Source organism: Camellia sinensis, chromosome 4, assembly GCF_055761805.1.
Source record: "Camellia sinensis isolate YWXY chromosome 4, ASM5576180v1, whole genome shotgun sequence".
Taxonomy (NCBI): Eukaryota; Viridiplantae; Streptophyta; class Magnoliopsida; order Ericales; family Theaceae; genus Camellia; species Camellia sinensis.
The window spans coordinates 26038333-26110421 of NC_138964.1; the positions used below are offsets into that span (position 1 = coordinate 26038333).

Consider the following 72089-nt stretch of genomic DNA (forward strand, 5'->3'; position numbering starts at 1 on the left):
TCCGGGATTAATTACAAACAGAGGCAAACCGGGGCATCGTAATGGATTTTTGCGCATAGCAACTCAAGCATACATCATTCATCATTCGGAATAAGAGCTGAGGCAGTCCGTGGATTTACGTGTCATTTACTGCTTTCCTAGATTAACTTGTTAATTAATTAGGATTTTGTACTTATTCGGACTTTTGTATTTATTCGGACTGTATATTATTTATTCGAACCCTCCGAGCGAGGGCAAAATGTTGTAATAAGTGTGCGTGAGTGTGATGTATGTTTTCCAACCCCACGTCTTTCTCCCTTTTATTTACCAGCTTATGATGGTTAGATTAGGGCATGTTTCAATTAGCATACAGTATGATAGCATGTTTGCATCATTCATCTGTATTACATGCACCGGGCTCGGCGCATCATACTAACTGCATTTGTATTTCAATTCCAAATTGAATATGTGCTAGCTGTAGCATCATCACATGCCATCTTTAGAATAGCCGAGCCTACTATAGTTTCATTTTGCATGTGTTGCATTAGGTATTTCTGTATAGTTAGGATCATGCATGGATTTCTAACATAGCTTTTGTTTTGGCTTGGAGTACTCGGTAAGTTTTATGCTTTAGCATCGTTGCATGTGTGTGAGTGACTGCCATGATAGCATGCTTACCATGAGGCTAAGTGCTTATGTGATATAACTGCCTGAATGCCTGTGGGTGGAGGTTGGGCTGTCTGAATTGGAATAATTCATTAAATGCGAGTTTTAAGCCCACTTAAGAGTGGCAAAATCATTTTTTTCTAAGCCCACCCGAGGGTGGCAAATCCACGTCTTAGCCTACTTGCGAGTAGCACCATCAAACCATTTTCAAATAAACAAACATGAAACGTTTTGTTCCAATTCAGACGATCCAGTCTATACTTGTATGCTGTGCGCATCACATAGTAAATCTAGGCTAATAACCGGAATAAGAACACATAATGTTTTCAAAATCCGATATCATGGTTAGTAGAGGCCGATCTTTGATCGGGCAAGCGGGGGTGCTCACGAAGTGACCTTTCCCAATTATATCCAAGTTCCCGAGCCGAGGCAACTTTGGTGATTGCCTCAAGCTTTGAGCACCATTACATGCTTCATTTGTGTTGTGTACATGATTTGGCATCACTTAACATGACATTTCAAAGCATTTAGCATTGCCATGTTCCTACCTCAATCATGCTTTAAGTGCCTTTGAGTGTTATGCATTGTTGCCTAGTTTATGCCTTAGCTTGTATGCTTGCATGCCTAGGCCTTTGAGCCCTCGTCTCAGCATGTTTAGGTCCTTGTTTTGACCTATTTGAGCTCTGTCCATGCTTAGTTCATGCATTTGTGCCATGTATTGCATGCCTCCTTTGTTGTCCTCTTCACTAGCCTTTATGCCTTAGGACTCTTGCATGCCTTACTGGCTTTATTTGAATGATTTGGCATCATTTCTTGTCTAATTTCAGTGCACTTAGTGTTGCTACACTTGCACATTTTTCACTCTTTAAGAGCTCTTGAGAGTTGCATCTTAGTGCCTCAATTGGTGAGCCAATTGGCATGCATGCTTGTATGTGTTTTCGGTGCCTTCATTTTAGCATTATGGCCTCCATTTTGGGCATGGCTGAGGTCTGTCCATCTTGGTTTAAGTCCATCAAGCATTGTGTATGCCATGTTATATCGCATCGTGCATGTTCTGTTATTGTTTACATTGTGCATGCCATACTGTTTTATCGCATTGAGTATGCCATCTTACATCGCATTGTGCATGCCATGCGGTTATTTGCATTCTGTATGCCAAGTTATTCCTTGCATTGAGTATGTATGTTCCTAACATTGCTAAGTTTCCCTTATTGTATTGCATTGTGCATGCATGCATTAGCATCTTTCGCATTTCATTAACTTTGTTAAGTTGATCATATCACATTGCATTGTGTATGCCATGTAGTTGCATGCTTGCATGTTTGCCATGTTACTTGTTGCATTGTGTTTGGAATAGGTGATAGTCCAAACACGAGAAACAAGGGACGTTTCATACTTCAAGTGATGTAACGTTCCTCAATTCTCGGTCGCTGACGCTCTTGATCACACATGATAGAGTTTTAGGCTTTATGTGTTTATCTGTGCATTCATTTTCATATTGAATTGTGCAACTTTGCCTCTCGGCCATCATGCATTGAAATGCGTGATTGGTGGCCCGAGGGTCGAGAACCTACACTCCCTTGAGTTAATGACATGATAGGGAGGGTGGTTGTGCACACATATCTTGCAAATACATTGCCATGCCCTTTCTTGCTCTCTGTTGCAGAAAATTGGGATTCAACAGCAACAACTGGCCAGCCAGCCAGAAAAAGTAGCTGGCCAACCACTTTTCTGGTTTTTCAACAACCAAAAGTGGTCGGCAGGTGTTCCTAGAGACCAAAAGTGGTCAGCCACCCTCCCACAGGATTCCCAAGGTGGAGTTTCAGCTTTCTGGAGCTTGGTGCAAGTTTCTGAGAACAAATGAAAATAGAGGCAAATCGGGGCATCACATTGGATTTCCAAACGAGGCGACCGGGCTTGCATGCATTCCTCTCCCTCTGAGGCTCCTGATTTACTTCTTTCCTTAGTTGCCATGCTTAGATAGCTTGCTTTTGCTTTGGTTTGTACTTTAATTAGTTAATGTGTTAGCTATTCAATTCATTTTGTAATAATTAGTTAACTAGGATTAGTTAATTAATTTGTTGTGTAATAATTAGCTTAGATTAGCTAGTTAGCTCTTTATTCGGTCCCTCCCTCAAGAGGGTGCAATATTGTAATAAGCGTGCGTGTGTGTGATGCATGTCTTCCAACCCCCATTTCTTTCTCCCTTTTAATTCACCGCTTACGATGGTTAGTTTTAGGGCATGTTTAATTTAGCATACCTTATGCTCGTATGCGTGCATCCATTCATCTGTATTGCATGCACCGGGGTCGGCGCATCATACTAACTACATTGTATTTCAATTCCAATTTGAATGCATGTACCAAGTTGCATCTCACATGGCATTCTAGAATAGCCGAGCCTATTCTAGTTGCATTTTTGCATGTGCTGCATTAGCCTCATGGTAAGCATGCTTTCATGGCAACATTAACACACATGCAGTATGTTAAAGCATAAACACTCACAGTGTACTTCGAGCCAAAACAAAGAACTAGTTAGAAATCATGCATGATCCTAGTTCATGTTAAGATAGGTAATGTAATGCTTTTGTAACTTTCCATTTATTTATTTTTATTTTTTTGTGGTTGTAGTTCCTGTAACGCCCTCGAAAAATTAACATTAAACCCACCAACATTGACATGCATTAATATAAAAGATAACATCCTTCTGTTCATCAGAGTAAATCATTAAAAAAAAATATTACATGCTAGTAACCAAAGCAAATGCCTTACGGGCTTACAGCTTTCCAAGTTAACACTTGGTTACAAAAGAGAGTACTAACTCAAATACACATTAAGCCCTTGGCTTGATTTTACAGGTAATACAGCAAAGGATTTTTTTCAAAAAAGACAAAAATCACATTTCGGTGGTTTGAATATGTGTTGATGATATCATTTTTGGATCTACTTGTGATGATCTTGTTGTTTTTTTCTCCAAATATATGCAAAGTGAGATTCAAATGAGTAATATGGTTGGTGATTTGTCTTGCTTTATTGGTTTGCAAGCGAAACAAACTAATCATGATCTTTGCATATGTCAGTCCAGGTATATGCTAAGAACCTTGTTAAGAAATTTGGGTTGGATTATTATAAGCAACAAACTTAGTAAAAGACTTTTTTGTAAAAGATGTGAATCCAACTCTATATTAGAGTATGACTAGGGGTTAGTGTTGGCATCTGTGTTAGGTATCAGTCAAGTCCCAGAGAGTCTCACCTTTATGTGGTTAAATAGATTATCATCAATATATCCAGCCCGATTACTATACAATTGGATGTTTTTACATTAGGAACAACCTTGTAGCTTGGCATAGCACAAAGCAAAATGACATTTTGCCTAGGCAGTAGCCAACGTTGGTTGTTTGGACAGCAAATAGCAATTTGACAACTATATTTGTTAGTATCCTTGTAAATTTATAGTAATTGTTTTCCCATTAGTGAAAAAGCTAAATCAACAACAATTGATACCAATTTTTGTTTGATATTCTCCCTTTTCTATTTTGTTTGGTATTTTTTTTCCTAAATGTAAGCAAAATTTTACTAAATTATGAAGCAAAAATTTTATTTTATCAACATTTAGGCCTTGTTTAAGATGTGGTTTTTTAAGTAACTTTTTGGCTTTTTTGCTAAGATGTGGAGAGAGGAAAAACTAGAGTGTTTGGGAATATTTTTGATGTTTTACGGAAAATCATGAAAAAAATTAGAGAGAAAATGAAATATTTGACTTGGGGTTATTTGAGATAATCTAAATAAGTGTACTTTTTGACTTTTTATAAAAAGATGTACATAAAGTAGTAGAGAGATGATGTGACCCAAATAAATGCACCTATCTAAATAAGTGCACTTATAGTCATCATGCCAAACAATCCCATAGGGGTTGTTTGGGATGATTGATATAAGTGCACTTTTTGACTTTTTACAAAAAGATGTATAGAAAAGTAAAGAGATGATGTGACCAAAAAAAAAAAAAAAGATGTGTATAATACACTTTTTTTTTTTTAAAAAAAAAAAACTATTTTAGTAACTTTTTTGCTTTTAGACTAAAATATTGACGTGGTAAACATCGCCTTAATTGGGGTCCTATCTATGGGGTTCTTTTAGGCTCCTTTTTAAAGCCTAATGCTTAACGTGAGGTGTTTTTATCTTTCATGAAGCGAGTCATAAGCATTTTGAAATTTGGAACTTTTACATTTAGTAAATATATTAAATATTTTAAAATAGTAAAAATAAACAAATAAATATAAATGGTAAGTATTTTTCAATTCAAGGCGTCATACATTTTACTAAACTTCATCTCATTAAAATTGAAATTGACATTCTTAATTTTAATTTCACTTCAATGTTAACTTTGTGTATTTTTTTTGTTTGTCAATTACTTGATTTTTCCTATAGAACATAGTTGCAAGAGGAGTTCCTTTTATTTTATTTTGTTTTATTACTATTTTAAAGTTTAAACCATCTACTAGACAAAATTTAAAAATAGCCTAAGACAAGCTCTTCACACACACACACATACGTATATTCCAAGTATGCTTTTGCACAAAATGCATATAAGGCACATTTAAGTTGTATATTTCATATTGTGATGCAGAATTTTTTAGGAAGTATTACCTAAAAATTTAAATTTTGATGCATTTTGCTTCAACCCTGCCTTGAAAAGTATAACTTTTAAAATTTTACCTCTAAAAAGTCAAGGTTGCCCTTGGCTGGGGTTAGGATTGCCTGAGGTGGTGGGTGGCTAGTAGTGGAGAGACGTCGTAGATGGTGCTCGATAGTGACTAAGTCATTGGATGGTCAATAAAGGTGGTAGTTGATAGTAAGAGGTTCATGTGGGCAGTTGTCGAAAGAGGGGTGCCAAAGGTGTTAAAGAGAAGATGAAATGAAAAAAAAAAAAACTTATTTTTTTCAATGTTTTCATAAATTTTAAAATTTTTGAAAATTGTTACCATTTTTTGAAGACAAAAATTCACAAGAAATATTTTTGTGTTTTGTTATTAAAACAATAATATGGAAAGAAAAAAAAATTATGAAACATGACCTTTATTTTTTGGATTCAACTTTTCTCTAGTTTGAGATTGGACTGGAGGGTGCTGTTGGGGCTTGGTGGGCACAATTTTGGACCCATCTCAATGATCCAAACTGTTCAATATGGAGAGCTCGTCGACTACTTCATCCTTATAAAAATCACGTTGATTGAATATCAATAGCCACTTGGTCAAATTGAATTCAAGTCCGATGAAGTACCTATCGATGTTCGATCAACGTGATTTTTTTTGCAAGGATGATGTAGTATATGATCTTTACACATTGAACGATTTGAATTATCAAAATAGGCTCAAAGTTGACCCATCGAGCCCAAACAGCACCTTCCAGTCCAAGATCGGATTGGAGAGAAGTTGGATCCTATTTTTTTTATTACTTCGTTTATCTGGTTGTTTTAGGTTGTGTTGGGAACTCGTGGGAAGAAAGAGAATAATAGAAAGTAAGGTGGTGTTTGGTTACCTCAAAAATAAGCTGCTTACTTGGTTATTTCAATCACCTCACCTCACTTCACCTCTTTACTTTTTTGCACGTCTTTTTGTAATAAACAAAAAAGTCAAAAGGATAAATTTTACCCAAACACTCACTAAATTAGAGAGCAAGTGTAGTAAAAATAAATGTTGAGTTTTACAAAAATAAATTAAAAAATGGTCATGTTTGGTTTGATTTTTAATTTTTTTTTGAAATTGTTTTGATAAAATGAAAATTAATTGGACAAAAACATATATATATAAATAATTTTTATTTTTTAATTTTTTTACACTCTAAAAATAAAAAAATAATTTTTTTACCTAATTATAACTATAATTTTTGAATTTTTTTCTTCAGAAAAGAGATTTGAAATTGTTTTCCATTTTTATTAACTTCCAAACACAGCATTAAGTATCAGTGGCTTTAGATAGGGTTGGGACTCATATTCTAGGCCTCCACATTTGAAGGCTTGATTTTCTCACACACAGTAGTTTCTTGAATCCTCAAATCAATAGATCCCATATCTGAGCAGTCCAGTACTTAGCATTACAGGGTATCGGTGGTTAGAGTTAGGGTTGGGGCTCATATTCCAGAGAGCATCCATTCTCATTGCTCCAAGCTTGGTTCCAACACAGATCTATCTTTGGTGTGGACGTGAAAGGTATCTCTCCACACTCTAACAGAGTTTTTTTTTTTTTTGCCAAAAAAGAAATTATGACTATTTGTTGAGTTGGGGATTCTCTATATTTATTACTTTAGAAACATGATTAGGGCTTTATTATTATTATTTTTTAAAAGAATATGACCAGCGCGAGTTACATTTCATAATTCCTTGCTACTCTTCATGACCAAAATCTCATTTTTTTGTTAAAATGCTATTTTTTCTTCAAAACCCTTAAAGCAAAGAGCTAAAACACCTTGCAACTTTGGTGCTGACTGTTTCTTAATAGGGTCTGTCTTTTCTACTTAATGTCGCCTCACAATTGGGTAGACTGTTTCTTATCAATAGCTTGCATTTTGAATCAATTGTTTGGTTTTTAATTAGAACGAAACTAATAGTAATTTCTTGCTTGTCTGGAATATGCTCAGAAATCCAAAGAGCCCTCCAGTTCGGATGGAGAATGATGTATAATGGATTTTTATTGTAGGACTTGCCATATCTATTTGAGTGTCAATCCTTAGAATTTGAGGCTGCCAACAACTATAATGCTCTGTCATTTAAAGCCTCAAGTTTCATAATTTGTTAAATTCATTGATTTTTTTCTACTTTTATTATGCACGCATACATAATGTCAGTTTCATTTTTTCATTTATTGAAATTCCATTTTATAACACATTACTAATGTTAGCAAACAGTTCACCGACATATAATTCCTCTCTCTCGGCAAACCTATATGTGGATATACCTAGCTGTTCGATCCATAATCTAAACCTTTTCTTATAAAAATCTAAAACATAAAAAAATTCTCTAGATTGGAGTGCTATATGACTTATATTACAGAAGCATGATAGGCATGGCAGTTGACCCATGTGATGGGCTTGGTTCGAAGTAAGGTCCAACGAAAAAGTTTAAGATTATTGCAGGCTAATAATGATATTTTACACTGGTGCAAGTTGCTCTCTCTCTCTCTCTCCCTCTCCCAGCTATTAGTTATACAACTTTTTCACGATGTTGGTGCCTTTTCTATTGGAACTTAGAGGAGATCAGGACACATCGAATTTCATGTTCAGATTTAAGTTGGCAATATGTCTGAGGAGAATTTTTTTGACTTTGGTGGATGAATGTAGGCAGCAGCCCCTTCCCTTGCCTGTATATGCATAGACATTTCATGGGTTTCTAATCCATACTTGTTTTGCTATTTCTCTTACATTTATGTGAATTTTGAGTCCATTTCTTGATGGGTTTTGCATTTTCTGCCATTTTAATGAGAATTTGAGTTTAAATTCCCTTCATTTTCTGTGGGATGTGTTTTTTTTTTTTCATATATTAATTGAAGTGTGGTAACTGATGGGTTTGCTTGTAACTGATGTGGATGTGGATGTGGATGTGGATGTGGCTAGGGTTGTGGTGGAGGAGATTGAGTATATCTATATTTCATTTTTAGCTTCTGTATTTGGATGTTGTTTCTGATTCAATTTTAGCTAAATGGGTGAAATCTTGTGTTGATTATGATGTGGCTCAATCTTATAGTCCATTGGCCTCTGTTGATCATAAAACATTATCGAAAACTCTAGTATAATGTGAGTATATTTATTAAATTAGCTAAGGAAATGATATTTCATTTTTGGTAGGAAACATTTTCTTGTACAAACCAGCTTGGCAGTTCCAGTTCCAGCTCCAGCAGCAACAATTCCATCAGCAACTGCAGAGCACTCTTCATAACTGCAGGTAACTTTTTCCTCTCTCTCTCTCTCTCTCTCTCTCTCTCTCTGTGTCTGGAAATTGTTTGCAATCTCTCATTTACCCAGCTTTTATTCTTTGAGTAGCAATGAAAGGACATCAATGAACTTCTTGCGACATAACTATGACTAGACTATATTCAGCATAAGTCAGATAGGAACCTTTATTGATTTGATCATCTTCATCATAGAACAAGTAGCAATAAGTTGACAGCATATTAAGTTTTCAGTAGATGGTAATTATTTTTGAGAGTGTTACTTCTTAGTTTGATTCTGAATGTTGAATTAAATATAAACTATAAGGACCATAAGGTATTGAAAAGAAGAATAATAACATTCAATTTTATACGTATTTGGACAAAACATTTGCTGCTTTAAGTTTTGGATTACTTTCTTTTTTTTGTTTCACTTGGTTGAGAAAAGACCATACTTTGAACATTTTGCTTGTTAGAAATTTGAAACCATGTTTGTGTTGTTACCTTGTGTTTAACAAATTGAATTGAGCTTCCATTTGACAATTTCTTTCCTACTTATTGACAAGAAATACGTTTGTTTATCTAGCCAGCTTTAAATAAGCATGACACGAACATAACGAGCATGTGATGGTGTTATATATGTTGATACACACGTTTATCTTTTATTATTTATTAAAGGATGTATATGTATATATGTAAAACATGGACTGAATTATATTTGTTTCTTTATTCATTCAATAGTTTTGCTGGAATACTTATCTATGTAATGATTGTGAATGCTCAAATTGAGTTAGATGTTTATATGCTTAATGTATTCTAATTATATGACAAGATCATCAAAGCCTCGACATTGGCTATATAGACAATTTTGGAGTTAGAGGCTTATATGCCTACTGTATTCTAATGATATGACAAAATTATCAGACTCCCGACATTGGCAATAGACAATTTTTTTTTTCTTTTTTCTTTTTCCTGAGTGTTGGCCATGGATATATACATACATATATATATATATATATATATATATATTGGTACTTATAAGAACTTCATACATATGTTAACTTAGGTGTTAGGGAAAGACAGGCCCCTCATAGGACTCTAACTACAAGTGTGGGGTGACCTTGCTGGTGGCCTTCATATTTGGATAGATGGCTTTTTCAGCTGTAGACAATTTATTGATTGTTATCATGTAATTTATTTCTGCTTGAAAAAGTATAAATGGAAGTCAAAATTAATTAGCATCTATAAGAATCTCCGTTATTAGCATGCCTACATGTTTATCATTTTTTCCCCTCACATTATCTTGTGATATGTAAAGTATGCCTAGTTTAGTGAGAGTAACAATATGTAAGATTTTGGTTTATTTCCTACTTCTTTTTGTCACAATTAGAATATAAATAAAACATGTACCATTAGCTTTGGATATAGAGTTACTTCGAATTTGTCTTTGTGGATATCATTTCTTTGGATTCAGTTGTATGGTTGGACTGCATTATACTATGTTTGGTTAAAATTTTGTTTTATTTGGAATTTAGTTAAATATTTGAGATGATTGAGAATAGAATGAAAACATGTATTACATGAAACAAGTTGTTGATAAATATATTTTGAATGGTTGAGAATTATAGATATATTATTATATTTATATGAGTAGATTACAACTTGTGGGAAAGTATTTTTCTGAATAGTTTTGAATTGAATAGATATATATATATAGATATAAATATAAATGGGACTATTGGGTGACTAAACTTTAGTCGCCAAAGGTTCAATTTGACATTTGCCTATTAAACTTTTAGTCGCCAAAGGTTTAAATTTTGATTTTTGCCTACTAAAGTTTTAGTCGCTAAAGGTTTAAGTTTTGACTTTTGCTTATAAATATTTAGTCGTTAAAAGTTTAAATAAAAAATTATTCTACTTTAAAAAAAAATATATGAATACTAAATTTAAAATATATGGCGACTAATGTAGTCGCCAAATGTTTTACTTTTGGCTATTAAAAATATTTTAGTTAGCAAACATTAAAAGTACTTTTGATGTCGAAGTGTTGGTCGCAAACATGGTGACTAAATGTTTTTAGTCGACAAAAGGTTTTGGTGACTAAAATAATGCTTTTAGCGACCAATTTTTTAGTTGCTAAATGTGACATTTCTTGTAGTGATCAACGAGAATTTCTCTTCTATACATTTTAACAAATACTTAGGTGCCGTTTGGTAACACTTACGTTTTCAGTTTTCTGTTTATATTTACAAAAATTTTAAAAACTCAAATAAAAACTTGTTTGATAAAATTTTTGATTTATAAATCAATGGTCTCAGTTTATAAATTTGGCCAAAAAATTAAAATACAAAAAATGTGTTTCCGTTTTGAGTTTTCAGTTTTTTTTTTTTTACCACCCAATACTAGTCACCACCCGCCACCATTTTCACCATCGTCTTCCGCCACCACCACCCACCCCCCACCCCCCCACCACCACCACCACCACCACCACCACCTGCTACCACCACTCACCACCCACCTGCCACCACCACCCACCCATTGCCACCACCACCACAACCACCACCCACCACCCATCTGCCATCCACCCGCCGCCACCCGCCACTACCATCCACCGCCCGACACCACCACCTGTCACCTACTTGCCACCACCACTCACCACCCACCTGCCATCACCATTCACCACCTGCCACCCACCACTACTAGCCACTAGCCACTTACCACCCACCCACCCGCCACCACCACCTACTACCCACCACCACCACCCATTTGCTACCACCTACCACCGTCACCCACCCACCCACCCACCACCACCACCACCCGCCACTACCCGTCATCCGCTACCCACCACCCATCACCCCGCTACCACTACCCCCACCACCACCACCACCACCACCACCACCCACTCGCTACCACCCACCGCCCGCCACCGTCACCACTCCACCACCCACCTGCCACCACCTACCGCCACCCACCTGCCACCACCACCCACCACCCGCCACCACCACCCACTCGCTACCACCCACCACCCGCCATTGTCACCCACCGACCACCACCACCTACCCGCCACTACCACCGACCTGCCACCACTCACCACCACCTGCCATCCGCCACCCACCTGCCACCGCCACCGCCACCGCCACCGCCACCGCCACCACCCACTCGCTACCACCCACCACCGTCACCCACCCACCCACCACCACCAGCTACCCACCACCCACCGTCACCACTTTCTACTACCGTCTTCCGCCGCCACTTGCCACCACTTGTCATTTCTCACTCTTTTTTATATTTTTAAATTTTTTAAAATATTTTGTCAATTACCAAACGTGTTTGCAGTTTATGTTTTTTTAAAAATAAACAAAAATCAATTTATAAAATTTTTATAAATATAAACTGAAAACGTAACGTTACCAAACACACCATTAGCTTGCAAGAATTCAAACTTAAATCAATTCATGCCATTTCTTCTAATTTCAAGCACCTAAATTAATTAGATTATTAATCTACACATGGGTTCTTCAAACAAATCATTTTGTGATGAGATGCGATGCCTAGAAATGACTAAGTGTCTAGAAGTGATCATTGGGTGTAAGTTAGAAGGTGAAGTTTTGGATGTGTGGAATGTGTTAACTTTGTAGCCAAGAGGTAAATCCTAGTGAGATGTCTAGGTGATGGGTTTGACCCTTTGATTTTGTGTGTGTAATATCTCTTGTTAGCTAAGTGCCTAGGGAAGGGAAGGTAAAATTCTAGTGGAAAGTTTACTTAATAGTTAGATCCTTGTAGTTCAATGGTGTAAGGTGTTGAATTGCGTAGACCTGCACTGCATACCTAACGATTCGAACTTTAGGTGCTTGTGTTGAATTGGGTGTGTCTTGGAGTGGCCATTTGAGGCTAAAGATTCTAGAGTACTCGGTTATGAGCCAGATAGATGATTATTCTTGTTTGGTAAAGTTGGTGATTTTGGGTGGGAATGGCGAATGCTTGGGGGATTAGAATGGCTTTATGCCTTGATAGTAGCTTTGTGTTTTAAGGTTGGCTTTATGCTTAGAATGCCATTAATGAGATGCATGTGTTCTCTTTTTGTAGCCTTAGTGCCTAGGTGAGTTTATGTAACTTACTAGAGATAAATGAACAACTACTTCTTGGACCAATTGTCTAAATGTAGAGAATGGATGAGAATGTAATTGTAAGTGAAATATATGTTATGCGTGGATGTTTGTATATATATATATATATATGTATGTATGCTTGAGTTGTGTCAGATAGTGTGCGGTGTTGCGTCATGGGCTATATATCTCTATGTGAGAGACATGATTAGGAATGTGACAATTGGTTTTATGTTAATTAGGGTGGGAACGATATTAATCTTAAATTGGGTGGTTACCCTTATGGTTGAGTTTGTGGTTATGTTTAGTGGTGTAAACTTACAAACACTGGCCGTCCCTCACGACTCCAATATATATATCACCCTGTCCACCTACCTAAACCGGCGTTGTTCATCTCGAAAAGCACAGATTTGTGCATGATGAACACGTCCACATCCCAACCCAAACCTGTGGTGGTGACCGTGGTAGATGAAGGCAGGGTAGCCTTGGTGGAGAAGGGGAGTGTTAGTTCAGTGCCCGAGGGTTCCGTGGACTTATTTGAGGAGGAGTACAACCCATATTGTTACATTGTGCCGACCAATCAGGCCAAACCAGAGATGGAGTTGCCAACGGGAATAGAGGTCAGTGGTCTGAGAGGATGGACCAAACCAGGTATTGGATGACTTAGCCGACCTCGAGAAAGATATCAACAATCTGCAGTTCTTCGATGAGCAAGATTTGGGAGATGTACACATTGACTGGTTTAATCTGGATGGGTCTGTGAACAATTCTGGGTGGCTAAGTGATGAACCTGATGTGGATGAAGGATTTCAACCAAAGCTGGAAGAGCAAAAAATAAGAATTGTTACGAAGGTCAGAATGGCTGAGGACAAGGGGAAGTTGCCGGAGAGCACCGGTATCAAGAATTTAGCTCAGGAATCGAGCATTGTTAGCGTTGTTGATATAGAACAAAAAGCCGCACTGAAGCGATTCGAATAGGAAAGTGATGAGAATAGTCAGAAAGATGAAAAAGCCAAACACCCTGTGGGGGATGACTACGATGCAAGAGTGATTACAACGAAAGCGGACAATTGCTTGTCAGTTGTTGGAGGAGTATGGTGGAAAGATGATGATCTGTATCTTGTCCACAAATTGGGGCCAAGGTCTGCCAGACAATACTTGGTATTCTGAGGAGGTGGATCATATGACTAGAAGTGGGCGGTATTTCAAACCTCCACACCTGGACCAACCTGAAGCATCCAGAAAGGATAAGGAAGCTGAAAAACAGAAGGACAGGCAATTGGAGGAAAAAGCTGTACTGAAGCAGCTAAAGAAGATCCAAGCTGACATATCCATCTGGGGTTTGCTCATGGCCTTGCGAGTACACAGGCAAGCTATCCTGTCAGCAATGGATAAGGCCAAGTTGTCTATCGACACAACCCTAGAACAGCTAGTTGGACTCGTCTTCCCAGGAGGTGCTTCACCGACTTTGACCTTCTCAGATAAAGAATTGCCGCCCGATGGCTCTGCGCATAACAAACCCTTACATATCTCAGTTGAGTGTAAAGAGATGTGGGTGCCAGTTGGATTGGTTGACACTGGGTCCGCAATCAATGTTTGTTCCTCTCCCACAGCCTATGCTATTGGCTTGAAGCCAGCGAATTTTGTACCTACGGCCTAAGTGATTCGGGGCTTACGACAATACGAGTAGAGAAGTGATGGGAACAGTACAAGTTAGAGTACAGGTTGGCCTGACTCAACAGGATATTGAGTTTTACGTCCTAGATGTTCCGGCTACTTTTAACTTATTACTTGGGCGACCCTAGCCGCACGAAGTAAAAGTTGTTTCTTCCACTTTGCATCAAATGCTAAAGTATCCCATGGGAAGAGGTGGCCATTGTTTTCGAAAATTCATCCATATATCCTCCGCCGAAGGTCACTACACCTGTGTTGGAGATTGTGCACAGCGAGGAGGATGTTCTCCTGTCTGGACTAACCTTGGCTGAGGCCCGGGTGGTGCAAAATATCTTGGCTATCGATGAGGGAATATATATCAGTGCTCAATCAGTGTATCTCATGAACAAGCTACAACATATACCCAGGATGGGATTAGGAAAGAGCAGTCGGCATATACCCGGGATGGGATTAGGAAAGAGCGGTCAGAAGGGCGTTACTGCACTGGCTGATGTGCCACATAACCCACATACCTTTGGCTTTGGCCACTTGCCTACCAAAGAGGACTGGGTTCGGAAAGGGAAGGAAATGGTAGGAAGAGCCAAAGCTAAACAAACTGGGAAGCATTATGAACTTGTGCATAGGCCAATTTAGGGAACTTTGAACGATCGCTTTATCCGGGAGGGAGAAGACTTCCCATTTTGCAGCTTTCCTGAGCCATGGTTGAACTCCGAGAGGCAGCGCCTACGTGGCTTCGACATTTTCTTCGACTTACAGCCACAAGAGGGCGAAGCCACAGAGGAACAGACTGGATTAACTCCTGAGACTTAACAGAGTACAGAGGGTGAGTCCAACAACAGTGAACTTGAGATAGGAGCAGCACTGGTATGTCTCCTTTCGGATCCTCCGATCAATCTAGAGAGCTTGGGGGATGACCTAACCGTTTCCATGATCGGAGACCAATCAGGTGTGGACCCTTCCTATGGTATTCTGGATGCATCTAACGCACCCTCTCTCGTTTGGCAACTAGAGAAGGGCTTTTTGTCTAGCAGTTCTGAATCAGGTAGTGAGCCAGAATCTGATTCCACAGAGTCTGTGGAGTCGAAATCAAATTCTAGTTCTTCTGAGTCTAAGTTCTGATATTCCTGGGGTTGATAACCCGAATGCCGTTGTTTTGTACAGGTCGTCTTTTTTCTTTTCTTTCGAGTCCGTTGTAATCGAGGAATTGGATAGGATGGATCTTTTGAATTAGAATGCTACGACAGATTCTAAGTACTTTTCTGTGCCTCTTGTTTATTATATTGATCATGATTTTCAAAATTTTGGTGAAAACGATGAGGAAGGAATTCCTCTGGTTTTGAAACATTTGATTGATCGAGAGAAGGAGAGGTTTGTAAAACCCCTTGTTGATGAAATCATTGTAATTAATGTGGGTACTGAGAAGGATCCGCGTCTGGTCCAGATCGGGTCCACGTTGTCTTCGGAGGAATGCGAGCACTTAGTCGCTTTATTAAAAGATTTCAAAGTTGTTTTCACGTGGTCCTACGAAGACATGCCTGGAATCGATCCTGAGATTATGCATCATCGAATCCCTCTTAACCCTGAGGCCCGACCTATCAAGTAGAAGCTTCGCAGAATACGCCCCGATTGGGCTTTGAAGATTAAGAAAGAGGTCACCAAGCAGATAGACGCTAGGCTTTTGCTAGTATCTGAGTACCCAATTTGGTTGGCCAACATTGTTCCAATGCCAAAGAAAGACAGCAGAATTCGGGTGTGTGTGGATTTCAGAGATCTAAACAAAGCCAATCCGAAGGACGACTTTCCTCTACCGCACATCGATGAATTGGTGGACTTCATCGCAGGCCATGCACTGCTTTCCTTGGTGGATGGATTCTTCGGGTATAACCAGATTTTGATGGCACCCGAAAATAGAGAGAAAACTGCCTTCACCACGCCGTGGGGAACCTACTGCTACAAGGTGATGTCGTTTGGATTGAAGAATGTGGGGGCTACCTATTAACGGGCTACAACCATAATTCTGCATGACATGATCCATAAAGAGGTTGAGGTGTACGTGGACGACATGATTGTCAAGTCCAAGGAAAGAGAGGGCCACTACACCGCCTTAGAGAAATTCTTTCAACGGATCAGAGAGTACAGATTGAGGTTGAATCCACAAAAGTGTACCTTTGGCGTAACAGCAGGGAAAATGTTGGGATTCTTGATTACACAAAGGGGCATCGAGGTTGATCCTTCCAAAATCAAGGCCATCTTAGAAATGCCACCACCAAGGACTAAAAAAGAGGTGCGAGGCTTTCTGGGTAAAGTGCAATTCATAAGATGGTTTATTGCAAAGTTAACCTTGACTTGTGAACCACTATTTGGTCTCCTGAAGAAAGGAAAAAAATTCTAATGAGATGACCGATGCCAATTTGCCTTCGAGCAGATTAAGCAGTATCTACAGAATCTGCCTGTGTTGTCGCCGCCAGAGCAAGAAAAGCCATTGATTCTGTATCTATCAGTAACGGACACAACGATTGGATGCATGCTTGCTCAGGAATCTGAGGACAGAGTGGAGAAAGTCATTTACTACTTGAGCAAGAAAATACTGGATTATGAAACCAGTTACACCCCTTTGGAGAAGGCTTGCTTAACCTTGGTATGGGCCACCAGGAAGTTGAGGCACTACTTGTTAGCTCACTCTGTAATTCTGGTTTTGAGATTAGATCTCATTAAATATCTCTTCGAGAAACCAGCACTTATGGGTAGGCTAGCCCGTTGGTTGCTTCTTTTCTCCGAATTTGATTTAAAATATGTGATTCGCAAGTCTGTCAAGGGGAGAGCAGTAGCAGAGTTCCTAGCAAATCACCCAGTGGAAGGGGATGAAGAGGTAGAATACCTATTCCCAAATGAAGCTATTCTGCAAGTTGAAGAAGAGATTTGGACAATGTACTTCGACAGAGCGTCTAATCAATACGGGTATGGGATAGGGGTGTTACTGATAGCACCCGACGATTCCCACATACCTTTAGCCTTGAAACTCCGATTTAAAGTATCCAACAATGGAGCAGAATACGAGGTGTGTATCGCTGGTTTTGAAGTCACCCTGGAACTAAGGGCAAAAAGGTTGGACGTCATCGGGGACTCGAACCTGGTTGTGTCTCAAGCAAAAGGAGACTAGAAGGTCAAAGAAGAAAGAATGAAGATCTATCACCAAATCCTGGACGTTCTAATTCCTCGGTTTGAGAAGCTAACCTTCACCCATCTTCTAAGAGAGAACAACAGGTTCGCTGATTCTTTAGCAACTCTATCATCAATGATAGACATCCCATTAGGAGTCCGGATGCGTCCGATCATCATTGAACAGAGATATACGCCAGCCTACGAGACTATCATCGTAATAAATGAAGTACAAGATCAGAACCCCTAGTATTACGATATCTAGAACTTCTTAGAAAATGAGGTTTATTCACCATAAGCAAATGCTAAAGATAAGAGAGCAATACGGCAGATCACCGTTCAATTTATCATCTACAGAGAGAAGTTGTACAAAGAAGGTCACCTGGGGATGCACAAGCTGTGCGTCGATGTAGAGGAGTCAAAGTGCCTAATGAAGGCCATCCATGGAGGAGAGTGTGGAACACACATGAGCAGAGTAATGCTAGCCCGGAAGATTCTCAGGTAAAGTTATTACTAGTCAACCATAGAGGAAGATTGTATCGGTTTTGTTCGGCGATGCCACAAATGCCAAATCCATGTAAACCGCATGAATATCCCGCCGTCGAAGCTATACAACATGACTTCTCCATGGCCTTTTTCAATCTGGGGAATTGATGTTATTGGGGCAATTACGTCGAAAGGGTCGAATGGCCATGAGTATATCCTGGTGGCAATGGACTATTTTACAAAGTGGGTGGAAGCCCAATCCTATGCGGTACTGAAAGCGTCGCATGTAGCCAAGTTCATTAGGAATAACATCATTTGTCGTTATAGGGTCCCAAATGAGATTATTTCAGAAAATGGCTCCCATTTCAAGAGAGAAGTGATCAACTTGTTAGAGAAATACAACGTGGCTTTTCATAAGTCATCCACATGCTGGTCGCAAACCAACAGAGCTATTGAGGCCGCCAACAAGAACATCAAGCACATTTTACAGAAAATGGTTGAAACTTATAGGGACTGGCCAGACAAATTACCATTTGCACTCTAGGGCTACCGGATTTCAATTCGGACATCTACTAGGGCAACTCCGTATTCTCTGGTTTATGGGATGGAGGCTGTTCTGCCGATCGAAATAGAAGTTTCGTCATTACGGGTTATGGCCGAGTGCCAGATAGCAGAAGCAGATTGGCAGCCCAGTAGGTTCAAAGAACTAATGTTGTTTGATGAGAGGAGGCTGAAAGCACGGTACAATGTTCAGGGTTATCAACGCAGGATTGCCAGAGCTTTCAACAAGAAGGTTAAGTCCAGGAATCTAAAAGAAGGGGATTTGGTGCTCAAAGACAATCGAGCTCCCATCCACGACCCTAAGGGCAAGTTCAGACCCAATTGGACTGGTCCTTACATCATCAAATCAATCTGGTCAAGTGGAGCTGTCATCCTTATGGAGCTGTCATCCTTATGGACCTGGATGGCCTAGAATTTTCCTAGCTGATCAACATGGACAAGTTGAAAAAATACTATCCTTGAAAGGCTCACTAGGCAGAAAACCTAGAAGGGCGACCTAGGCAAAAGCTAGAGCACAAAAAATTGGAAAAAGGAAAAATTGAGCTTGCAAGGTTAAAAACCCAGAAAGAGCGGCCTTGGCAAAAGTTAGAACGTAAAAGGAGAGCGTTAAAACCCGAGTGAACCTGAACCAAACTACATAAGGCTTGATTCCCATCTTCGGGATAAATAGGCAACTTCATTCCGAAGTTCAGCCATAAACACCTCCAAATCAACTGTGTCCATATGTTGATCAGGTCATCTTTATCTATCATTTGAGAGTTAGGATGTGATCTTCACTATGAGAACTGGTTATAGTGCTGAGCAACGCCGTTCAAACATGGGGCAATTTTCCATTGTTTCTGGATTCAGGGTTGTACTTCTCGAGAATAGATTCCATGTGTGTCACGTTGTGATCCTTATCGAAAATGATTTTGAAAAGTTTTAATAAAAGCTGATCTCGTTCAAAATAATCTTTTTACAACTTAGACAATTTTTGGACCAAAAGGAAACTTTCAGTGTCCACAACTTCAATTCATTGATTTCAATACAGAGTTCTCCAACTCTCGATACAAATCAAAGTTTCTTTTATTACATTCAAAAGGAAAACTTGAAAAGTAAAGATCAAAGCAAATAAACTTGGGGCATAGATGAGTCAAGTGTTCCTACATCCCCTTTTTGAGCTCGTAGAAGCTTCAGATGCTAAAGTAGGCCCGGTTTGCGCCTTATCTTCAAGCCAGGTTAAGCACTCGCCGGAAAGTGCGCAGTTGAAACTAGGGGCAGGAGCCAGAAGCTCTCTTGTCCTCCAAGCAGTAGGGTATCTAGCCAGTTGAGAGCCTCAGATAAAGTACGAAGCCGGGTATTTTGCCCCCTCCTCCGGGCAAATCTGGTCGTGTCCAAACTAACGCCTAAACCTGAATGGAAAGTAGAATACATAGTGTGTAAGGCCAATCAGCTAAATGTCAGGTTGCCGAGTCATGTTGTAGCTTATCTCGGGTAGATCAAACTAGGGGCAACACCAAGCAATGTCAACAGCAAACCTATTGCACATACACTGGCCCAACCATCCCTCATTCGGGAAATCAACTAGCTGTTGATGAAAGAAGTATTCTCTGGCTGAGTATGCAGGACAATAGTCCATTACTTTCAACCTGTCCATGAGCCACACCTGGGGAGGGATGAAAGAAAAGAGAGATTAAAAAATAGAGAGATGTGCGTTGAGAGAAAAAGTGAGAAAAGGGATTTGAGAGAAAAACAAAGCTTAAGTGTCGAGAGATGTGAGAAATACATATGAGATAGGGTGGGAAACATTACCTACAAAAGTAGTGGACTCTCTGTAAATTTGTTTGTCTCTCGCTGATGGAAGGCGTCTAAGCCTATCATGGTCTCGGCCAGCACTAAGCCAATACAACTCTTGCCCTCTTTCAAACCTTCAGCCACTTCGATGAGTCGAATGCTAGACCCTTTAAAGCTGGTGGTAAGAAAGAAATGTGCTAGCATGCACAAACAAAGGGCGTGTTGTCGAAAACCACGCCAAAGACGGTCGCCTCAGTTTCCGGCATCAGAAAATCGATGAATTATCTGGGGATATCTAACTCCCTATTGCAAACCAAGGATCGAGCCTCATGCAAAGTGAGCCCGCACATCCGTCCCAAAGCTTGGATGTGACCAAAACGGGGCTGGAGCAAGATTTTCTCGTCACGCTGGCATTCCATCAAAACTTGGAATTCTTCGATTGTAGAGCATTTCTCTTGCCCCCTAAAGCTAAAAACATGTGTGATCGGGTTCCAACATCTAGCTACGGCATGGAGGAACAGAAAACACAACGGAGAACGACTTAACGAGAATAGTGCATTTATCTCGAAACCCCAAAAATTCACTTTTTTCGAGCCATCCAAAGTTGCAATCCAATTTGAGAGTTTTTGGGCAAAGAATGATTCCATTTGTGGCAAAAACAGAGCTGGAATGAAGAAACTACGAAGTCCCAGCTTTTGTAGAAGATAAGGCACTGAGTGGAAGACAGATGGAAACAATCTGGAGGTCTCTCACACTGATGGAGGACCAGCTAGTGGTGATGGCCGACAGCCACCATTGGTGGCCGACAACCTCTGCTCATGGCCAGTGGCCTTTTGTCTGTTCTGTGGTCTCCCTATGTGTTGAAAGTGCTGAGAACTTGTGTTTTGTTCTGCTCTTGGTACATGTTGTGGTCTTGTTTTAGCTAGTTTTGTTGAGCAGTTTTGCTTCAATTTGTTTATCGAGTTGTATTTGTCTTGTTTTGCTTATCGAGTTGTATTTGTTTTGTTTATCGAGTTGTTGTTTATTGTGGGTTATTTATCAAGCTGTATATTGTTTGATTATTTATCGAGTTGTTTATTGTTTTCCTTGTTTTGTTGTTAGTCGGTTCATTACCTGATCAAGAAGGTTATGCCAATACAATGTTCATGTTCATGGTTACATTATGCAATGCGGTGCTCAGAATGCAAAATACAACACTTTTTTTTTATTTATCAAAAAGCTATTTTCATTCCAATCATGGTTACTTTTTACAAAAGAGTACAAGTTTTTAAAGCAAATAAAACCTATCTGAAACTATACAAAGTGCTAACACTACTAGCAAAAAGAAGCTAAGCAAAATATATAGAAAATCAGTGCCAGCTATCTTAGTCTCAAGAGGCCCTCTTTGTCCTCTTCCTGGGCACAAACTCAGAGCTGTCTCCATCAGCGCCGCTGTCTGCACCTCCCTCTGAATCAGAACAGAGTCGTCGCCACTCTCTACTTCAGGGCCTGACTCAGCATCGTCTCCACTAGCAGAACCCAAGCCAGCGTCATCATCTTCGTTCTCGGATGACTCAGCGTGCTGACTCGTTGCCTCCTCGGCCTCGCTGGTCTCAGCCTCGTCATCGTTCAGAATGGGCTCTGAAGGGCCACTCTCATCTCGGGTGCCCCTGGCTCTGCTTCGGCTGCGTGCCGGAGCCCCTCTCTCTCTCCTCCTGGCCGCTAGAGGGGACGCTGATGGTCCTGCAACTACCGTTGGATCCGTCGGTATGAGTGGGACCTGAAAAGGCAGTAATCATATGTCAGCCACAGTATGTGTATCAGATGCAAGTATGATGTGTAGAATGAGCGTATGTAGGAGTCAGATGCAATGTGTGAGTACAGTGTGGAAATGCAGTATGGACATGCAGTGTTCCAGATGCAGTGTATCAGTGTAGTGTATCAGTACAATGTGAGGAAGTCTTTGTTTGAAATGTCAGTTCTAGTATGTCAGAAGAAATTTGATAATTGGAATGTGTGAAAACTGAAGAAATTACCAGAATGCCGTAGAAACTGAGCAGGGCCTCCCTCCTCAAAATCATGCCCTCGAATGCGGCTACTAGCTCGAGCAAGTCCTCGGTGTATCCTGGAGGTGCCTGCAAATGCATTAGGAATGATTGATGTCTAGAAGGAACATATATCAGATAGAGATGGGAAAACTGAAAATGTGGCACATACCGGAGGTACGTCATGAGCTCTAACATATCTGTGCCCCGGCTGCTGCAGGCTCAATAGGGATCTGGTGTGCCTCTCTAGTATGCCGCCAATAGGTAAGTGTAGCAGGTTGCTCCGGCCAGCCGGTCCGCTGCCTCACCTAAGAAGCCTCCCTACCATAGGCCCTGGCTGCTCTAGTCGCTCTAGGCCCCATCTTCACAACAGGAGCTGTCGTTCCCTTACCTCCGCGAACACCGGTCAGAGGTGGTATGAGGTGTGTCTGAATGAAAACTGCATAATCACCGTCGACTCGGAAGTACTCCGCCTCCAAGCCTACCATGAACTGGATGACCTTGTCAACAGATAGGCTATCCGCTAACCTCATGGACTCTGGTGGCATCATCGGTATGAACTGAGCAGGCATGCCTGGAGACTGGCGTACGACTCTCTCACCGAGGTACCAGGCCCGGCAGATCGGATCCTCGAGTAGAATGCAATGACGAGAAATGCCCCAGGCCGTATTATACCGGCCTCCAACTCCTCTCAGTATCATGGCCCATGGCTGCCATGAGATCTGCAAATGGAAGTTATATAGATTGTTAGTTGCTGTTAGTGGCTACAATGTGAATCAGAACAGATGAAGAGCAAAATGATGACCGTGTTTTAGGTTACCTCATGAGCAGCTACGGTGTCAAAGTAGCTCCTGAAGAAGGAAAAAGGCTCGCGAGTCCTGCGGCGTAGCTGACCATCGTATACTCGTGAAAAGGGGACCGTCATTGGGACCTCTACTACAGGCTCTGGGGCCAAAGTCGGAAAATAAGCATACACCCATAGCTGCAGGGAAATTGCAGTGATATATGATCAATAATGAATTTGAATAAATATAGAAAATGCAGAAAGCATACAGTGCATGAACAGATATATAAAATACAGAATGTAGAAAGCATACAGTGCATGAACGGGTATAAAAAGTACAAAACAGAAAGTACATGTGTTAAACATACGTAAAGCAAGAAATGCTGAGCAGAAAATGCAAAGTGTATAGAGAGAACTGAGATGTGTACCTCTCAGGCTCGCCAGTAGCCTCCGATCAAGAGTCCAATCTAGTGGGAGGTCGAGCTCATATAACCGTAGAGAGTGGCGAGGTCGACCTCGCCCCAATCGTAGAAACTCACTCGGGGAAGAACCACTAGTGCGCTCAGCAAATATAGCTCTACGTGTTCGTCCTGTTCGCGAACAGGGTGGTACCAAAGAGGAACATCAGAAAACCCCGAGCGTAGTACTTTGTCTCCTCTACCGTATCTGGCTCAGTCCCCTGGAATTGCTCTCCGAACCAGTTGTATCTGACCTGGGCTGTCCGGAACAAAGGTGGGCGTGCCCCCAGAAGCTCAATCCAACCAGTCTCCCACTCCCCCATATCGGGATCAAGAGGAATCGGATCACCCCCTACGCCTAGGCCCGTGATCATGGCGAAGTCGTATAGGGTCATCGTCACCTCTCCTGTAGTGGAAAGGTGGAGAGAGTTGGTGGTGTCCCACCATCTCTCCACTAGTGCTTCCAGAAGTGGACGGCTCACTATGACTCGTGACAAGCCGGAGCAGAATGGACCGAAGCCTGCCTCATCAACAATAGCTCGTACTCCGACAAGGAGCTCATCGTACCAATCTCTGGCTGTAATGGCCCCGTAGCCCCTGTGTGCGCGGGCATCACCCTGTGGAAGAGGACGGGTGAATCAGTGTGAATACAGTCTGATAAAAAGGAAGTAAAAAACAAATACAATCTCATTGATGAAAATACAGTCAAATAAGGGGCAGTGCAAGAAATGCAAGTAAGGAACATCAGATGTGCAAGCGCATAGAGTTCGTACCTGAACAGCAACAACAGAAAGATGAGAATCTGGCTCCCTCAGTAAGAGATCCGCCGGTGCATCAGGGAAATATGTAAAGTGCCTAACACCTTCAGCAGGTAGAATGTGTGTCTGGGGATTATACCTCGCCGCGTCAAAAGCCCTCATTCCCAGTGGTAAGGGCTCCATCTCTACGTCAAAATCGAACACTGCCTCGAACTCCGCCTCTGGAGGAGCCCCGTCATGTGGAAAGTCATCTGCCATCTAGAATATAGATGAAGAGTCGATGAAAAGTGAAGAAAATGGAGAAAATAGGTGGAAAATGCCAAAAGTCAACTCAAGTCAAACCCTAGAAGAGAAAAAATGGGAGAAAAAGTCAAAGCCCAGGAAAAGGCACCAAACTCAAGACAAACTCGAGGGGAACAAGCCTCAAGTGGTGAAAATGAAGAAAAAAACATCGAAATCAATTTTCAATAGGTTCAAAATGAAGAAAACTAAGAGGGTTTAGCGAAGAAAATGTTTGTGGGGTGTTGGAAAAAGCGTATAAAGCTTGGATCTAGAGAGAATAAAGGTTTAGAGTGAGAGAGGGATGAATTTTGAACAAGAGGAAGTGAGGAAATGAAGTTTGGGTATGTGTACTTAAAGACCCGAATGCAAAAAGACCAAATTGGCTCAATCTGCCATCGATGGCCGGTCGGCCACCACTAGTGGCCGACACCCCTCCCTGGTGGCCGACAAGCTTCCAATGCTCTTCCTTTGAGTCTTGTTGCTATTTTTGGGCCCTCAGTTCTCTAGAAGTGCAAGAAAAGTTCACTTTTAAGCTCAATTCGCCTCTGCAGAAGCTTCAAACCGTATCTTCGGTGCGTAATGTTCATCACTAATCAATATTAATGAGGCATATCCTTTTTAACTTATTGCGACTCTTCCGAGAGGTAAATCGGAAGTTGCTATCCACTGTTGCATAGAATATGCGTTGCCATTGTTGCATAGAATATGCATTGTCATTGTTGCATTGGAATATGCATTTCCCCATTGTTGTATAGAATATGCATAGAACATATCTTTCGTCATTTATGGCATAGAACATGCACTTTTTCGTTATCATGCATAGAACGTGCTTTGTTTATTGTGCGTAGAACATGCATTCTTATTGTATTATACCTGTTAAGTCTCTTTCTTACGCAGGCACGATATTGTATGTATGGTTCATTCAGAGGAACTCTTTTTGGTTAAAAGCATTCAGGTGTGCCCCGGTGTTTACACCACTCCCTTTGGTTTAGAGACATTTGGGTACGTCCCGGTGTTCTCATTACTCTTTCTCCTCTCGCGTGTGACGCGTTAGGACGCTTTCGGTTTAGAGACATGAGGATGCGTTCCGGTGTTCTCACCAATCTTTCTCCTCTCACATGCGACACATTAGGATGCTTTTGGTTTAGAGACATGCAGATGCGTTCCAGTGTTCTCACATCTTCTCCTCTCACGTGCGATGTATTAGGACGCTTCGGTTTAGAGACACGCAGATGCGTTCCAGTGTTCTCACTTACTCTTTCTCCTCTCGCGTGCAACGCGTTAGGACGCTTTCGGTTTAGAGACATGCAGATGCGTTCCGGTGTTCTCACCTCTTCTCCTTTCGCATGCAACGCGTTGGGACACTTTCGGTTTAGAGACATGCGGATGCGTTCCAGTGTTCTCACCACTCTTTCTCCCTCGCTTGTGACACGTTAGGATGCTTTCGGTTTAGAGACATACGGATGTGTTCTGGTGTTCTCACCTCGTCTCCTCTCGCGAGCGACGTGTTAGGACGTTTTCGGTTTAGAGACGCGCAGATGCGTTCTGGCATTCTCACCTCTTTCTCCTCTCGCGTACAACGTGTTAGGACGCTTTCGGTTTAGAGACATGCGGATGCGTTCTGGTGTTCTCACTACTCTTTCTTCTCTCGCGTGTGACGCGTTAGGACGCTTCAGTTTAGAGACACGCAGATGCATTCCAGTGTTCTCACCACCTCTTTCTCCTCTCGCGTGCGATGCATTAGGACGCTTCGGTTTAAAGACACGCGGATGCGTTCCAGTGTTCTCACTACCTCTTCTCCTCTTGTGTGCGACGTATTAGGACGCCTTCAGTTTAGAGACACGCGGATGCGTTCTGGTGTTTTTACTACCACTTCTCCTCTCACGTGCGACGCGTTAGGATGCTTCGGTTTAAAACATTTGGGTGTGTCTTGGTGTCCATATCATCCTCTTCTCCTCGCGTGTGCAACGCGTTGGAATCTTGTTTGACGCCTCAGGTGTGCTCGAGGGTTGTATTGATCTTTGTCTTTCCTACGCTTTGCGTAGTTAAGTTTGCATAATTTTCTTACATCCTTTCTATATGGTATGTGGTTTGGTTTGTGATTCTCACGAGTGGCGTGTTTATTTACTTACTTCTTTTCGTGTATGAGATTGATGTACTTTACTTCGGTTTGTATGAATGTGGCATTTTCATTGCATAGCATTTGCATCTAGATGTTTCATTACATCCTCCTTGCATGATCATAAGTTATGTTCTGCATTATGCATATCACTTGCATCTTACCCCAGAACTACGCTGGTTTGATTCCTTGCAAAGGGATACGTAGGCAGCCTATGGGCGCAACCGTTCTTTGTCCTGCTTGTTTGTTTGTCCAAGTCTTCGGTCTTGTCAAAAATGGGTCGTCTCTAGGCTTTGACATTCACTCCCATCATTTCATGACTTCCGAGTTCTGTCAAAGAGGGGCAACTGTAGATACCCCATTTTTGACCATCCTCAAGATTTAGACATCATCGTTTGTACACTTGATGATTGATGATTGTTTGTTTGTTTGTGTTGATTTCGAGCGCTCGAAGTCCTCGACGGAATGTCCGATCTTTGAGCCTTTAACCTTGTTCCTTTTATACCTTGTTTTGGACCAAAACTTGGTGTCTAGACCTCCTGGTGGCCTATCAGCCACCACCCAAGGCTGTCAGCCATGGATGTGGCCGGTCGGCCACCAGTGGTGGCCAGTCAGCTATTAGTGGTGGCCGACGGTTACTAGTGCCTTTTTCTAGATATTTGTTGACAGCTGTGCCAGTTGTTGCACACTGAGCTGCATCTCCCTACACGTGTATGGTGAGATGTTTCTAAGCTCAAGGGGTGTTTTTCTATAAGTAGGGGGGTTCCTCCCCTATTTTTTAGGGTTAGACATTTTAGAACAAAACTATGTCTCTCTCTCTAGAATATTTTCTCTCTCTCTCTCTCTTCTTATTTTGTGCTTGTTTGCCTAGTAATCCTTAGTTTTTGCACACTAACCCTTAATCAAACTTGACCATCATTGGCCTGAAGTTCCTTGGAGTCTTGTTTGAGCTCTAGAAGGTGATTTGAGCTTGAATTTGTGCCAATTTTGTGCTTTGCTTCAAAGGTATAGAACTTATCTTGCTTATACTTGTTTTATATCCTTATTTTGCCATCCTTTTTAACTGTTTTAAGGCTGTTTTTGAAGTGTAAAAACCTCTATTTTTGTGACCTCAAAATGGTGGTTTGAGGCTATTTTGAGTTAGGGGGTTGTCCACCCTTCTTGCTCCTTTGTTTGTTAAGCTTTTGTGCTCTTATTCACCACTTTCAAAACAACTTTTTTGGGCCTTTTAACTACTAAATCTCAGAGGTTTTTCAGTGGTAAAAACCTTGTTTTGAAATCCAAAATTGGAGGGGTTAGTCTCCCATCCTTGTGTCTTGTTTGCATGCCTAGTTAGCTTCACATGTTAGCTTATTATTTTAGCTTAACTTAGCTTAAGTCCAGCGTGTTTATGCCTCTGAAATAACCTGCTTTGGCTATGTTTTGGGCTGGTTAGTTCAGTTGAGGTTTATATTGCATAGTAGTAGTGTCAATTCCTTTACTAGATTGATGTTTTAATGCTTTAATCATCATTGTTTTAAGTTAATAATAGCATGCTTTAGTGTTGTTTTACACTTCATTTCAGCACTTTGATCTCTGCAACCCCCCTCAATCCTTCACTCTTTTGTTTGCTTTGAAAGTGGTTTCAAACCACTTGTTTGCCTAATTGTGAAATGGAGGTGTTGCACCTAATGGTTTAACCCCTTAGGGGGATCATTACCAACAATGTAATGCCTCTTTCATGCCAACTTGTTGTTTGAGCCATCTTTCCATTTAGAGAACACTCGCTAATGGACTAATCAATTAAAGAATGAATTGGTAATTTAAAATGAGTAAACAAAATGAACAAATAAAAAAAACAAGATAAGTATCTTTTGTGTTACATTGCATGTGTTCAAATCAGACGTTAATACGAACACAAGGGAAATGAGTCATTTCATACTCGAAAGTGATGAAATGTGTCATTTTCCTTGTTCTCCATTACCCTTGATCATGCATGATAGGGTAGTGGACATTTGAGTCTCATTTTGCATTCATTGAACTTGTACAATTGGTTACACAAGCCATCATGCAATGAAATTGCTTGATTGATGTTTTGTGAACCCTAATTTTGTCCCTCCCTTGATCTTCCCATGAAAATGAGAGGCAAAATGTGCAAATCATCTGTGAAAATACACTGTTTTGCTCTGTCTGCTTTCTATTGCAGCAAAAGGAGGAGTTCTTGTCATCAATGGCCGACCGGCCACCACCAGTAGCTGACCGACCACCAATTGTAGCCGACAGGCCCCCTGTCAGCCACTAATGAAATTTGCACAATGTGTTCCTGAGGTGGAGCAGAGGTGTTCTGGAAGTTGGTGGAATTTTCAGTGATCAAATGTGCAAACAAAGGCTTGTAGCGGCAAAACGGTGGCTTTTCGGGGTGAAGACCGAGCGCATTCATCTTCCACTTCCTGGGGCGGAGTAGTGGCAGCATAGTTTAATGCCTTCCATGCTTAGTTAGTGTACATTTGCTTTTTTTAATTAATTAGTTTACTAGTTGATTAACATGTTGTAATAATTAGTAATTAGCTTAGCTAGTTATTCATTTGATTTGTAATAATTAGTCTAATTAGATTAGTTAGCTTAGCCTAGCTTAAATTAGCTTAACTAGTTAACTCTTATTCATTCGAACCCTCCTTCGCGAAGGCGTAATGTTGTGATAAGTGTGCGTGCGTGTGTGTATGTCTTCCAACCCCACATATTTCTCCTTTTTACTTAATCGCTTTTGATGGTTAGTTTAGGAACATCACGTTTCAATTAGCATATCGCATGCTTGCATCCATTCATTTTGTATTGCATGTACCAAGGCTCGGCGCATCATTTAAACTGCATTGCAATTTCAATTTCTTCTTTGAATACGTGTTTAACCGCATGTTATCAAATCGATTCATATGCCATATTAGTAGCTATTAATTGCATATTGCATGTGTTGTATTAGACATCTTATATAGTTAGGAATCATGCATATTTTTCTAACTTATTTCTTTCCTAGCTTTGAGTACTAGGTGAGTTTTTATGCTTTAGCATACTTGCATGAATGTGAGTGATTGCAATATTTAGCATACTTGCCATGAGGCTATGTGCTTAAATGCTAAAATTCTTGAATGCCTGTGGATGAAGGCTTGTTGTTTGAATTGGAACGATTCAACAAATGTGCATTTTAAGTCCACTTTGTTGAGTGGCAAATCATGTTTTAAGCCCACTATGTTTGGTGGCAAATTCGCAACTTTAAGCCCACTTGAGGTGGCAAATTCAAACCATTTTCGAAAACAAACATGAGTTGAAATGTTTCGATTCTTGCGATGTAGTCTATACTCGCTTGTGCACATCACATAGTAAGGTTAGATTAATAACCGGAATAAGAACACATAATATTTATAAAATATCATATCATGATTAGTAGAGGCCGATCTTTGATCGGGCGAGCAGAGGTGCTCATTTTAGGACCTTCCCCTCTCGTACCCAAGTTTCCGAGCAGAGGCAACTTTGGTGATGACGGACACATGGCCTTTGGCACGAGTCAGGGTTTCCTAAATTTCCCCAAAATAAAATATTTAGGTGGCGACTTTGTATCTGGCAAAGCAATCTAATTTTGGCCTTATTTGATTGAAAATCGATTTTCCAAAAGATTTGCCAGATTTGGACTCTTTGGTGATTATCAGTTTCACATTACACTTGTGAGATTAGATTCAGAACCACAGGAGTCCGAACTGTAGGACCAATTCAAGCTTCCGAGAGGGGGCCCAAAAAAGTTGAGTCTACACCGTGACTCGTGCCAAAGGCCATTAGTTCGTCGTTACCAAAGTATCTTGGTTCGGGAACTTAGGTATAAGAGGAGAAGGTCATTAATTGAGCACCCCACCCGATCAAAGATCGGCCTCTACTAATTATGATGTGATTCTTATCTACAGTATATGTTCTTGTTCTAATTATTTAATAAATCTTAAAATTTACTATGTGAAGCATACAAGGTATAGACTAGTTTGCTCAAATCGGAACTGTACGGGGAGCAAATATTCAGGCAAGCCCGTATTCCTTTCTTCCAAGCTCCGTTTCTATCCGATCACCTGCGAGCACAACAGCAGTGGGCTACCCGGCGGTGTGTGGCCGGAAAACCCCTCCGACGATCAAGTTAGAACACACACAGGGGATAGATAGAGGGGATAGATAGAGAGAAGGGAGAGAGTTTAGTGTTTAGTGTATGTCTCACCAAATGTTCATCCGTCGTATGGGAGGCGCAGACCCGCTTATATACCTTCTGCGCCCTAAATCTACTCTTATTAGTCTCTCGACACCTGGTGCTGCTATCCCATCTGTCAGCACAAATCTCGCTGAACACCACCTAACCCAACTGCCAGCCCACTCTACTGGGAGCTCGGCAGTCGGGCTGCAGCTTCTCGGCTGCCAACAGCCATACTGCACTTCAAGACCAAGTGCTTTCAATAACCGAGCTTCGTTTCAGTCGTGCTCGACCACATTCCGGGGACGCCGAGCACGGGATTGGTCATTCCGGTCAACCAAAGGCCTTCCTGCCGAGCTTCAGGCACGAATCTTCATGCCGAGCTATGGGTGCGCGCCTTCCGACCGAGCAACGCACGAACCGTGAAGCCGTTCTAGGCCGCGGACGTCTCAGCCGAGCTCTCACTTGACCGGCCTTCATACCAAAGAGCCCAAGTAGCTCGGCTTCGCAGGCCCTTTGCCATTACTGAGCAAAACCACGGCGCAATCTTGAAGCCAAATACCTCGGCCCAATCTTGTTTGGCCGAAACTAGATCATAAATCTCCCTCTCAATTGCCCCTTAATTCCGTCCGCGCTAGCGTGACTGGGATTACATTACAAGGCTGGGCTAGGCTTTTTGCTCGGTGATCCACTTCTTCGGCAAGGAACTCCAAGGAAGGTGAGCAAGGTCCGCTCCGCGACTTCCTTCTTGGCGGACAAGATCAGCTCGGCCAAGGAACTCCAAAGAAGGCGAGCTAGGTCCGCTCCGCGACTTCCTTCTTGGCGGACAAGATCAGCTCGGCCAAGGAACTCCAAAGAAGGCGAGCTAGGTCCGCTCCGCGACTTCCTTCTTGGCGGACAAGATCAGCTCGGCCAAGGAACTCCAAAGAAGGGGAGCAAGGTCCGCTCCGCGACTTCCTTCTTGGCGGACAAGATCAGCTCGGCCAAGGAACTCCAAAGAAGGCGAGCAAGGTCCGCTCCGCCACTTCCTTCTTGGCGAACAAGATCAGCTCGGCCAAGGAACTCCAAAGAAGGCGAGCTAGGTCCGCTCCGCGACTTCCTTCTTGGCGGACAAGATCAGCTCGGCCAAGGAACTCCAAAGAAGGCGAGCAAGGTCCGCTCCGCGACTTCCTTCTTGGCGGACAAGATCAGCTCGGCCAAGGAACTCCAAAGAAGGCGAGCAAGGTCCGCTCCGCGACTTCCTTCTTGGCAGACAAGATCAGCTCGGCCAAGGAACTCCAAAGAAGGCGAGCAAGGTCCGCTCCGCGACTTCCTTCTTGGCGGACAAGATTAGCTCGGCCAAGGAACTCCAAAGAAGGCGAGCAAGGTCCGCTCCGCCACTTCCTTCTTGGCGGACAAGATCAGCTCGGCCAAGGAACTCCAAAGAAGGCGAGCAAGGTTCGCTCCGCGACTTCCTTCTTGGCGGACAAGATCAGCTCGGCCAAGGAACTCCAAAGAAGGCGAGCAAGGTCCGCTCCGCGACATCCTTCTTGGCAGACAAGATCAGCTCGGCCAAGGAACTCCAAAGAAGGCGAGCAAGGTCCGCTCCGCGACTTCCTTCTTCGAGCAAAATTAGCTCGGCTGAAACATCGGATTTGAACAAATCATCAACCCGTCAGCCGGAGTAAATCATCTCGGCTGGAACCTCGGAGTTGAACAAATCATCAACTCGCCAGCCGGAGTAAAACATCTCGGCTGGAACCTCGCAGTTGAGCAAATCATCAACTCTTCAGCCGGAGTAAATCATCTCGGCTGGAACCTCGCACTTGAGCAAATCATCAACTCTTCAGCCAGAGTAAATCATCTCAGCTAGACCCTCGGAGTTGAACAAATCATCAACTCGCCAGCCGGAGTAAAACATCTCGGCTGGAACCTCGCAGTTGAGCAAATCATCAACTCTTCAGCCGGAGTAAATCATCTCGGCTGGAACCTCGCAGTTGAGCAAATCATCAACTCTTCAGCCGGAGTAAATCATCTCGGCTGGACCCTCAGAGTTGAGCAAATCATCAACCCGTCAGCCGGAGTAAATCATCTCGGCTGGAACCTCGGAGTTGAACAAATCATCAACTCGCCAGCCGGAGTAAATCATCTCGGCTGGACCCTCAGAGTTGAGCAAATCATCAACCCGTCAGCCGGAGTAAATCATCTCGGCTGGAACCTCGGAGTTGAACAAATCATCAACTCGCCAGCCGGAGTAAATCATCTCGGCTGGAACCTCGCAGTTGAGCAAATCATCAACTCTTCAGCCGGAGTAAATCGTCTCGGCTAGAACCTCGGAGTTGAACAAATCATCAACTCGCCAGCCGGAGTAAAACATCTCGGCTGGAACCTCGGAGTTGAACAAATCATCAACTCGCCAGCCGGAGTAAAACATCTCGGCTGGAACCTCGCAGTTGAGCAAATCATCAACTCTTCAGCCGGAGTAAATCATCTCGGCTGGAACCTCGCAGTTGAGCAAATCATCAACTCTTCAGCCGGAGTAAATCATCTCGGCTAGACCCTCGGAGTTGAACAAATCATCAACTCGCCAGCCGGAGTAAATCATCTCGGCTGGACCCTCAGAGTTGAGCAAATCATCAACCCGTCAGCCGGAGTAAATCATCTCGGCTGGAACCTCGGAGTTGAACAAATCATCAACTCGCCAGCCGGAGTAAATCATCTCGGCTGGACCCTCAGAGTTGAGCAAATCATCAACCCGTCAGCCGGAGTAAATCATCTCGGTTGGAACCTCGGAGTTGAACAAATCATCAACTCGCTAGCCGAAGTAAATCATCTCGGCTGGAACCTCGCAGTTGAGCAAATCATCAACCCGTCAGCCGGAGTAAATCATCTCGGCTGGAACCTCGGAGTTGAACAAATCATCAACTCGCCAGCCGGAGTAAAACATCTCGGCTGGAACCTCGGAGTTGAACAAATCATCAACTCGCCAGCCGGAGTAAAACATCTCAGCTGGAACCTCGCAGTTGAGCAAATCATCAACTCTTCAGCCGGAGTAAATCATCTCGACTGGAACCTCGCAGTTGAGCAAATCATCAACTCTTCAGCCGGAGTAAATCATCTCGACTGGAACCTCGCAGTTGAGCAAATCATCAACTCTTCAGCCGGAGTAAATCATCTCGGCTAGACCCTCGGAGTTGAACAAATCATCAACTCGCCAGCCGGAGTAAAACATCTCGGCTGGAACCTCGCAGTTGAGCAAATCATCAACTCTTCATCTGGAGTAAATCATCTCGGCTGGAACCTCGCAGTTGAGCAAATCATCAACTCTTCAGCCGGAGTAAATCATCTCGGCTGGACTCTCAGAGTTGAGCAAATCATCAACCCGTCAGCCGGAGTAAATCATCTCGGCTGGAACCTCGGAGTTGAACAAATCATCAACTCGCCAGCCGGAGTAAATTATCTCGGCTGGACCCTCAGAGTTGAGCAAATCATCAACCCGTCAGCCGGAGTAAATCATCTCGGCTGGAACCTCGGAGTTGAACAAATCATCAACTCGCCAGCCGGAGTAAATCATCTCGGCTGGAACCTCGCAGTTGAGCAAATCATCAACTCTTCAGCCGGAGTAAATCATCTCGACTAGAACCTCGGAGTTGAACAAATCATCAACTCGCCAGCTGGAGTAAAACATCTCGGCTAGACCCTCGGAGTTGAACAAATCATCAACTCGCCAGCCGGAGTAAAACATCTCGGCTGGAACCTCGCAGTTGAGCAAATCATCAACTCTTCAGCCAGAGTAAATCATCTCGGCTGGAACCTCGCAGTTGAGCAAATCATCAACTCTTCAGCCGGAGTAAATCATCTCGGCTGGACCCTCAGAGTTGAGCAAATCATCAACCCGTCAGCCGAAGTAAATCATCTCGGCTGGAACCTCGCAGTTGAGCAAATCATCAACTCTTCAGCCGGAGTAAATCGTCTCGGCTAGAACCTCGGAGTTGAACAAATCATCAACTCGCCAGCCGGAGTAAAACATCTCGGCTGGAACCTCGCAGTTGAGCAAATCATCAACTCTTCAGCCGGAGTAAATCATCTCGGCTGGAACCTCGCAGTTGAGCAAATCATCAACTCTTCAGCCGGAGTAAATCATCTCGGCTGGACCCTCGGAGTTGAGCAAATCATCAACCCGTCAGCCGGAATAAATCATCTCGGCTGGAACCTCGAAGTTGAGCAAATCATCAACCCGTCAGCCAGAGTAAATCATCTCAGCTGGACCCTCGGAGTTGAACAAATCATCAACTCGCCAGCCGGAGTAAAACATCTCGGCTGGAACCTCGCAGTTGAGCAAATCATCAACCCGTCAACCGGAGTAAATCATCTCGGCTGGAACAGAAGAGTAGGCCCCTCATCCACTATTATTTCGGACACAACAAAGCTCTTCAGCAAAAGTAATTCACTTCTATTACATTGACAAAAAGAGTATTTGCATTCAGAAGTGTAGGGGAAACAAGTCCCTCAAAAAATTACATAAGGCCGCATTCCATGGCCGGGGTACGACTTTGCCATCCAAATCCTCTAAGTGGTATGCCCCCTTGCCCGGTTATCTTGTAAGGCTCTTCCTAGTTTGCCCCTAGCTTGCCTTCACCCGGCACTAGTGCGTTGCTCGTGACCTTCCTTAAAACCCCGTCGCCCACTTGCCCATTGCCATCGAGGTCGTCTCCGCGGTGGACGTCGCTGCATCATCCTCTACTCGGATGTGCTCATTGATGCGCTGCATTAGGTGCCACACGGATGTCTGCTGGCTCATTGTAAGCGAATCCCTCAGCCTATGTCCGAGCGGGAGACCGCGCTTATATTGCGTGATTGCAAGGTTGACCGGGCAATCCAAGATCTCGTTGAAGGTTTCCCAATACCTCGAGTTATATGCCTTCAGTGTGTCGCTCGGTTCCATCTTGACACTAAGTAAATGATCGACTTCCTTTGGTGTTTTTGTGTTGGTTTTGAAGCGCGTCACAAAGGCTTCGGCCAACTGATGCCACCGTTGTATGCTCCCTTCCGGCAACCTCTCGAATCACTTCAAGCCCAGCTCGCCTAAACTTGACGGGAAGATCAAGCACATAAGTCCGTCATTTCGCCTATGTCCGGCCATAACCTGTCGGAAGTGGCTCACATGCATGTAAGGATCGGTTTTCCCGTCGTAAAGCGTGAACTTTGGCTGGTGGAAGCCTGCTGGAAGCGGTGTAGTTTCTATTTCCAGGGAGAAAGGGGTGGCACTCAACCTGGCCAAATCTGAATCCACTAGGAGTGGCGCTGCTTGGCGGGGTGGAGGCATTCCAATCTCCTCCCTGGCGTGAACCCCGTAGGATAGCCGCTGGAACGCCGGTATCCTCTGAGCTTCGCGCCGACGAGCCCGCTCCTTTAAGACCGCCCGCAAATCCTCTGAATGAGCGGAGTAAGAGTACCTCGACGTCGTCACCGGACGTGAGGGCCGGTAGGTGCTGTCTTGCGCGCTAGACTTCTCTGCATGCACGTCGGAATCACCAACCTGGTAACTTCTGGTAATAGAAATGGATGGAGTGCATCGCTGACTCTGACCGCCTGAACGGTGGGATGGGGTGCGCTCACTGTGGTCACCCACTCCAGCTACACCCTTCCCTTTGACATGCCGCTTGAGCTCCTCCATCTCCGCCGTCATTCGTCGGATGATAGCGTCTTGGTCCCTCAACTTGTGTTCCAGACGTCAGGCATGTGATTCTCTCCGCCACCGATGACCGTCTGGACTTCGTGAATGACCATAACTTCTTCCGCGCTTATCCCGCGCGTCTCCTGACTGTCCTCCGGTGGGCGTCTCCAAGTCCGCCATTGGATGGATGGCAGGAGGTCCCTCTCTCCTTCGGGAATACTCCGGGGTGGCTCCGTCTATGGCAGACAACGGAAACTCATCGTTGTTCGCCATGGACGGCGATCAGACGAGCCTGGAAGACAAGGTTTTGTCTGTCAAGTTCCCACAGACGGCGCCAATTGTACGGGGAGCAAATATTCAAGCAAGCCCGTATTCCTTTCTTCCAAGCTCCGTTTCTGTCCGATCACCTGCGAGCACAACAGCAGTGAGCTACCCGGCGGTGTGTGGCCGGAAAACCCCTCCGACGATCAAGTTAGAACACACACAGGGGATAGATAGAGAGAAGGGAGAGAGTTTAGTGTTTAGTGTATGTCTCACCAAATGTTCATCCGTCGTATGGGAGGCGCAGACCCGCTTATATACCTTCTGCGCCCCAAATCTACTCTCATTAGTCTCTCGACACCTGGTGCTGTTATCCCATCTGTCAGCACAAATCTCGCTGAACACCACCTAACCCAACTGCCAGCCCACTCTACTGGGAGCTCGGCAGCCGGGCTGCAGCTTCTCGGCTGCCAACAGCCATACTGCACTTCAAGACCAAGTGCTTTCAATAACCGAGCTTCGTTTCAGTCGTGCTCGACCACATTCCGGCGACGCCGAGCACGGGATTGGTCATTCCGGTCAACCAAAGGCCTTCCTGCCGAGCTTCAGGCACGAATCTTCATGCCGAGCTATGGGTGCGTGCCTTCCGACCGAGCAACGCACGAACCGTGAAGCCCTTCTAGGCCGCGGACGTCTCAGCCGAGCTCTCACTTGACTGGCCTTCATACCAAAGAGCCCAAGTAGCTCGGCTTCGCAGGCCCTTTGCCATTACTGAGCAAAACCACGGCGCAATCTTGAAGCCAAATACCTCGGCCCAATCTTGTTTGGCCGAAACTAGATCATAAATCTCCCTCTCAGGAACAATTTAATTTCATGTTCGTTTTTCGAAAAGGGTTTGAATTTGCCACTTAACAAAGTGGGCTTAAAAGTTTATAAATTTGCCACTTAACAAAGTGGGCTTAAAGTTTGTGAATTTTCCACTATAAAGTGGGCTTAAAACATACATTCGTTGAATCATTCCAATTCAAGCAACAAGCCTTCATCCATAAGCATTCAAGCAATTATAGCATTTAAGAAGTTAGCCTCATGGTAAGATGCTAAACCCCCCTTTTGAAAGAATGAATAGCCCTACAGTATCGGACTCCACTTGTGGTTCTGAATCTGATTTCACAAGTGTAATGTGAAACAGTGAAAACACAAAAAGAGTCCAAATCTGGCAATTCTTTTTGGAAAATCAATGTTTTGAATCAAATGCCAAAAATGGACTGCTTTGCCAGATTTCAGAGTCACCACCTCAATATGTATTTTGGAAAATTTAGGAAACCCGTGACTCGTGCCAAAGGCCATTAGTCTGTCGTTACCAAAGTGTCTTAGTTTGGGAACTTAGGTATGAGAGGGGAAGGTCATTAATTGAGCACCCCACTCACCCGATCAAAGATCGGCCTCTACTAATCATGATGTGATTCTTATCTACAGTATATGTTCTTGTTTTGATTATTTAATAAATTCTAAAATCTTGTATGTGAAGCATACAAGGTATAGACTAGTTTGCTCAAATTGGAACAATTCAATTTCATGTTCGTTTTTGGAAAAGAGTTTGAATTTGCCACTTAACAAAGTGGGCTTAAAGTTTGTGAATTTGCCACTACAAATGGGCTTAAAACGTACATTCATTGAATCATTCCAATTCAAGCAACAAGCCTTCATCCACAGGCATTCAAGTAATTATAGCATTTAAGCAATTAGTCTCATGGTAAGATGCTAAACATGATAAGAAAATTATGTACATGCGGGATGCTAAAGCATAACAACTCACATATTTACCGACGTCCCGCGAACAAGCTACAAAACAAAGTTAGCAAAATATGCATGATTCCTAACTATGCAATATGACAAATGCAACACATGTGATATGCAATTACTAGGCTCAGCTAATAATATGTCATATGAAATAATTTGATAGCATGCGATCTAAGCATGTATTCAAAGAAGTATTGAAATGATAATGTGAATTTGAATGATGCGTCGAGCCTTGGTGCATGCAATACAAGTGGATGCGAATATGAAACATGCTAAACAAAACATGATGTCCCTAAACTAACCATCATAAGCTGGTAAATAAAAGGGAGAAAGACGTGGGGTTGGAAGACATACACATTATAACAAGTTTGTGCCCTTACGCAGGAAGGTCCGAATATCCAAGTGTCCGAATAAATAATTATTACAAATCCGAATGAATAATAATAAAAGGGGGGGGCTGTCTAATTTATTACAACAAATATGCAATGATTGCGCGATGCTCTTTAGGAATTGCTCTGTCTGCCTTATTGGGAACTGTTTTGTTTCACCCTATCATTGATTTCAACCAAAAGTGTATTGTTTGCAATTTATTGGAGCCTTACCAACCCAGAATGCGACTCAGTCGAGGCCTAAATAAATCCAATCATACCTTGTTTTCTTGCAGAAAACTATTTTTTGCGCCTGAGGTGAAACAGTGCAGACAGGGTATTCCTAGCCATGTTTGCCTCTTCTACCCTTCTTTATCATAGAAAATACTCAAGAGAGGAGCGAACTCGGTTCCCAAACCATCTATGGTTGCAAGTTGATTTGCAAGATGATTTTGGACACGATAGGACAAAGATCAATAAATGCAATACATAACAACCACCCTCCCTCCTATCATGAAATGAATTCAAGAAGGGAAGTAGAGACGCTTCAAGGTTTATCAAAATATCATGAATTGATGTAAGACAAGCTATGACACAATAGACTCGGTATAACGTTTGACCAAATCCAATATTAGTTCTTTATGTCGGTTGTAATCCAATTAATCAATTTTATTAGCCTTTTTTTATTACCTTTCCATTTCTTTATCTTTTCTCATTTTTGTCCAATAATGATATTTACGTCCACTAAGTCCAAAACATAATAAAGAGAAACAAGCATCAACTTAACCCGAGAAACGAACCTTATTTTCTTCGGGAGAAATTACAAAGGAAGAGTCAAACTTATTTACAAGTTAGGGATTTCAAGTCAAACCCAAGATGCGCCACAAGGACTAGTCAAACTCAAAGAGCGATAATGACTATAAAACCCAAAGGGAGCGATAATGGCTTGAAATCTGAACTTGATAATAAGCTATAATGATACTTTCCTTAGTGATTTCCAATGGTCAATTAGTCCCTTAAAAGTAAAAACACCGGTGATAAAGAGAAATGAAAAATAAAAGATTGTGCTTTAGTATAAGAAAAATGTATGCCTTTGGTAATGAATATCCAAAGAGATTAAACCATTAAGCGTGGAAAAGTTTTATGCCTTTGGTAATGAATCTCCGAAGATATTAAACCATTAAGCATGGAAAAGTTTCTTTCTTGTACTTGAATAACAATCTTTAGTTTTTCATGACTTTTTAATCGAAACAAGCAAAGAATGGAGGAGATTGTAGAGTTGATTATGTGAAGTTGATTAATTGGTAAATACAACACAAACATAATATTAAAAATAATAATTATTGACATAAATTAAACAGCCCCTAATAGCATAACTTAAGCTAGAAAAGGTGAATAGATTCAAACTAGTAAACAAGTTTAAGGAAGGGTGGCTAATCCCCCCCCCCCCCTTTTATAACTTCAAATCACATATTTTAGATGTTGAAAAACAGCCCCAAATCAGCTCCAAAACAGTGGCAAAAAATAGGGAAAACAAGTGGGAAACACAAGGATAAAAGCTCGGAATAAGGTTCAAACAAGGGTGATTAACCCCTCCACCTTTGGATAGCTTTTAATCACAAGTTTCAGCCCTTAAAACAGTCCAAAAATAATATGAAAACACAAGAAAAAGATGAACAAAGATTGAAATAAAAGCAAGGAAGCTTTACCTCTTGTAGAGAATGTGTTCTTGTTGTAAACCAAACTTAATTCCAAAGCACCCTCAAGTTTGAGTTATGATTTTCAATTCTCAAATCAAGTTGCAAGTTCAAGCTTTACTTTGGTATGTATGGATGATATGAGAGCTTCAAGGCTATGGAAGAACAAAGATGAACTCAACTTTTGTATAGTTTGCAACTCTTTTTGATATTTTCTCTTAGATATTTCTATATTTGATATTTCTAACCTTTGTATGATATATCTAATCTTCTAACACTTGATATTGTTCTCCAACCCCTGATATCTAACCTTTGTTACAGCAGGATAAGCCCCGTATTTATAGGACTTGAGCTGCTACTCAAAATATCAGCAAAATTGGGCAGCTGACAGAACACTGCTGAATCTGCCTGGAAAGTCAAGATGTCCGGCCAGACCTTGGTGTCTTCGGCCAGATATCACTGAGGTTCGGCCAGAGGTCAATGTTTCACTGTTCCTCAATTTCAGGTTCAATACAAGTTGGTACCAGGAGCAAAACTGAAGTTCTGGGGTAGAAATACAGTGGGTATGGCAGGTTGGAATTATTTAAAGCTCGAACTCGGAGTCCTTGATTGAGAATTCAAACCACTGACTCAATGTAATCGTCATCATCGACTGCTCAGAATAAAGCACCTAAATCTTACGATCGGTCAAAATTGGGGTGTCTACATTGATGAAGGGATTATTATTCAAGACGATTAAGAAATTTGTCAATTGAATATGTCTTGAACGTATTCCATAATAAATGTTTATGTTTTTACAGACTGCTTTATGATTGATTGTGTTATTTGACACTTTGAGATCTCATTAACTGTATTTCTGATATATTTCCTGTTATGAATGGTGTACATACATATTTGAAAATGAATGAATAATAACAAGAATAGTTTTTGATTAAAAAAAAAAAAAAAAAAGAAGATATTATTGAACCTTTTAAAATACACTCATCACTTAAGGACTGTATTAAACTAGTTGCTAGTATTGTGGTATATAGAAGGGACTATGTCGCACTATTGACGTAGAACTGCCATGACTTGCATTAGTGAACTATTTAATTATAGTATTATGATGATGACTAAATTAAAGTGAGGTTGGATATGGTTTATTGCACGCGTAATATTTACCTTTTTAAATCGTGATGTATGTTATCATATGGTCTAAGTAGAAAAATGTAAGACTAAATTTAATTATTTAGTCATTACGGAGACCCATATGATATGACAATACGAATTATATGTTTAATAGGTTCCATGTCTTAAATTATAAACTATTATCTGATTGGTCAATAGATAGAGTAATTTTCAAGTCTCCTATTTTGATGGGCAAGTGGAGTTATAATTGTATTAGAAAATTAGTCCTCGCTCTACCTATAAAAGCACATTTAGATCACCCATCAATTAATTTGAATTTAACATATTCCAATGAGAGTCAAGAGAGAAAGAAACCTTTTTCATAAAATATTGAGTTCATGTTCAATCAATTTTGGTTCACTCAAAGGTTTCACATAACAGAACCCGCTATGTTATTTATTTTTCACATTATGTTACTGTTTGTGAGAATTATGAAAGTTCACGATCTTGTATTATGAAGGTTGTTATATATATAACATCATAAAATTATTTACAGTGTATGTCAAATGAACGTGGTTTTAGTGCATTACAAAAAAATAATAATAAAAATACCATAGAGGATTTGAACTCTTTTGGTAGGCCTCGGTCTGACCATTTACCTCTGGAAAAAGGTAATTCAAATGAGTCATTAAAACTTCATGAATTTTAATGCACAACAAAAAAATAAATGGATATTCGGTTTAATAAAAAGGTTAGGCTTCTCTATTGTGATTTCAATATGAAAGAATTTCAATATGAGAGAACTTGAAGGATTTATAAGGCTCACTATAAACCCCGTTTTGATAATCTGAACCGTTCATTTTGCAAGACATTAAATGTACAATATCATTGAAAATATTTAGGTCAATTTGATAATCATAATCTTTTTATTTTATAGCATTTTTCTCTAAAAAAAATGGATGGTCTATTCCAAAAATATATTCGTCATCAATTTTTTCGAAAACAAATGTAATAAAATGACAGTTATGATTATTAGATCAAACTAACTTTTTTTAGGAATATTATACATTAAGGGTTCTACAAAATAAACGGTTCAAATTACCAAAACGGGATTCATGATAGACCCTATAAGTTCTTCAAGTTCTCTCATATTAAGCTTTCGTTTGGGAAGAGCTAAAATAGCCTGACTTTTTTACTTTTTGGCTATTTTAGCCTCGTTTGGTTTTTATTTTTGGCTTTTTTTACTTTTGTAAGAGAAAAAGTGTAATGATTATGATTTGCGTGGGAAATTCAATTTCCACCCACCACATTATCATTTCTCACTCAACACACTTGGTAATTTGATTTTTATCTCTGTGTACATCATTTTTCACTCCACATATTTAGTAATTTGATTCTTAATTATTTATCTCAGTCCACACACCCTACATTCCAAATATACCCATTTAATAAAAAATGGGCACACCCTCATCAAATTATATTAGACAAAATTTATAGACAACTCCAAGGCTCTGATAAGCCAAAATCAATACTATTCTCCAAGATTCTTTCTGCAACAACCACCAAAAAACAAAAACAATTTGATCAGAAAACACATATGGCTTTGTTCCAAAACACAGATTAAAAGCAAACCCATTTCTTAGAAAACACAAATTAGAGGATTACCCATCTCACCTTAACACTATTCTGATAAAACCCAGTTTCTAGATCCATGATGGGTTTCCTCAAAACCTCATGGAAACCAAATTTAACCCCAAATTAGGAAGATTCAAAGATGACCCATTACTGAAAATACCTTCCCCAGCGAACAACTTCAATGAAATTATGTAGTAGGCACCAACAAATGACACAAACTAAAAAAAAAAAACATATAGTTTAATAAATACAGATTATGTGGACTCTTGTAGAGTTAGCAGTTGAACCACCATCAATGAAGAAAAAACACGAAAAGCCACAAAACGAGTGTGTGCACACCCTCATCAGATTATGTGGGTGAGATGTGTATGGAGAAATTGTGAGATGTATGGGTGAGATGGTGGTGAGTGAGATGATAATTTTGTTAAAGAATAAAATTGTGATTCTAAAAAAAATTCATTAAGTGTGTGGAATAAAAAAACTTAGTGTGTGAAAATTAAATTTCCCAATTTGCATATGATATTTTATCTTATTAATTTATATAATCAATTTTATCTTTTATATTTTTTTAACCAACAAATTAAAACCAAACATAACTTAAGATCTCAATACGAGAGAAGTCCAACCTTCAACAAAATGCACTACATCCCAACTTTGCAGTTACAAGAACAAGGCACAGTTTGCACCAATGAAAGCCGAAAACAAGTTCTAGAGTCAAGGATGGATCTAGGGGCGGAGAGGTGCAAATACACCCTCGAAAGTTTAAAAAATAAATTAATATTATAATGGTAAATTGTAAAATAATATCAAAATTGCAATAATCACACCCTCAAAATTTTAAAAGTTAGCACCTTCAAAATTATAAAGTTTGCACCCTCAAAACAATTATATTATTAAATTTTAAAATTAATTTTCTAATCAATTTTATCAAATATTAGTCCTTATTTGTGTTAATTTTTATTTTAACAACCGATATGTTAACTGTGTTTGACATAACATTCTTGAAATTGAATTAAATAAATTTGATAATATTTATTGCAATGAATTTTCTTATTGATATATTGATTTTTTTAGTATTAGTTTTACATGTTTTAACCGTACACTGAAATATGTATTTTCAGTTATGAAATTTATTATGATTGGAATAAAGTATATCATAATTTCATCTCTCTTTCAATTCTAATTCTGCTAATGTGAGCCTTTTGACTCTAGGAAAATAATACTGCCAAAGAGAGAAGGTGCTTGAGGTGCGAACCTCCTTTCTGGATATTGATTATTCAAGCTGCAAAAGAAGAATTGTAAGAAAAAAAGGCTGCTTCATTAATTGCACAAATTTGTCTCAATTTTTTAGCAATAGGGAGCGGTCATGAGGCCACGCTTACACGCCCAAAAAAGGCTATTTTGTGTGTGTGTGTGTGTGTGTGTGTGTGTGTGTGTGTGAGAGAGAGAGAGAGAGAGAGAGAGAGAGAGAGAGAGATTATAAGTCTAGTCTGGACCCAATAAAAAGCAAGTACATTACATAAAGAAAAATGGTTGAGAGCTCTATGATAAGAGCTCTAAAACATGCACTAACATGGATGTGTGTGGGGAGCAGTTTGGTGTGATGTTTTAGCTTGAGTTTTTTTTTTTTTTTGGACATGCCAGCTCAGTAGAGCTCTTTTTAGAACTCTATAGCATTGTTGTTACATAAATACAGATGCATAAGCTCTCACGTCTGAGCAGGTAGTCTTCCAGATTTAAATACATACATAAGCCTTCACATTTGAGCATGTAGTCTTCCAGATTCTACCAAGATGAAACTCCTCCCAGCAAAGCAACTGCATCATTTAAAAGTTGATCATTGATTGCCAAATCTAACCAGCTCTGCCCAACAACATTTTAGTACAAAGCCAACACAACTAAATTATTAACAGTTCCGACTCTTCAAAATCCGGATGAAAGATCTAGAATAGGAAGGAAAACATTAAATTGAGATAGCATCTCCACATAATCATTAAAACCACCAAATGATGCATAATACCAAATGTGGTTAGAAGCTGGCATTAATTTGTTGGAAACAAACTTCAAATTATGAGTTGTGTACCCAAACAAATTGGGGCTATGGTGCCTTGGAATTCCCCCTCTAGCGCAGGCAATAAGGTCGAGAAAGAGTCAAATTAAATAAGTGATAGTGTTTGTATATAATTTGGTTTCAAGTTGATCACACTTGGGGACAATTGGAACTTTCAATTCAAATACATACATACATATATATATATATATATACAGCTCCACAAAATTTAAAACAAAAAAAGAGAAACTATAAATCAGGAAACTGAAAAAAGACTCAATAAGTCCTTTTTCCTACAAATTTCCATCAAGTCCTATTTCTATGTAGAGAGGGCTGATTCCTCTAGTAATAGAACTCCGCAGAAAATGGGAAAAGTAGCACTTATTGGGAATTTTAGCTAAAAGTAAATGCCATAATTTAAGTGCAAAAAACAAGAACAATCAGAAGCAGTCATTCATACCTCCAAAGACAGTCCCAACAAGATTCAAGCAATTCTTATTCCCCTCTTGATCAACATTGCAATATACACAAACTTCACCCTCGACAAACATTTGAGCACATTATCTTCTATTGCCTTTGTTCTATTCTTCACTTGAATATCCAAATCTGTAGAATACTGAGATCTAGGGACAGATTTTGAGACTTGAATTTTATTAATTGACTTCGCCACAGAGGATAAACCATGGATGCTATGAAAATCAGAAGTCGAGACTGATGACCAATGACCATCACCAAGTATTTCTTTCTGCATGAATAAGAGGTGAACAAGGTATACATATTATAATATGAACATATATGTATATTTATCTGATACACAATAATAAATGGAAAATGCAATTCATTAAAACATTTTGCTCCTTGTTATATGTGAAAAAAGAACCACAACTTTCATACACAGCTCCTTTCAGAAACAAATTCAAGCTCTTATAAAGTGATAACTATGAAATCACTGCGAACTATGTCACAACTCAGTAGGTGATGCAATGGGTTGATTATTCAAGCTGCACAATGGAAGGGTAGGCACTGAGAAGATCTTATGTTCCTGGTAAGTGAAGGGGTGGCAAAGGTGTTCCCAGAGTCTTGGAGGTGGTGCCAGCGTCATGTTTCCTCTATAATGGACTTCATGAGAAGATGGATGGTTGGATAATTTGTACAGAATAGAAGCACATTTTGAATGGGCCAAGCAGATTGGGCTGGATTTGCAGGGGAAAACGCCATGGTGAACTGGGAAGGGCACGGCTAAGGGGCTTTAGGAGTTGATGCCCATGATTTGTGTCACTCCAAGAAGACCAATTATTTTTTGGAATAAGAGATGGGCTGATTAGGCCTAAGTTAAGCCCCAAAGGCTTTGGGCCTGGTCCAGTACCTGGACCTGGTGGAATCATTTTTCTGGACCAAATGAAACCTATTTGGGGCCAGTCCAAAGGTGGTTCTTCCTCACATATGCAAAAACTGAATCACCTGGACCAAACCCCATTGTGAACGGGGAGGGGCTTGGCTAGGGGACTTTAGGAGTTAATGCCCATGATTTGTCACTCCAAGAAGACCAATTATTTTGTACAATAAGAGGTGGGCTGATTAGGCCTAAGTTAAGCCTCAAAGGCTTTTGGCCTGGTGGAATCATTTTTCTGGACCAAATAAGGCCTATTTTAGACTAGTCCAAAGGTGGTTCTTCCTCTCATATGCGGAAAATTACAAGCCAGATATGGGTCAAACATTGTTGATAACCTCCCGCTAGGGCTGTTCGAACAACCAAATCATCCAACCAAATCATCTAACCCATCTGATCTGATTGGAAAAAGAGACGACCGCAACCAACTTTCGGTCAGTTGCGGTTTACAAATTTACATAAATTTCAATTTCACAGTTCATCAATGGTTTTAAAACTAAAAAACGGGCGGAAACTGAACTGACCGAAACGCTGCTATACACGAGTTTCTATTGGACTGGTTTAACAAATTGCATCCTTGTCACCTTGTCTCTGCATCCCAGATTTGTTATTTATGTGGCATTAATTGAGTACTTGGAAATTTACATTTATCTTTTGACATTTCAATTGTCTAAATGCTGAATTCCAAGTTCCAGCGTAATTTAGATCTCACTTATCTAATAAAATGTTGTTTAGATCTCTCAAATTCCAATCTCTTCTCTCCAGTAAATGAAAACTTATCTAATAAATTATCTGTGAATTGATTACATGTGCAAGCAATACTCAGCTATTGTTTGGTGGCTTAGGGGCTTTAAACTTTGGCCCTCTCTTGGTTTAGTGTGGCTTGGGTGTTCCTGGCAACTCCAATGACTTATTGTTGAAGAGGGAAAAGGGTGGGGAAGAGAAATAATTGGATTATTATCCAGCTTGGCTTGATGTGGCTTATTTAGTTAGCAGGATAGGAAACATAAGACAATTTGATAGTTCCGTATATTCCGCATCTTTGCTTGTTATATTGATGTACCTTATTTCTAGTATTTTGTATATTTGGGACTTGGGAGGAGTGTAATCTTTCTATTGGCCAATGTTACATGGATTCTTAAAAATATATCAAATATCCGTTTTGGACACTTCACACTTGGATTAGGGTTTGGGATATGTGTCTCACACTTTTAATTGAACACTTCTTGTGAGAAACTAAATTGGAGTTTATATAAATTTACATAAATTTTCATAACCGGGTGAAGTGCCTCTTTCCTTCTCCTATCTCTTCATCTTTGCGTGTTACTGTTCACCTCCCTCAAAAGTGCCCTTTTCAGCTGCTAAACCCTAGTTGATCAAGTACAAACCATCCCCAACCTATTCCCCTACCTATCAGCCACTAATTTAACCTTAAAATCCATAAATCAGTGTTATCCAGTCCCTTTAATTGCGCTATTTCAGAAATGATGCAATCTACAAGTTATAGAAATCAATTCAATTCCAATCTCTTCCTTTTTACAAACACAAATCTTTCTTCTACCTCTTACAACACTAACCCTAGAAGCTTTTCAAGACCAAAACCCAGACACCCACACCCACGACTGACACTCATATCCAATAAAATGTACACCATAGGTCTAGACCAATTATAGAATTTGTAGAGCCTTTGGATATGCAAGGGCGTCTAAAGTGCCTTTTGGCAGTGGCATCTTTTCATACACAGGAAGCGTTCCCACGGGGGCCTCGATTTGCAAGATTGCTTACTTATCAAAAAAAGAAAATTTAAGATAAATAAATGAAGGGTGTAAGAACAACCCCAAAATTTTGCGTCTTTACTCTCAAATTACTACATTTTGTTGCAATTTTTGGAACCCTTAAATCCCCATAATTTACCACCCATCAAAAACCAAAGTCACCCACCCAAAGCCTATTTTTCAATTGCGATTTATTAGGCTTGGGTTCACTACTAGTAGGAGCAGTTAACCTCATCTCGTCCTACATTGTAGGTCATTAACCTATTTTGTTACTTCATGCTTCTCTCTCTCTGTCTTCCAGCTATAGGCCTTACAAGGAAAAATAGAAGGCAAAAAAAGCTGTTTGTTATGGCACAAATCTTCCAAGTAACAAAACACCCAGCAACACGAAACAATAAAAATAACAGTAAAAACGTAACAAATATTTTCTAACCTGTTGGGGGGAAAACACATTTGTTTGCTGCAGCATGGGCAAGCGAGGACTCCATGACTGAGACAACTTAACTTCTGTAAGAAAACATGTCACAAACTCACATACCATTTTCATTTCTTTATAGTTAATTATGAAGCAAAAGAAAGTTTCAATTAGAACTCAATAAATCACCTAATCGAGTCTCTATGCACTTGTTAGGGGAATCATAGGAAATGAACCTGTAAAAAAAAACGGTAATCTCAAGGGTGAACTAGCCATTTAATGACATAATAGTTTACATACCTATACTGAACCACAAAAGTCATAGATCAATAATGTGCATAAAGAGAAGAAACACAATCCAAAAAAGAAAACAAATGTTAAAGTATTAGGTTCCCAAACCAGTCTCTACTGCTAAAATCTAAGTCTCCAGCCTTCAAGTTAAAGCCAGCTTCCACAAGCCTCAGAGCAATATCTTTCTCCACTTGTTTTCTCCGCACCTGTAAGGAGAACCAAATGATTACTTTATGTAATAATGTGCTGATATGCATTACTGCACATGGGAGTACAATTTTGTTACTTTAACAACATATAATCATAAACTTATATCTCCATGAGGAAGATGAGATATCCCACTAGAGAAACTGAGATCTTTACAAGCAGATACTAATGGAAGAGTGGCTGGAGAAGCTGGGACCTCCATCTCGTTATTTAGTGTTTGGATATTGGATTTGGGAAGGGATTGCGAAGAGAGAAGGAAAAAAAAATAGCTTCTACTTTATTAATCTTTTCCTATTGTTGTTTCCATTTCATTTTATTTTCCTACTATAAACTCACCCACAAATCCAAAATCCAAACACAATCTTGGAGAACAAGATACTAGTTATGAAATCAAGAATCGTGAATTGAAATCCTATTGGTTGCAAAAATCGAGAATCATAATATTCAGCACAACTATAAAAAATCGACTTAAACAATTCATAAATACAAGAAAAAAATAAATATAATTATTTTGAGGCCATATTATACTATAAAATGTTACAAGGGAGTGATGATGTGTTCTAATTGTGAAGGCATTTGGCTCCGCCGTGGGTCCAATCCAAATCCCACCCACCATGGTCTTTTATTTTCTCGTTCAAAAAATAGACCTAGAAAGTTCAAAATGTTTAGAATAAGAGAGTAGTTGAGAACCTTTTTTATTAAACATAAGACAATATAAATGGAATCTTACAGACTTGTTATTCAAGAAAATAAAATAGTGGAAACATTGAGTCCAACTAGTCCGACCAATATATATTAAACTATGTTTATTATAAGAGAATAGCAATAGATATTTCAATTTTGGCCTTAAACATACTTATAGGATATAGTTTGGCATGGTTTCACATAGAGAAAAGGTTCAAAGTGTGTATAACTAGATCCTATTTAATCCTTCAATCACCAAATTAACAACACATTATGCAGGGAAGCTAGTTATTTTCACATACAAGGTGTATTCTGAAACTAAATATAAAAAATAAAAATTAATTCCGAAAGCAAGAAGCATCAAAACAAAAGAAGATGGGACATGTATTAATACACACATCAGGTTGTTGCAGCTCCAGGTATTCCTCAATACTATTACCAGCCCTCTCAAAAACTTCAATCAATAGCATAGCCAACCTCATAACCTTCCTCTTCTTGTGAAACTGAGAAAATTTCCCATGTTTAACTTCTCCCATAAAGCTGATCTCCTCGTTAATTAGAGAGACAAATTGATTTTTAAGGCATTCATGGATTGTTGTACTTCCATTTAAACCAGCACCATCTTTTCCATGAAAAGTGATGGGAACCAAGACGTCTTCTCGAGCCACAATCAGCAACATAGCCAACTCAATGAGCTTTCCTTCCATGGCATAATGGTAAGCTAACTCTTCAATGTCCTTGGAGAACCATGCAAGCAACTTGGGAATAGCCAACCCCGCGCTCTGTAGAAAGTAATTGAAGAAGAAAATTAGATTAGCTCGTTCATTAAGTTCAAATTCAAAACCAAACATATGTAGCGTGAGGTCTAACAAGTAATAATTCTTTTGCAAAAAGACATACTCTGTCCGGACCACAAAGTGTTACTATTAAGTTAAAAGCCGATTGTTCTGGAGACGAAAAGTGCATATATAGAGAAGATCTGCACAATCAATACAGTAAATTAAAAAAACAGTGCCAAAATCAGAAAGAATAAGCACTATGTAAATCTTTAGCCACTTTATTTTAATATTTTGTTCTGTACCTCATTATAGCAAGTGCTAGTTCAAGCGGGAGCAACCCCTTGTGCGTTTTGTAAACGTGATAATCCCAAGTGATATCTGTACGAGCTCCATACTGAAGAAATAATTTAACTAATTCATAAGTTGCAAAAAAAATGGCACGATGCAACAGGTTGTAACCATCAAGTACAGTTTTTGGATCTATGCCCAACCTCCCTTCAAGCAATGCAGTGGCACATTTCACAGAACTATCCATACATATATTATTTAGAAAAGTGTTTATGTCATATACAGCTGTGCCATCTGTAAAAGGTGGGCTTGTCATGAATGAGATAAGACTCTCATCATCGTCCAAAGCAACCATACTTTCCAACTGGTCATCCCATTCATAAAAACGAGCATCATCATCCCCTTCCTGTTAATGTTTAACAAGATATCACTAGCATTAGTTCCAACAAAATGTAAGTAAATATATATATGGATTAGGTTTCTCTCATCTTCACGTCTCAACATGAGAGAACTTGAGGGGTTCAAAGAGCCCACCACAAATCCCATTTCGATGATTCAAACCGTTCACTTTTTAAGAGTTGTTGAATAGAATATTCATGAAAAAAAAGCAAGACGATCGGATATCAGTATCTATACTTTTGAATCAAATTTGTAATATAAAAAATGGATTGTTATTATTAAATTTATATTTGTCATCCATTTTGCAAAACAAATATGATTAAAAGCTACCGATATCTAAACATCTTGATTTTTTTGATAAATATTCTGCTCAACGAGTTCAAATAAGTGAACTGTTCGGATTACCAAAATCAGTTCTAGAATGGACTTACTAGGACCAACCGCTCACTCAAATTGAGATGACAGCCAAGCCCTACATAAATAACAATAATAATAAACTACTTTTCCTTCTAGAAGGCTCCATTCCATGTGATTAGGTGTCCTGAAGCTAGCAAGCAAAAGTAAAGAAATAGTAAAATCTCAAAATTTAACATTTAAACTATGAGTTAGATATACTGATTTCATTACTGGTTACAATTTTTTTCCTTACAACGCATTAGCTTAATTCGCGTTCTGTTTGTTTCAGATGGAAGATAAATGCCCCAAAAAAGGTGTCTTCAGGGGGGAATGTCGCTTTTGTGTAGCTTATGGGGATATTTTGACCTAAAATTCATCTGTCTCCAGGTAAAATTGTGTTTACCATGAAAATGTTCAGCAGTAAATTAATATAAATAAGTTTTGACAGATTTCTCAACCTATGTAGAAGATTTGGGGAAAAGTAAATCCTAAGTTCATTCTTTTTCGATTAGACCCAAAAAAAAAAAAAAAAAAAAAAACCATTTTTATTACATAAATACAAAAATAAACACATAATCCATACGCATAACATATAGATATAGGAAGAAGTATCGAGCATACCGTCATATTTCTCAGCTTCCTTGAAGAGGCGGAGGAGATCGGTAAGAGGAGAGAGGAGGTAATGGATGCCTCCGTTTGGGAAGTGGGTTGGTTTTTTTTTTTTTTTTTTTTTTTTTTTTTTTTTTTACTTGGGCTTAAAAGCTTCGTTTGGGAAGGGCTTTTTAGTTTTTTGATTTTTTTTAGAAAAAAATGTAATGATTATGGATTAGATGCGATATTTTATTTGTTATGGCTAAAATAGTCTATTTTATTTTTTGTGACTAAAATAGTTAAAAAAAACCTACAAACTCACTTGCCAAACACAGGCATATTCGTCGGTGGAGGGAGATCACCGTTGCGAAGAGAAGAGGGGAGAGAGAGAGAGGAGGGTTCTCTGAGACAGATATAGGGCTATTTGGGAAGTTGGTTTTCAGCCACTTTTTTTTGGTTCACAGCAAAAAAAATTTTTGTCTTTTTTTTTTCATTTGAAAAATTGGTTTTTAATCAATGATGAAATTATAATTTTACTCTCATAGGTCAAAATGTGTTATATAGGTGAAGTTGTAAATATTTTAAATAAATAGGAATAGTTTGATCATTTTATTATGATTTGATATCATAAACAAATATTAATTAAAAAAGTCAAAAGTCACTTTTTATCAACTTTCAAATCATTTATCTAAAAAAATAAAAATTTGATTAAAAATTAAAAAATCGCTTTTTATTACCTTCCCAAAATAAATCATAGGGAGAGTAGGTTTAGGGTCGCTTTTTTTTTTACTAGGTATGTTGATCCAATTAAAAAAAACAGGTTACTTGAAGTAAGAATGGTAGAGTTTGGCTTGGAAAATGTGTGAGAATCTTACGTTTGTTTTGAGTTTTTTGGAATAAGTTTTTGAAATTTGAGATTTTTTTTTATTTGGTAATGTTTACATTTTCAGTTTATATTTATAAAAATTTTATAAATTAATTTTTGTTTATTTTTTATTTATTTTTAGAAAAACATAAACTACAAACGTGTTTGGTAATTGACAAAATGTTTAAAAAAATTTAAAAATATAAAAAAGAGTGAGAAATGGCAAGTGATAGCAAGTGGCAGCGGAAGACGGTGGAGGAAAGTGGTGACGATGGGTAGTGAGTAGCGGGTGGTGGTGGGTGGGTGGGTGGGTGACGGTGGCGGGTGGTGGGTGGTAGCGAGTGGGTGGTGGCGGGTAGGTGGTGGTGACAGGTAGGTGATGGGGGGTGGTGGTGGTGGGTGGGTAGGTGGGTGACGGTGGCGGGTGGTGGGTGGTAGCGAGTGGGTGCTGGTGGTGGTGGTGGTGGCGGCGGCGGGTAGTAGGTGGTGGCGGATGGCGGGTGGTGGTGGGTGGTGGCGAGTATGTGGCAGGTGGTGATGGTGGTGGTGGTGGTGGGTGGGTGGGTGACGGTGGCGGGTGGTAACGAGTGGGTGGTGGTGGCAAATGGGTGGTGGGTGGTGGTGGTGGTGGTGGTAGCGGTGGTGGTGGGTGTTAGGTGGTGGTGGCAGGTGGCTGACAGGTGGCTGGTGGTGGCTGGTGGTAGCAGGTGGGTGGTGAGTGGTGGTGGTGGGTGGTGGTGGCAGGCGGTGGATGGTAGTCGTGGGTGGCAGGTGGTGGCGGGTGGATAACAGGTGGCTGCTGGTGGTGGTGGTGGTGGTGGTGGTGGCGAGAGGTGGGTGGTGGTGGCGAGTGGGTGACTAGTGGTGGCGGCAGGTGGGTGTTGAGTGGTGGTGGCAGGTGGTGGTGGGGGGTGGGTAGTGGCTGGTAGTGGCGGAAGACGGTGGTCGAAAATGGTGGCGGGTGATGGCTAGTGTTGGGTGGTAAAAAAAAAAAAAACTCAAAACTCATTACGGAAGCATATTTTTTGAGTTTACATTTTTTGGCCAAATTTATAAACTGAGACCACTGATTTATAAATCAAAACTTAACCAAACAAGTTTTTATTTGAATTTTTAAAATTTTTATAAATATAAATAGAAAACTGAAAATGTAAGTGTTACCAAACGGCACCTTAGTTTTTGTGTTTTTCCTTTTTGTTTTTAATAATTATTTTTAAAATTTTAAATATTTTTTTAGATGCACCTTATATAGATGTATCTAAAAAGTAAAAAAAAAAAATTATAAAAACTATTTTAAAAAATCAATAAATACATAAAAATATAAAAAAATGTACTAAAGTTTCGTATATTTTTTTTATATATTTTTGGTATTTAGTGAATTTTTAAAAGGTTTTTTTTTCACAATTACTTTTTAGGTATATTTATGTTAGGTATGTCTAAAAAATTTAAAAAAAAAGTACTTAAAATATTTAAAAAAATTCAGTAAAAACAAAAAAATACGGAAAATAAGAAAGTAAAATTTTTTGAAAAGTATTTTTGAAAAACTCTAACCAAGTAAAAATTTTCCCAATTATCATAATAGTATAATTTAATAAGTGTTCGTTTTTTATATGAGATTTACTATTTTTATCACATCATTATAGATGTATTTATAGGTGCAAAATATAAGTCTCTAACCTTGTTGGTTTGGATTTTATATATAAAGAATTGAAATGTGTAGAGAAAACTCACTTTCAATAATAAAATAGGGAGAGAGAGAGAGAGAGAGAAAATTAGAGAGAGAGAAAGAGAGAGAGAGAGAGAGAGAAATTTGCTCACAAAATTTGGTAACCCTCAAAATAGGAGAGAAACCTCCCCTTATATAGGAATACAAGCCAAAGGCTTACTTCCATCCCTCCATACACGTGTATGGAGGATGCATTCAGTGATCAACAGTTGGCACAGCTGGTATATAAAATATCTGAAAAAGGAGAAAAATGGCCATCGGCCACTCTAGGTGCCCGACCGGCCAAAAGTGGCCGACAAGGCCTTTCGTCCCTCCAGGAAAGGGGCACCAAGGTTTGGTCAAAAAACAAGTACAAAACAAAGAGAGTTTAGAGGCCTAGAGACAAGGCGTTCCGTCGAGAACTTTGGGCACTCAAAACGAGCACAAACAAAGACAATCATCGAGTGCACAAACGATGACGTCAAAGTCTTGAGGTTAGTCAAAAATGGAGTGTTTACAGTTGCCCCTCTTTGATAAAACTAGGAAGTCATGAAATGACGGGAGTGAATGTCAAAGCCTAGAGACGACCCATTTTTGACAAGGCCGAAGACTCAAACAAACAAGCAAGATAACAATATAGATGCACCCGCAGGTTGAGGCAAAATGCAAATGATATGCACGATGCAGAGCATAACTTATGATAATGCAATGAAAGTTGTAATGAAACATCTGAATGCAAATGCTATACAAATAAATGCTCGTACGTAAGTAAGTAAACAAGAACCAAACCACATTTCATGTAGAAAGAATGTAAGAAAATTATGTAATCTTAATGCGCCTCGTGCAGGAAAGGCAAAGAACATCAACCGTCGGGCACACCCGAGGCGACAAACAAGATTTCAACGCATGGCACACGCGAGGAAAGAAGTGGCGTGAATCTAAGGACATATCCTAAGGTTCCGAGCCACAGAGAACACATAATAACAATTGAAACGCATCCAAATATTATGCAATCAAAACAAAGGGCGATATAAGCATCGGAATCTGTCCAGATGCATTTAACCAAAGCATCCTAACGTGACACGCGTGAGAGGGAAAAGGGAGCGGTGCAAACACCGGAGGGCAGTATAAACATCAAAACACGTTCCAATATTTCTAACTAAAACAAAGTGGTATAAGCGTCGAAACACAGTCCAAACGCTTCTGACCAACAAGGGAGGTATAAACGTCAGGCACACGATCCAAATGCTTCTAACCAAAGAACGGTGTAAACATCGGGTACACAACCCAATGTCTCTAACCAACAGGGTGGTATAAGCGTCGGACGCACGTCCCAAACGCTTCTAACTGGGAGGGTGGTGTAAACATCGGGCACACAACCCAATGTCTCTAACCAACAGGGTGGCATAAGCGTCGGACACACGTCCCAAACGCTTCTAATCAAAGGGGTGGTATAAACACCAGACTCACAACTGTAGACTCGACTTTCTTTGCGCGCCCCCTTTTTGGAGAAGGCACGAATTGGTCCTCCTACAGTTCAGACTCCTGTCACGGTTTTGAATCTAATCTCACAATGTGCAATGTGAGACTGATAAACACCAAAGAGTCCAATCCGGCAAGTCATTTTGGAAAATCAGATTTTGAATCAAATAATGCCAAAATTAGACTACTTTGCCAGATTACAGAGTCGCGCACCTAAATATTTTGTTTTTGAGAAATTTAGGAAACCCTGACTCATGCCAAAAGCCACGTATCCGTCATCACCAAAGTTGCCTCGGCTCGGGAACTTGGGTACGAGAGAGGAAGGTCCTGAAATGAGCACCCTCGCTCGCCCGATCAAAGATCGGCCTCTACTAAGCATGATATGTTATTTTATAAACCTCATGTGTTCTTATCCAATTATTAGCTAACTTTCTATGTGATGCACACATACAAGTATAGACTAAATCGCAAGAATTGGAACAAATCAACCCATGTTTGTTTTTAGAAAATGGTTTGAAAGTGCCACCTGCAAGTGGGCTAAAATGCGGATTTGCCACCAAACATAATAGGTTTAAAACATGATTTGCCACTTCGCAAAGTGGGCTTAAAACTCACATCCATTGAATTGTTCCAATTCAAGCAACAAAGCCTTCATCCACAAGCATTCATGCAGCAAATAGCCTCATGGCAAGCATGCTATCATGGCAACACTCACACTCATACAAGTATGTTAAAGCGTAAAACTCACAGTGTACTTCGAGCCAAAAACAAAATATAGTTAGAAATATACATGATCCTAACTATGCTAGATGCATAATACAACACATGCAATAATGCAATTAAATAGGCTCGGCTATCTAAGATGGCATATGAATGTAACTTAATAACATACTTTGAAACACATATTCAAATAAGTATTAAAATACAATGCAGTTTGAATGATGCGCCGAGCCCGGTGCATGCAAGACAAATGAATGAATGCAAACATACAAACATAAGGTATGCGATTTGAAAACGTGCCCTAAACTAACCATTGAAAGCGGTTAAATAAAATGGAGAAAGCCGTGGGATTGGAAGACATGCACACACACACACACGCTTCTTACAACATTGCACCCTCGCGAAGGAGGGTCCAAATGAATAAGCTAAGCTAATCAAACTAATCTAATTATTACACTACAAAACAAATAACTAGTAAACTACTTACTAATTATTACAACACTTAACTAATTAGCACACTAATTAAATTACAAAACCAACTAAACATGCATGATATTTAAATTAGGTTGCCTCAGCTCTGCCTTGGGAATTAGAAGATGCATGCGCTCGGTTGCCGCCTCGAAACACTTTCCGGTTTGCTCTTGAGAGGCTTTGTTTGCAGGGTTACCTGAGAACTTTCTGCTCTACCTTACCAATTCCATGCTGAGGAATTTACCAGTGGCCTGCCGGCCATGAGAAGCTGCTGCCGGCCATCTGTCGGCCAAGGATGAAGCACTGTCGGCCATTGATGAAGCACTGCCGGCCACTAGTGTACTGAATCACCATTCTGCAACAGAGCTCAAACCAAAGGAAAATAGAGGGTCTCCCAAAGGTATGTGTGTACTATGCCCCTCCTTATCATCTCAAAACATCAAGGGAGAGGCACTATTGGATCCAAAACCATCAATCAAGCATTCACAATGCATGATGGCCAAAGATCCAACTTGTACTCATTCAATAAATGCAAGACAAACAAGACTCTAGGACCACTACCTTATCATGGATGATCAAAGGCAATAGAGACAAAGGAGATTGGCTCACTTTCATCACTCTGAGTATGAAATGGACCAATTCACTTTGTGTTCAATATAACGTCCGATTGAACACAATGCAATGCAAATACAACATGCTTATATTGGCATGTTTTACTTGATTCAATTCTTGTTTACATATTTTAAGTTACCAAACCATTCCTTAATTGATTTGCCCAATGTGAAAGTCCTCTAATGAGAGGAAGGTCAATCAAAAGATGACTTAAGACATGAGAGAGACCATGCCTTTGACTAGGAAGAACCCTCAAAAGAGGGTTAAAGCCATTTAAGCACAAGCCTCAATCCCAAGTTTAAACACAACTTTAAGACTAACTATCCCTCAAAACAAATAGAAAAACGAAGAAATGAGGGAGGTGGCAGAATTTGTGTTGAAATGGCATGAAACGCAAGACTCTAACATGCAAACAACTCATGTACAACATTTTAAGAGACTTAAGCATTAAAACTAGTGAAGAGCTTTACACTAGAACCATGCAATATCAAGCACAAATGGTCAAATCAGCTCCGGACAGACCTCAAACATGCCAAAACAGAGGCTAAAATGAGCTGAGATGGTAGCATGAAAAGCAAGAAAAACATGCTCAGGTATTGGCTCATAAACAAGGCACAAGGCACAACTCTCAAAAGTGATGAAAGAGTGAAATATGTGAGAGTGTGACAGAGTTATAAACACTGAAATCACATGCTAAATGATGCTAAAACATGCAAACAACCCAAGAAAAGCATGCTAGAAGCCTCAAAACACAAAGCTAGTAAAGGCCATTTACATTACAACTATACAAAGCATGAGTCATATGACCAAGACCAACCAAAACAGAGTTAAAAAAATTTCAGCGTGAGCGACTAGTCGCTTTTTAAAAAAAAAAAATTCAAAAAATGTTTTGCGTGGTTCTACGAAGACCTGTGTGGAATCGCTCTTGAGATTGTGCAGCTTAGGGTCGCTCTCTGCCTCGAGACTCGACCCCTTACTTTCAAACCTTGGACCTTAATTCAGATTGTTCAACAGTCAACTGCAATGTGAGGCCTGTGTGGCTGTAGACACCCCATTTTTGACCGACCTTGAGACTCAGACGTCACCAGTTGAGCGCTTGGTGATATTGCATAATGTGCTCGTTCAGAAGTTTCAGAGTCTCGGCCGTGAGCCCTGCCTCCGGATTTCCGAACCCTCTTCTGTGCCTTGCCTCGGTTTGCGAACCAGGCTCAGTTTTCTCTGTTTCTTTTCCTGAGGGGAGGGAGAGGTCCCATAGACCATCTCTCAGTGGCCGTGGGCTACATTTTGTGGCTGTAGGCCATTTTTCCCATTTCGGAGCCCGGTTCCCGGTTTTCGGAGCCGTCAGGCCGTGTGCCTCGGTTCAGGACCGCTTAACCATCTCCTATTGCTCCGGTTTTTGGCGTACTTCCTATTTACTCCCTTTTGAGGGACACTGAGGTCTAAGATACCCACCTCGTGGTCGAGTGCCACTTTCGGTGCTTAACGGGCAGTTTTCGGGGCCCCGAACTGCGCGTTCTGGCCCCTGAACATTCGTTTTGCATTGGTTTTCGTTCATTTTTGGCAGGTACCTCTGTTTTATCACCAAGAAGGCCGTAGAAGGGTGGGAGGCCAGCAATTGTTTCAACAACCAGTTATACATCCTCCGGCGCCCTTCGACGCCCGTTTTTCTCACTTCCGAGCCAATGTTGAACACCCTTGGGCCATTTTCTTGAACTTTTAACCACATATTTGTGTTGTACACACATGGGAGGACCCTAAAAGTTAGTGGCCGGCCAGTAATTCCACCTGACCCTTTTGAACCATTCCTAAAAATGGCCTATTCTTTCTCCTGTTTTACAGTTGACAATTTTGAACCACAGGGTTGTGTTGAGGACACCTGGGAGGACACCAATTTGTGGTGGCCGGCCATTAAATCTTCTTGACCCTTTTGACCCTTGGCCGGCCGGCTATGGGGGATGGCCGGCTGGCCACCTGAAGCTCCAAAAATTGGCCGGCCATGATCCCTGCAATGTGTACATTACAGCTGTACACTTTTTTCCCCCCAAAAACCTGTATCCGGGGGGACAACTTTTGGGGGGAAACTTGGCTTGTTTTCCCCCCACTTTTTCCCTCCTTTTCTCCCCCTATTTGGTGTATATACTTGGCTGGCCAGGTCTGGGAGAAGGGTTACAAAAAATTCCCTTAAGAGCTTTTGCATCATAGCTCCCTCTATCTCTCTCATTTCCTCAAAGATTCCTAAGTCCTACACCTCATTTCTTCATCACCACCAAGCACCACCACCACTACTCCATTTCCAGCAGCTTGGAGAGCTTTCTAGCAGCTAGGAGACATCACTTCTCAAGCCAAGAAGCATCCAAAGACTTGTCTTCAAGGGTAAGCATCATTTCCCCTCTTTTGAGCTCAATTTTGTAACATTTTTCTAGCCTCTTTTCTTACTGTTTTGAGCTTCGACCAAAACTGAAAAGGTCATTTTTTTGATCTTATTTTCTTATTTCATTAAGGGCTCAACACTGTTTGAGCCCCCCATATTGCACTTGCTTCATTATCCTTCTTATATACCGTTATCTTGTATAGTATTTTTAGTCTATGTGTGATCTGTTTTGAGCATGATGTAAACTGTAGATAGGATTATTTTCAGCCCTTCTTCAACATTGAAGAAGGGCTCATCACTGTTTGGGACCTCCACGTGCCACTTGTCATTATACCCCTCTTTGGTCCCCATTTTTGCATGCTTTGGCAGCCCATTGTGCTTCTGTTTTTAGGTTCTTTTTAGAACTAAAAATAGTCTTATTTTGGCCCATTATTTATGTTTCATTAAGGGCCTTTCATGGTTTGAGGCATCTTTTATACACTTGATGTTATATCTCTCTTTTGGGTCTCATTTTTGCATAGCATTTTGGACATATTTGCATACTGTTTTGGGTCCGGCCATCAACTGTAAAATGCTTTATTTTTGGCCCCTCTTCAACATTGTTGAAGGGCCCCTTTGTGTTTAAGGCCAGCAACCACTACTTACTTCTTTGGCCATCTTTTAGCCCATTTCTTGCATGAGAGTTTAGTCATACCTGTGCTGGTTTTTGTGGTTTTCCATAAACTGTAAGTGAGCTTATTTTGGGCCCCTCTTCAACTTTGTTGAAGGGCCTTAATCTTTTTGAGGTCAGAAGCTGTGAGTTGTTTCATTATCTCACATTTAGGGCCATTTTTGCATGCTATTTTTGCCCTATTTGTGTTTGCTGTTTGGCCATGCTTTGAACTGTAACAATTCTTATCTAGGGGCTGCCTTGCTTCTGTCTTTTCATCTCATGTTCAAATTACGCATGCATTGCATAGCTATAGGCCATTTCATGCGCTAAAATCCATGTTTCGGGGCTCGTTCCATGCATCGGGTTTCGTTTTACCGGGTTTCGGGGCTGTTTTGCATCTCATTTTACCTCTGGTTTTTTCATTATCATATGCCATATTCCATGTCTTTTCCGTGTCTCATTAGAGTGGCATTTCGGTGCCTGAGGGCTGGTCCTCGGTTTGCGTGCACGCGTGCACGCATTTCGAGTTGTCTTGTTTTCATCTGATGGCCTCCTATGTGAGTGTGGCTGAGGCTTTCTCATGTTGATGTAAGCCCATTATTGCATTGCGTATGCCATTTCATCCATAGCATCGTGTATTACCTCGTGTAGCGTGTATGTCATTCCATAACATTGTGTATGTTAGGATTGTATCTTAGTTGCATTTCATGCATGTCATGCATATTGCATCATGTTCGGGATAGGAGTTAGCCCAGGCACGGGAAACGAGGTACGTTTCGTACTCCGAGTGACGGAACGTGTTTCAATTCCAAGTCACCGACACTCCGGATCATCCATGATGGAGTTAGGTTCTTGTTGTGTTTACACGTGCATTCATTCTATATTGAGTTGCACATTCCGACTCCTCGGCCATCATGCATCGATATGCGTGATTAGTGGCATGAGGATCGAGGCATGCATATATCTGTGAAAATACATTGCCATGCCCCTTTCCTGCTCTCTGTTGCAGCAAAATGAAGAATCAGTAACTTTTTGGAGCTTGGCGCGCATTTCAAGAAAAGGTGTAAACAGAGGCTAATTGGGGCATCGTCATGGATTTCTGCGCAAAGGCAACCCGGGCATGCATCATTCATCATCCGGAATGGAATCAAGGTAGTCCCTGGCTTGCATGCCAGTTTATTTATTTTCTTAGTTAATTTGTTAATTAATTAGGAATTTGTACATTATTTGGACTGTAATATTTGGACTGTATTATTCTTTCATTTGGGACTGTATTATTTATTCGGACCCTCTGTGCGAGGGCATAATTGTAATAAGTGTGCGTGAGTGTGATGTATGTCTTCCAACCCCACGTCTTTTTTCCCTTTTATTTACCTGCTTGTGATGGTTAGATTAGGACATATTTCAATTAGCATACAGTATGATAGCATGTTTGCATCATTCATCTGTTTTGCATGCACCGGGCTCGGCGCATCATACTAACTGCACTTGTATTTCAATTTCAAAGTTGAATACATGTTAGCTGTAGCATTCCATATGCCATGTTTAGAATAGCCGAGCCTGCTATAGATTGCATTCTTGCATGTGTTGCATTAGGCATTTCTGTATACTTAGGATTCATGCATAATTTCTAATGAGTTTTTGTTTTGGCTTGGAGTACTCGGTAAGTTTTATGCTTTAGCATCCTTGCATGTGTGTGAGTGACTGCCATGAATAGCATGCTTACCACGAGGCTATATGCTTATGTGATATAACTGCCTGAATGCTTGTGGGTGAAGATTGGGTTACTTGGATTGGAATAAATCATCAACTGTTTGTTTTAAGCCCACCAGATAGTGGCAAAACCATCTTTTCTAAGTCCACCTGCGGGTGGCAAAATCTGCATTTTAGGCCTACTTGCGAGTAGCAAACCATCTTTCAAATAAACGAGCACGAAATGTTTTGTTCCAATTCGGGCGACCCAATCTATACTTAAATGCTGTGTGCATCACATAGTAACCTAGGCTAATAACCGGAATAAGGACACACAAAGTTTTCAAAAATAGATATCATGGTTAGTAGAGGCCGATCTTTGATCAGGCGAGCGGGGCTGCTCACGAAGTGACCTTCCCCAATCGTACCCAAGTTCCCGAGCCGAGGCAACTTTGGTGATGACGGACACGTGGCCTTAGGCAAACGAGTCAGGGTTTCCTAAATTTCCCCAAAATAAAATATTTAGGTGGCGACTCTGTATCTGGCAAAGCAGTCCATGTTTGGCACTTCTTTCAAAAAAAATCTATTTTCTCAAAACGATTTGCCGAATTCGGACTCTTTGGTTCAGATTTAGAACCGTGACAATTTGAAGAGTCCTGAGTTGTAGTGACCCCAAATGAACAGAACGGGAGCTCGTTCCTCCCGGGGCGTTCGGGGACGTCTACAGTTTCTGGCGACTCCGCTGGGGATTTAGAGAACTTGACTCGAACTCATGATATCTGTTTTTGACTACACTTGTGTGTTTCTTTGCATTGCATTTGCATTGGTGCGCCTAGGACACCGTGTTTGCCATCTGCTATTCCTGAACGGTTTGCCGGAGGCTTGTCTTGTCAAGGCATGACCGTAAGGCTGACCGGTTGTGGGCTCTGCCAGTATGGGAACACAAACCCCGGTTTTACCGGGGCACCCTTTTTGACCATTCGACCTAGTGCATATTCGGATCCATAGTGACCATTCCAAACTAGGACAGGTTGCTTACCCGTTTATAAGTTGTTTGAAAACCGCTGTGTGCGTAGTGAAACCCTAGTTCCTGACAAAATAGGACAGGGAAACCCTACCCCAACATAGGGGTGTTTTGGCTCTCACTTATCTGTTATGTGCTTTTGGGATGCGTCCCCATACGAATGCATGTATCAGTTTACAGAGTTTGGGCATCAGGCCTGCGGGCATCAGTTCAGTATTGTGGGTATCAGGCCTGCGGGCATCAGTCAGTATTTGAGAATCAGTTATCTGCGGGTATCAGATTCAGATTTCGGGGACAGTGATTCAGGGATAATAATCAGTGATTGAGGACAGTGTGTATCCAGCTTGTCAACCGTGTGTTGTTATGCCAGGCTGTGTGTCATGCATTTATTTTAAGCTGTTATGCTGTCCGTTTATCTGTTTATTTATTTCCTTTTCGCTTTATTTATCTTTTGCTAGGGCAGTTCCAGCACAATTGCTTCCAACCCAGCAGACATTCCCCAAGCACTTTGGACACGAGGTCGTCGACTCAATCGATCCGAGGATCTAATTGACGGACAGTCAGTGTTCCATTCTCTACCCCCGGTTATCAGGCAGAGACCGAGGAAGCACAGTGTATCCTAGCAGAGGACTACCCCGTCAGTGGACAGTCAGATTGGGATCCTAATTACTGCTATAGAAATAGACTTGCCAATAGTTCGGACGAACCAAGGCAGTATGGCAACACTGACAGGAGTCGAGGAAATGATACGTCAGATGCAAGAAACCATGAGAGCCATGCAACAGGACGCCATTCGCCGGGATGAGTTTGCCAAACAGCAGGCCGAGATCATGGCCCAACAGTCCGAACTGATTACCAGGCTGCAACAGCAGAATGCGGCATCTGCTTCGCACTAAGTCCCTCCTCCGCCAGGGGCTCCCTTACCTGAGCAGGCACCTACCATTCAGAATGCTCTCCCAACCACTCAGAACACCGTGCCAAATATCCAGAACCTGCAAGAGGACACGAATCTTCCAACGAGGCCAGCTCCGCCCCCGCTTCTGCCACAACTGTCCAAGGCACATACACCCAATCACCCGGACTCTCCCTTCGAGTTCGAGATTGATCATACAGCTCTGAAATTGAGCAAGCTTGAGAAGCACTTCAAGAAATCCCAAGGGGTAAAGTCCATCCCAGACATTGAGGACGGGTACACCGACGTGGCCGTAACATTGCCCGATAGGTTCAAAATGCCGCAAATCGACCGTTTCGACGGGTCCGGCGACCCCATGGTCCATCTTCAGCTATTCTCAGATATCCTGCGGCCAATGGGCCTAACCCGACCATAGAAGCTTTCACTGTTCGGCCGAACCCTGTCGGGGGTGGCCGCCCACTGGTACGCGAAGTTAGAGGATGAAGTGAAGAAGAATTGGGATGAAATGGCTGAGGCCTTCGTCGCGCAATACTCGTACAACACTCAAATCGAGATTACAACTCGTGATCTCGAAACGACAAGGCAAGAGCCCAAGGAAGCTTTCTCAGACTTTGTAATCCAATGGAGGGCAAAGGCGTCAATGATGACTTTGAGGCCCACAGATAAGGACCAAATCCGGATGATTGTGCGCAATCTCCAACCAAAGTTGATGCAGAGAATGATTGTAATCCCCTTTCCCACTTTCTCAGATTTACACGAGATGTGGGTACAAATCGAAGATGCAATGAGGCAAGGTCTGTTTGACCAGGATAGGGAGAAACCGAGGAGGACTTTCAACCGAAATAACAATGCAGGCCCGAGTGGCGCTGCAAACGCAAGAGCCTCGGAAGTTAGTATAGTCGCCACCATTCCCCCTCCCCTTCCAAGGCCCATGGCAGCCACACCCTTCTCCGGTGCGTCCGGAAGCAATACTCAAACCTCCAAATACCCCCCCAGAGGCCAAAGAACCTTTACCCCGTTATACATGCCTTTGTCTAAGGCTCTAGGGGTCTTGATCAGAAAGGGACATCTCAAGCCCTTAGAGCCGAGGCCATTGCTGAATCCACTCCCTCCCTCTCACAACCCGGCCAAATACTGTGCATATCACCAGCAGCATGGCCATGATACCGACCAATGTTACAGGCTACGTCACGAGATTCAAGACCTCGTTGACAAAAATGTGATTTTGCCGCCAGAAAAACCCAACGTCACAACCAACCCCCTCCCTACACACAACCAAAATTCACCTCCCAAAAGAGTCAACTTTATCCAGACTGGGGTCGTGTCTTACGATCCTAGCATCTATATTACTCCCACCCACCTACCAAAGCCGGAGGTGTTCCTCCCCAACTGCACTGACTCCTTGTGCATGTTGGACATCTCTACAACCCAACCCGAACCAGCGGTGGTGACCGTGGAAGATAGTGCAGCAGAGATTGCAGAGGGGATAGAATGGTCGAGGCTGGGTTTGAACAGTCTAAAATTTTTGCTGAGGAAGCCTACGACCCAAGTGCATACATCCTATCGGTGGGCCAATCCGAGCTGAGTGTGGGGTTGCCAGAAAGTGCAGAACTGTGTATGATCCGAGGGGGGAGATTTGAGCAGAGATAAGATGATCTGACAGCTGTAGAGAAGGACTTCGCCAATTTTCGATGATCAGGAACCAGGGGATGCGGCAATCAACTGGTTTGACTGTGAGGAATCGGCGGAGGCCACTGGATGGCTCGATGATCAACCAGATGTAGTGGGAGGATCACAACCAGAACAGGGCCCGGCAGGGGCAGGGGTATCAGTTGTGGCCGGAAGGGCCGGAAGTCAAAGTATATTGCCGGAGAGCGCTGGTACGAAGAATTTCGCTCTGGACGGAAGCATTATGGATGCAAGAAAGGCTGAACAACAAGCTGCGCTGACGCAGATAAAACAACAAGGTTCTGAGAGAACCGGGAAAGCTAAGATCCATGAAGGGATCGAAAGTGCTGCGGGCACAGGGATAGAGGATGCTGTGGGCATACAGACTGAAAGTGCTGTGAGCACGAATATACCCGAACCGGACGGGTGCCTTTTGAATGCTAGCGGGATGTGGTGGGAAGACGATGACTTATGTCTTGCCCACATGGATGAGGATTGGGGAAACAATCAACCGGATGACACTTGGTACCTCGATGAGGTGGATCACATGACGAGAAGTGGGCGGTACTTCAAGCCCCCATACTTAGATCAACCCGAGACATCCGGGAAGGATAGAGAAGCGAAAAAACAGAAGGAGAAGCAGATTGAAGAGGAGGTTGTGCTGAAACAGCTAAAGAAGATACAAGCAGACATCTCCATCTGGGGACTGCTTATGGCATCGCGAGTACATAAGCAAGCTGTCCTATCTGCTATGGACAAGTCCAAACTCTCCATAGATACTACGCCTGAACAGCTGGTCGGGCTGGTTTTTCCGGGAGGAGGTTCCCCGGCATTGACCTTTTCAGACAAGGAATTACCGCCTGAGGGCACAAATCATAACAAGCCTCTCTATATTTCCGTGGAATGTAGAGATAAATGGATACCGGCGGTACTTGTTGATACCGGGTCTGCTATTAATGTCTGCCCGACCAGAACAGCGTATGCAATCGGGTTGAAGCCCGCGGACTTCGTCCCGACTACTCAAGTAATCAGAGCATACGATAATACCAGCAGGGAGGTAATGGGGACTGTCAAAATTCAAACCAAGGTTGGTCCAGGACAACACAACGTTGAATTTCATGTCTTAGACGTTCCCGCAACCTTTAACCTACTTTTGGGGCGACCGTGGTTGCACCAGGTCAAGGCAGTCTCTTCCACCCTACATCAGATGCTGAAATACCCTCACGGGAAGGGGGTAGCAATTGTTTTTGGGAATTCCTCAATCCATCCGCCGCCGGAAGTGTCCACGCCTGTCTTGGAGATCGAGCACGGCACGGAGGATGTGTTTTTATCGGGGTTCACTTTGGCTGAGGCTCGAGTGGTACAGAATGTCATGGCTGTGAATGAGGGGGTGTACGTCAGTGCTCAATCCGTCTACCTCATGAACAAGCTACAACACATCCCCGGAATGAAATTGGGAAGAAGCGGCCGGAAAGGCGTCGCAGCATTGGCCGAAGTGCCACATAACCCTCACACCTTTGGATTGGGTTATTTGCCCACCAAAGAGGACAGGGTGAGGAAGGGGAAAGAGATGGCCGGAAGAGCCAGAGCAAAGAAGGCTGGGAAGCCTTTCGAGTTAATGCATAGGCCCATCTGGGGTACCCTAAATGGACGCTTCGTCCAGGAGGGGAAAGACTTTCCATTTTGCGGCTTCCCAGAACCATGGCTGAACGCGGAGAAGAAGCGCATGCCTGGTTTCGAGATCTTCTTCGACTTGCAATTACCTGGGGATGACGTTGCTGAAGAGCAGACAGACCCACCAACTGAGGTTGAGCAGCGTAAAACAGTGGATTCTGAGAGCACCGAACTTGAGATGGGGGTAGTGCTGGCGTGTCTACTTTCAGATCCTTCGATCGACCAAAAGTGCTTGGGGGATAACTCCTCGGTTTCCATGATTGGAGATGAAACAGCTGCAGGCTTTCCAGCGACTATCTTGGATGCATCTATCGCACCCTCTCTCACTTGGCAGTACGAGGAGGGATTTTTGTCCAGCAATACCGGGTCAGGTAGTGAGCCGGAATTTGATTCCACCGAGTCCTGTGAGTCGGAATCAGGTTCCAGCTCGACTGAGTCTGAGTCTGATAATCCTAGGGATGATAACCCGGATACCACAGTTGCGTCCAGGTCGTCTTTTTCTTTCTCATTTGAGTCTGTTGTAACCGAGAATTCGGACGATTTGGTTGAACTTAATGAGAATCAAGTGACTGTGGTTTCTGAGTACTTTTCTGTGCCCTTAATTTATTGCATAAGTTTAGACTTTCAAAATTTTGATGAAAACGACGAGGACGAAATTCCTCCGGTTTTGCAACGTTTAATTGAGCAGGAGCAGGAGAGATTTGTCAAACCCTTAACAGATGAAATCATTACCGTGAACATTGGTACTGAGGAGGACCCGCGGCTGGTTCAGATCGGGTCCACGCTGTCTTCGGAGGAACGCGAGCGCTTAGTCGCTTTATTAAAAGATTTCAAAGATATTTTCACGTGGTCCTATGAAGACATGCCTGGGATCGATCCTGAGATTGTACAGCACCGGATCCCCCTTGACCCCGAAGCCCGACCTATTAAGCAAAAACTCAGAAGGATCCGCCCCAACTGGGCTCTCAAGATTAAAGAAGAGGTCACCAAGCAAATCGATGCAGGCTTCCTGCAGGTATCCGAATACCCGACTTGGTTGGCCAACATCGTTCCAGTGCCGAAGAAGGATGGCAGGATCCGGGTATGCGTGGATTTCAGGGATTTGAACAGAGCTAGTCCGAAGGACGACTTTCCCTTACCGCATATCGATGAGTTGGTGGATTTTACAGCAGGGCATGCTTTACTTTCATTCATGGATGGCTTCTCAGGGTATAATCAGATAGTAATGGCGCCAGAAGACAGAGAAAAGACTGCATTCACCACCCCGTGGGGGACATACTGTTACAGGGTAATGCCGTTCGGGTTGAAGAATGCCGGAGCTACTTATCAACGGGCCGCGACCACGATATTACACGACATGATCCACAAAGAGGTTGAGGTGTATGTGGACGACATGATTGTCAAGTCCAAGGAAAGAGAGGGCCACTACACCGCCTTGCAAAAGTTCTTCCAAAGGATCAGGGAATTCCGGTTGCGGCTAAATCCTCAGAAATGTACTTTCGGTGTTACAGCGAGAAAAATGCTTGGGTTTCTGATTACACAAAGGGGCATCGAAGTCGACCTTTCAAAAATCAAGGCCATCTTAGAAATGCCACCACCAAGGACTGAAAAGGAGGTGCGAGGCTTTCTGGGTAAAGTGCAATTCATAAGACGGTTTATCTCAAAATTAACCTTGACTTGTGAACCACGTTTTGGTCTCCTGAAGAAAGGCAAGAAGTTCTAATGGGACAGCCGATGCCAAGCAGCGTTTGAACAGATCAAAGAATACTTGCAGAACCCACCCGTGTTGTCGCCACCAAAGCCGGGAAAACCATTGATTTTGTACCTTTCGGTGACTGAGACTACAATGGGCTGCATGCTTGCACAAGAATCGAAGGACAAGGTGGAGAGGGCCATCTACTATCTGAGTAAGAAGATGTTGGACTACGAAGCCCGCTACACTCCGCTCGAGAAGGCTTGCTTAGCTCTGGTATGGGCTACCAAGAAGCTGCGGCACTACTTGTTAGCTCACTCCGTAATGTTGGTTTCACGATTGGATCCCATCAAGTACCTCTTTGAGAAACCAGCACTTACGGGTAGGCTAGCTCGTTGGCTGCTGTTGCTCTCCGAATTCGATCTGAAGTATGTGACACGCAAGTCAGTCAAAGGAAGAGCAGTAGCGGAGTTCCTTGCCGACCACCCGGTTGAGAGGGATGAAGCGGTTGAGTACCTATTCCCAGATGAAGCCATTTTGCACATCGACGACGAATATTGGACGATGTACTTTGACGGAGCATCAAATCAGTACGGGTATGGGATAGGAGTGTTGCTGATAGCACCCGACAATTCCCGTATCCCTCTAGCCTTCAAACTCCGGTTCAAAGTCTCGAACAACGAAGCAGAGTATGAGGCGTGCATTGCCGGCCTAGAAGCGGCCTTGGAACTAGGGGCAAGACGTTTGGACGTCATCGGGGATTCAAACCTCGTTGTATCTCAAGCAAACGGAGACTGGAAAGTCAAGGAAGAAAAGATGATGATGTACCACCAGACCTTGGACTTGTTAATTCCTCGTTTTGAAAAGCTAAACTTTGCTCATCTTCCAAGAGAGAACAACAGGTTCGCAGATTCTCTAGCAACTCTATCTTCCATGATAGACATCCCATTCGGAATCCGGATGCGTCCAGTCGTCATTGACCAGAAATTTGCGCCAGCTTATGAGTCGATCGCCGCTATAGATGAGGTTCAGGACGAAAACCCCTGGTATTATGACATTTGGAATTTCTTGGAAAAGGAAGCGTACCCGCCAGGGGTAAATGCCAAGGATAAAAAGGCAATCAGAAGAATGGCCGTTCAGTTCATCATCTGTGGGGGTAAGCTGTATAAGAGAGGTCATCTGGGAATGCACAAGCTGTGTGTTGAAGCCGAGGAATCGAAGCGCCTGATGGAGGCCATCCATGGAGGAGAATGCGGTGCGCATATGAACGGAGTAATGCTGGCACAGAAGATCCTCAGACAGGGTTATTACTGGTCCACCATGGAGAATGATTGTATTAGTTTTGTTCGGCGATGCCACAAGTGTCAGATTCATGCAAACCGCATGAACATCCCGCCGTCGAAGCTGTACAACATGACTTCGCCATGGCCTTTTTCAGTTTGGGGAATCGATGTAATCGGGGCTGTCACTCCGAAGGGGTCAAATGGGCATGAGTTCATCCTGGTTGCGATAGATTATTTCACGAAGTGGGTCGAGGCCCAATCATATGCGGTGTTGAAGGCGTCACACGTTGCAAAGTTTATCAGAAACAACATCATTTGTCGCTATGGGGTCCCAAACGAGATAATTTCAGATAATGGTTCCCACTTCAAGAAGGAAGTGATAGACTTGTTGGAGAAATATAACGTGGCTTTCCATAAGTCATCTACATACCGGCCGCAAACCAACGGAGCGGTCGAGGCCGCCAACAAGAATATGAAACACATACTGCAGAAGATGGTGGAAACCTACCGGGATTGGCCAGATAAG

The 72089-nt window shown here is 41.6% G+C and overlaps 1 protein-coding gene and 1 long non-coding RNA gene across 4 annotated transcripts; one reads left to right on the top strand and one right to left on the bottom strand.

Annotated features, from left to right (window-relative positions):
* The first annotated feature begins 6626 nt into the window (after nucleotides 1-6626).
* LOC145823281 (uncharacterized) lies at nucleotides 6627-41562 on the top strand. Its single transcript, XR_014365566.1, has 3 exons — nucleotides 6627-6853; nucleotides 8485-8581; nucleotides 41053-41562. It is a non-coding gene; the product is annotated as an uncharacterized LOC145823281 (long non-coding RNA).
* A 3386-nt stretch (nucleotides 41563-44948) lies between these two features.
* Nucleotides 44949-52886, bottom strand: LOC114315527 (uncharacterized). 3 transcript variants are annotated; one of them, XR_014366142.1, is made up of 11 exons: nucleotides 52769-52886; nucleotides 51367-51758; nucleotides 51186-51264; nucleotides 50684-51067; nucleotides 49503-49600; nucleotides 49293-49339; nucleotides 49122-49195; nucleotides 45984-46268; nucleotides 45221-45290; nucleotides 45156-45172; nucleotides 44949-44988 (listed from the first exon to the last, which is right to left on the bottom strand). XR_014366142.1 is itself a non-coding variant. In XM_028262132.2 (9 exons), exons 1-8 carry the CDS (start codon nucleotides 52772-52774, stop codon nucleotides 46008-46010), a joined length of 1341 nt encoding a protein of 446 aa, XP_028117933.2. In that variant the 5' UTR covers nucleotides 52775-52886; the 3' UTR covers nucleotides 44965-45290; nucleotides 45984-46007. The 3 variants fall into 3 exon arrangements, 1 of the variants encoding a protein (XP_028117933.2); XR_014366143.1 differs by having other exon boundaries at nucleotides 44965-45290; nucleotides 49122-49178; XM_028262132.2 differs by having other exon boundaries at nucleotides 44965-45290.
* Between the last annotated feature and the right edge of the window lie 19203 nt (nucleotides 52887-72089).

Bases quoted from the DNA above. Each gene is read 5' to 3' on its own strand.
- LOC114315527 (XM_028262132.2), bottom strand. The intron at 49,340-49,502 runs GTTTGGGAACCT...TTTTTTTTACAG, and splicing joins GATTTTAGCAGTAGAGACTG to GTTCATTTCCTATGATTCCC. The intron at 46,269-49,121 runs GTTAGAAAATAT...TTATTCATGCAG, and splicing joins ATGTGTTTTCCCCCCAACAG to AAAGAAATACTTGGTGATGG.